The sequence below is a fragment of the Dendrobates tinctorius genome, unplaced genomic scaffold, assembly GCF_039654945.1.
Source record: "Dendrobates tinctorius isolate UK_male_01 unplaced genomic scaffold, ASM3965494v1 ptg000129l, whole genome shotgun sequence".
NCBI classification, from domain to species: domain Eukaryota; kingdom Metazoa; phylum Chordata; class Amphibia; order Anura; family Dendrobatidae; genus Dendrobates; species Dendrobates tinctorius.
The window spans coordinates 24,186,063-24,255,541 of record NW_027361797.1 but is presented as its reverse complement, the minus strand read 5'-3'; the positions used below and the strand labels follow the sequence as shown (position 1 = coordinate 24,255,541).

Sequence of the window (69,479 nt, the reverse complement as noted above, 5' to 3'; positions counted from 1 at the left end):
TGTGGTATATATGTAGTATGCATGTTGCATGCATGTGGTATATATGTAGTATGCATGTTGCATGCATGTGGTATATATGTATGTAGTATGCATGTAGTATGCATGTTGCATGCATGTGGTATATATGTAGTATGCATGTTGCATGCATGTGGTATATATGTATGTAGTATGTATGTTGCATGCATGTAGTATATATGTAGTATGCATGTTGCATGCATGTGGTATATATGTATGTAGTATGCATGTTGCATGCATGTGGTATATATGTAGTATATATGTATGTTGCATGCATGTAGTATATATGTAGTATGCATGTGGTATATATGTATGTAGTATGCATGTGGTATATATGTATGTAGTATGCATGTTGCATATATGTAGTATGCATGTTGCATGTAGTATATATGTGGTATATATGTATGTTGCATGCATGTAGTATGCATGTTGCATGCATGTAGTATATATGTAGTATGCATGTTGCATGCATGTAGTATATATGTAGTATGCATGTTGCATGCATGTGGTATATATGTAGTATGCATGTTGCATGCATGTGGTATATATGTAGTATGCATGTTGCATGCATGTGGTATATATGTATGTAGTATGCATGTAGTATATATGTAGTATGCATGTTGCATGCATGTGGTATATATGTAGTATGCATGTTGCATGCATGTGGTATATATGTATGTAGTATGTATGTTGCATGCATGTAGTATATATGTAGTATGCATGTTGCATGCATGTGGTATATATGTATGTAGTATGCATGTTGCATGCATGTGGTATATATGTAGTATATATGTATGTTGCATGCATGTAGTATATATGTAGTATGCATGTGGTATATATGTAGTATGCATGTGGTATATATGTATGTAGTATGCATGTTGCATATATGTAGTATGCATGTTGCATGTAGTATATATGTGGTATATATGTATGTTGCATGCATGTGGTATATATGTAGTATGCATATAGTATATATGTAGTATATATGCATGTTGTATGCATGTGGTATGCATGTTGCATGCATGTAGTATATATGTTGTGTATATATATGTTGCATGCATGTGGTATATATGTAGTATGCATGTTGCATGCATGTGGTATATATGTAGTATGCATGTTGCATGCATGTGGTATATATGTAGTATGCATGTTGCATGCATGTGGTATATATGTAGTATGCATGTTGCATGCATGTGGTATATATGTAGTATGCATGTTGCATGCATGTGGTATATATGTAGTATGCATGTTGCATGCATGTGGTGTATATATATGTAGTATGCATGTTGCATGCATGTGGTGTATATGTAGTATGCATGTTGTATGCATGTGGTATATATGTAGTATGCATGTTGCATGCATGTGGTATATATGTAGTATGCATGTTGCATGCATGTGGTATATATGTAGTATGCATGTTGCATGCATGTGGTATATATGTATGTAGTATGCATGTAGTATATATGTAGTATATATGCATGTTGCATGCATGTGGTATATATGTAGTATGCATATAGTATATATGTAGTATATATGCATGTTGTATGCATGTGGTATGCATGTTGCATGCATGTAGTATATATGTTGTGTATATACATGTTGCATGCATGTGGTGTATATGTAGTATGCATGTTGCATGCATGTGGTATATATGTAGTATGCATGTTGCATGCATGTGGTATATACAGTGCCTACAAGTAGTATTCAACCCCCTGCAGATTTAGCAGGTTTACACATTCGGAATTAACTTGGCATTGTGACATTTGGACTGTAGATCAGCCTGGAAGTGTGAAATGCACTGCAGCAAAAAAGAATGTTATTTCTTTGTTTCATTTTTTTTTAAATTGTGAAAAGTTTATTCAGAGGGTCATTTATTATTCAACCCCTCAAACCACCAGAATTCTGTTTGGTTCCCCTAAAGTATTAAGAAGTATTTCAGGCACAAAGAACAATGAGCTTCACATGTTTGGATTAATTATCTCTTTTTCCAGCCTTTTCTGACTATTTAAGACCCTCCCCAAACTTGTGAACAGCACTCATACATGGTCAACATGGGAAAGACAAAGGAGCATTCCAAGGCCATCAGAGACAAGATCGTGGAGGGTCACAAGGCTGGCAAGGGGTACAAAACCCTTTCCAAGGAGTTGGGCCTACCTGTCTCCACTGTTGGGAGCATCATCCGGAAGTGGAAGGCTTATGGAACTACTGTTAGCCTTCCACGGCCTGGACAGCCTTTGAAAGTTTCCTCCCGTGCCAAGGCCAGGCTTGTCCAAAGAGTCAAGGCTAACCCAAGGACAACAAGGAAGGAGCTCCGAGAAGATCTCATGGCAGTGGGGACATTGGTTTCAGTCAATACCATAAGTAACGTACTCCACCGCAATGGTCTCCGTTCCAGACGAGCCCGTAAGGTACCTTTACTTTCAAAGCGTCATGTCAAGGCTCGTCTACAGTTTGCTCATGATCACTTGGAGGACTCTGAGACAGACTGGTTCAAGGTTCTCTGGTCTGATGAGACCAAGATCGAGATCTTTGGTGCCAACCACACACATGACGTTTGGAGACTGGATGGCACTGCATACGACCCCAAGAATACCATCCCTACAGTCAAGCATGGTGGTGGCAGCATCATGCTGTGGGGCTGTTTCTCAGCCAAGGGGCCTGGCCATCTGGTCCGCATCCATGGGAAGATGGATAGCACGGCCTACCTGGAGATTTTGGCCAAGAACCTCCGCTCCTCCATCAAGGATCTTAAGATGGGTCGTCATTTCATCTTCCAACAAGACAACAACCCAAAGCACACAGCCAAGAAAACCAAGGCCTGGTTCAAGAGGCAAAAAATCAAGGTGTTGGAGTGGCCTAGTCAGTCTCCTGACCTTAACCCAATTGAAAACTTGTGGAAGGAGCTCAAGATTAAAGTCCACATGAGACACCCAAAGAACCTAGATAACTTGGAGAAGATCAGCATGGAGGAGTGGGCCAAGATAACTCCAGAGACCTGTGCCGGCCTGATCAGGTCTTATAAAAGACGATTATTAGCTGTAATTGCAAACAAGGGTTATTCCACAACATATTAAACCTAGGGGTTGAATAATAATTGACCCACACTTGTATGTTTAAAATTTATTAAAATTTAACTGAGCAACATAACTTTTTGGTTTGTAAGATTTATGCATCTGTTAATAAATCCTGCTCTTGTGTGAAGTTTGAAGGCTCTAACTTATTTGCATCTTATCAAACCTGCTAAATCTGCAGGGGGTTGAATACTACTTGTAGGCACTGTATGTAGTATGCATGTTGCATGCATGTGGTATATATGTAGTATGCATGTTGCATGCATGTGGTATATATGTAGTATGCATGTTGCATGCATGTGGTATATATGTAGTATGCATGTTGCATGCATGTGGTATATATGTATGTAGTATGCATGTAGTATATATGTAGTATGCATGTAGTATGCATGTAGTATATATGTAGTATGCATGTTGCATGCATGTGGTATATATGTAGTATGCATGTTGCATGCATGTGGTATATATGTATGTAGTATGTATGTTGCATGCATGTTTTATATATGTAGTATGCATGTTGCATGCATGTGGTATATATGTATGTAGTATGCATGTTGCATGCATGTGGTATATATGTAGTATATATGTATGTTGCATGCATGTAGTATATATGTAGTATGCATGTGGTATATATGTATGTAGTATGCATGTGGTATATATGTATGTAGTATGCATGTTGCATATATGTAGTATGCATGTTGCATGTAGTATATATGTGGTATATATGTATGTTGCATGCATGTGGTATATATGTAGTATGCATATAGTATATATGTAGTATATATGCATGTTGTATGCATGTTGCATGCATGTAGTATATATGTTGTGTATATATATGTTGCATGCATGTGGTATATATGTAGTATGCATGTTGCATGCATGTGGTATATATGTAGTATGCATGTTGCATGCATGTGGTATATGTAGTATGCATGTTGCATGCATGTGGTGTATATGTAGTATGCATGTTGCATGCATGTGGTATATATGTAGTATGCATGTTGCATGCATGTGGTATATATGTAGTATGCATGTTGCATGCATGTGGTATATATGTAGTATGCATGTTGTATGCATGTGGTATGCATGTTGTATGCATGTGGTATGCATGTTGCATGCATGTGGTATGCATGTTGCATGCATGTGGTGTATATATGTGGTATGCATGTTGCATGCATGTGGTGTATATATGTGGTATGCATGTTGCATGCATGTGGTGTATATATGTGGTATGCATGTTGCATGCATGTGGTGTATATATGTGGTATGCATGTTGCATGCATGTGGTGTATATATGTAGTATGCATGTTGCATGCATGTGGTGTATATATGTAGTATGCATGTTGCATGCATGTGGTGTATATATGTAGTATGCATGTTGCATGCATGTGGTGTATATATGTAGTATGCATGTTGCATGCATGTGGTGTATATATGTAGTATGCATGTTGCATGCATGTGGTGTATATATGTAGTATGCATGTTGCATGCATGTGGTGTATATATGTAGTATGCATGTTGCATGCATGTGGTGTATATATGTGGTATGCATGTTGCATGCATGTGGTGTATATATGTGGTATGCATGTTGCATGCATGTGGTGTATATATGTGGTATGCATGTTGCATGCATGTGGTGTATATATGTGGTATGCATGTTGCATGCATGTGGTGTATATATGTGGTATGCATGTTGCATGCATGTGGTGTATATATGTGGTATGCATGTTGCATGCATGTGGTGTATATATGTGGTATGTTTTTTGTTTTTTTTTGTACATTCAACACATTAGCCGGATAATGGGACTACTACTGTCCCATCATTGGCTAATGTGTCAATCACCGTCATGGTAGCAGGCATCGCCCGATGGGACTTGTAGTCCCATCGGACGATCCTGCACAGACCCCCGGACAGTCGATACAGACCGCCGGCAGACCGGCACAGACCCCCGGAAGGTCCGTACACACCCCCTAGAGGCTGTACAAGGACAGAAAAGGGTTTTTCTTATTCCGATACCGGAAGTCCCATAGACTTGAATGGGACTTCCGGTATCGGAATCGGCGATACCCGATACTTTTTTCGTATCGGGCCGATACCATCTGATCTGATATTTTAGGGTATCGGATGGTATCGCTCAACACTACGCCGCCACCCCAGGAAGAAAGGTGAGCGAGCGCCTAGCTCTCTACACCAGAGTACAAAGGAAATGGAGTCTGCCAGTGGCTGGCTATTGTGGTGTTTTGGGTTTTTTTTTGGTTGGGCCAAAACTTTTAAGATTTAAAAAAAAACAAAAAAAAAAAACCCACTCCCACTAAGTTTTTCATTCATTTAAATGTGCGAGTACATGTGTGTAACGTAGTGTGTGTTAATACACTCACCTACCGCCTCTCTCTCCGGTGTCCAGCATCGTTCTGCTCCTTTCTTGGGCTGTCCGGGTCATGCTGCGCTCTGCCTCACCCAGAAGTGGCTTTTACCATGCAAGTCTACGGAGCGTAAGAATGAGGCACCACCGTAGGCTTTCATTCTAAAAGAGAATTCGGGCTCACGCACACAGTGATCCATCCGGCTAATAAGAATTGTGGCAACGTCACCTAGAAGAATGGCAATGGACACTGTAGAGAGCAGTGGTAGATGAGTATATTAATACACATTGCGTTCCGGCACCCGTCCGGTGGCCCGTCGGAGTTTATCACTGAACCCTCCACAAAACAGGATTTCGACACATGAGCCAACGGGGCCATAGACTATAATGGTGCCGACAGAGTGAACATGTAGTTGACTGTTCATCGTTTTCGAGCGTGTACACCTACTGGAGGCAGACACGCTAATATGTCTGGGTATCTGCCTGTAGTAGGCGTACAAGAGCACTCTGCAGGCGCCCTTATATTCTAAGCCACCGTCGGCGCATACTTCAGAATTCCATTTTGCAGAGGGGTTCCAACATTACCTTGACGGTTCCACCGAATGTGTGCCAGAATGCACCGTGAGCGCTCCCCAAGACGTTACAAACCACATCACTGATACGTTGTCTTGTCCATGAGCTGAATCTGTAACCAGACAGTGTGACGTTTTTTGTAATAAACAGTTGACTATTTTGTCTCTCGAACAACCCCTAAAATGTTCTGTTATTCCTGGACCCTATAAGCCCACACTAAATTCTAATGGACCGAACTTATCCTTAGAAATAGTAATTAAAGTTTAGTTCTACAGAAACATTAGGGATTGGGTTTAGATACTCCAATTACTGTTGGGGTGTAAACCTCTTGTGCCTGTGGCAGACACAAAGCAAAAAGTGCATGCGTATACAGCCACATTGAGGTGATCTATGGGGCCGTTATAGTTAACATTCACTTCTGCGTTGTTTCTTCTCCTCCATAAATGAACAGAAACACAGTGAACACAATGTACCTTATTGTGCCATTAGTCCTGGGGCAGCCAGAAGTGACTCTGCTTTGTTCTTTCAACACATTCTTGTGCTCATTTGTGGTGGGAAATGGAATTCTGCCTTTAATTTGCTTTAATACTGGGGTGTAGATTAATTGGAATGTGTATAATGTGGCTTCAACATAGCATCATATTTTTGGCTAAAAAAAAAAAAGTTTGGGGTGCGTGTATATTTTTCACTTTCAGATTAGATTTGCTACACAATTGTGGGGAAACAGGAATCTTACCTGAATGGTTGCTGTTAACAGGAGCGATACCTGTCCGTTTACAGCAACCTCATTGACTTCTGTGACCGTTTCCTTGGCTTGTTCTATCCCTAGTGACGAGACGACTCCTCAGAAACTATCCGTATAGAAGAGGCACTCAGCCTATTAGAAGGGTCGGAATTAAAGGGAATCTTTCACCTCATTTTGGTAGACTATGTAAATGCCTTGTGTCCGGTCCGATGTGCAGTGTTTCGTCTCCTTTCCTCCACCCCTCCTTGGCCGCTTTCTGCAATAATTCCGGGAATTTCAGTAGTTGTCTTCCATAGTATGTGCATGCGCAATGCAATCTTGGCTCGCACACGCACAGTATGCTTTGCCCAACTGTGGGCAAAGCCGAAAAGCATTAGCGCGCATGCGCCGGTGAACTATGTCCCGGAAGTATTTTGCTGTGTTCTGGGACATAGTTCACTGGCGCATGCGCACTAATGCTTTTCGGCTTTGCCCACAGTTGGGCAAAGCATACTGCGCGTGCGCGAGTCAATGAGTTTTTTTTCCACTCAGAAAATGCTTAGTGGTTAAAAACGCAGCATGCTCATTATTTTCCACATTTTTAGCTGTTTCCAATGTTCCCAGAAACCGCGCAGAAAAAAACGTGCGTTTTTTGTGCAAAAACCGCGTGGTTTCTGGGAAGGAGTCCGGTTTTCTGAGCGTTTAAAAACGCTAACGTGGGCACATAGCCTGAATCCTCTGCTCTTTTAGTCCAGTGGGCTGATCAGTGACTGACAGCTTTGTGTGTACAAGTATGAATGGAGAGCTAGCTGTCAGTCACTGATAGGACCACCCAGTGGAGCAACGCCCAGGAGGCACTGAGGATTAAATGACTAAAACACAGGTGTACTGAATCTTAGTGGTTAGCACTGCAGCCTTGGGGTCCTGGGTTTAAATCCCACCAAGGGCATCTGCAAGGAGTCTGTATGTTCTCCCTGTGTTTGCGTGGGTTTCCTCCCAAACACATACTGATAGGGAATCTAGATTGTGAGTTCCAATGGGGTCAGTGATCCCGATGTCTGTAAAGTGCTGTGAAATTGATGACACCATATAAGTGAGTAAAAAAAAAAAAGTCTTATCACAAAACTATATATAGAAAAAAAAAATGGAACAGCAAAATACCAGAGATTAGCGGGTGCCCAGGCCTCCCCAGCAATTCATCCATTACTTGCCAAAAGTCCATAGAAGCAAAAAAGGAAGGCAGCACTCCATAGATATTCTAAGTGATAAAGTGGATTTTATTCAGACCCACATGGCATGGCAACAGTTCGGCTCTAACTAATGAGCCTTTTCTCAAGCAGTCTGTATCAAGTGACTTACCTCCAATATGCCCTATAACATGCTGTCTGCAGATTGGACTGCATTTTCTTGGTAAAAGGTTCTCTTTGAGAATTAAGGGCAGATAAATCTTCATGAGAATCTGCCTCCAGAGCTCATTTTAAATGAAAGAAGGCGTTACCAGTGTGAGACATGTAATGACTGACAGTCTGCTCACTGCAAACTTTTGTCTTTATAACTTAACAGTTCAGCAGAGCTGAACTTTGTCTCATTAAACACATTTGCAGCTGTGCCCCTCCTGCTGTCAGCTCAACTGCAGAGTTGTGCCTGACTGCATCACTTGAGCTTTAGTTTCACACAGCTATTGGGGAAGTGCAGCTGAGCTGACAGCACGGTGTGAGAACTACAACAGCATGTGTGTTTGTAATGAGACAAATAAGTTCTGCTGAACTTCTGTCATTACATGTCTCACACTGTTAACCCCCACTTTCATTTAAAATAATCTCTGGAGGCAGATTGTCGGGGAGATCTATGCCCGGCTCATAGATCTTAGCTTGTTTACTTGAAGAAAAATGTGGACGTCTCTGGAATAAAACATCAGATTGCAGATATCCAGGTATCATTATATTCAGCTTCCTTTGACCTACATGCCTATATACAGTTAGGTCCATATATATTTGGACAGAGACAACATTTTTCTAATTTTGGTTCTAGACATTCCCACAAGGAATTTTAAACAAAACAATTCAGATGCAGTTAAATGAAAGCTGAAAGTCTAAACTTCGAGGGTATCCACATTAAATTGGATGAAGGGTTTAGGGTTTTCAGCTCCTTAAGGGTGTGTGCACACGTTGCGGATTCTGCTGCGGATCCGGAGCAGTTTTTGCTGCATTGCACAGTACCTTTTATATTCTATGGAAAACAAAAACCACAGTGCAGATTTTTCCGCAGTTTCAAACTGCAGCATGTCCATTCTTTGTGCGGAATATGCAGCGGTTTCACACCTTCACCATTGTACAGATGTCGAACCGCAGGGGAAAACCACAGGCTAATCCGCAGATAAACCGCAGGTCTTTTGACCTGCGGATTTACCTGTGGATTTTGCCAAATCCGCGCTGAAAAATCCGCAACAGAATGCGCAGCGTGTGCACACACACCCTACCATGTGCCACCCTGTTTTTAAAGGGACCAAAAGTAATTGGACAATTGACTCCAAGGCTATTTCACGGACAGGTGTGGGCAATCCCTTCGTTATGTCATTCTCAATTAAGCAGATAAAAAGCCTGGAGTTGATTTGAGGTGTGGTGCTTGCATTTGGAAGGTTTTACTGTGAAGGAAACATGCAGTCAAAGGAGCTCTCCATGCAGGTGAAACAAGCCATCCTTAAGCTGCAAAAACAGAAAAACCCATCCGAGAAATTGCTACAACATTAGGAGTGGCAAAATCTATAGTTTGGTACATCCTGAGAAAGAAAGAAAGCATTGGTGAACTCATCAATGCAAAAAGACCTTGGCGCCCACGGAAGACAACAGTGGTGGATGATCGCAGAGTAGTCTCCATGGTGAAGAGAAATCCCTTCACAACAGCCAACCAAGAGAACAACACTCTCCAGGAGGTAGGCGTATCAATATCCAAATCTACCATAAAGAGAAGACTGCATGAAAGTAAATACAGAGGGTTCACTGCACCACGGTGCAAGCCACTCATAAGCAACAAGAATCAAAAGGCTAGACTGGACTTTGCTAAAAAAAAAAAACATCTAAAAAAGCCATCACAGTTCTGGAAGAACATTCTTTGGACAGATGAAACCAAGATCAACCTCTACCAGAATGATGGAAAGAGAAAAGTATGGCGAAGTACAGCTCATGATCCAAAGCATACCACATCATCTGTAAAACACAGCGGAGGCAGTGTGATGGCTTGGGCATGCATGGCTGCCAGTGGCACTGGGTCACTAGTGTTTATTGATGATGTGACACAGGACAGAAGCAGCAGAATGAATTCTGAGGTATTCAGAGCCATACTGTGTGCTCAGATCCAGCCAAATGCAGCCAAACTGATTGGTCGTCGTTTCATACTACAGATGGACAATGACCCAAAACATAAAGCCAAAGCGACCCAGGAGTTTATTAAAGCAAAGAAGTGGAATATTCTTGAATAGCTAAGTCAGTCACCTGACCTCAACCCAATTGAGCATGCATTTCACTTGTTAAAGACTAAACTTCAGACAGAAAGGCCCACAAGCAAACAGCAACTGAAAACCACCGCAGTGAAGGCCTGGCAGAGCATCAAAAAGGAGGAAACATGGCATCTGGTGATGTCCATGAGTTCAAGACTTCAGGCAGTCCTTGCCAACAAAGGGTTTTCAACCAAGTACTAGAAATTAACATTTTATTTCCAATTATTTAATCTGTCCAATTACTTTTGGTCCCTTTAAAAACAGGGTGGCACATGTTAAGGCCTCTTTCACACTTCAGTTTTTTACAATCAGTCACAATCCGCCAGGTTTTGAAAAAAACGGATCCTCAATTTTTTTTGGAGGATCCGTTTTTTTCCCCCATTGACTTCCATTAATGGCGGATTGTGACGGATTGCATCCGTTTTTTTTGAGGATCCGCCAAAAGTTGCTGTCCGTCTCCATCCTCAAAGATTTCAAAACGGAGCTTGCAACGTTTTTTTCTCTGGCGGATGCTCCAAACACTCATTTAACCCGAAATTCTTTCTGGGTGCCGGTCAAAAAAAGTCAGTCTCTCTCTCTCTCTTTCCCAGCCAGCGATTCCTTTAAATTTCCTCATTTTCAAGATCCGTAGATCCGCTTGTCTGACTTTTTGGCGGATTTGAACTGATGCAAAAAAACTGAAGTGTGAAAGAGGCCTAAGGAGCTGAAACTCCTAAACCCTTCATCCAATTTTAATGTGGATACCCACAAATGAAAGCTGAAAGTCTGAGCTTCAACTGCATCTGAATTGTTTTGTTTAAAATTCATTGTGGTAATGTCTAGAACCAAAATTAGAAAAATGTTGTCTCTGTCCAAATATATATGGACCTAACTGTAGCTGGGTTGGCCTTACTGACAGATTTCTTATAAATATTGTAAGTCAAAACAAAAAAAGTTTTATTTCACACATTTCCTTTTTTTTTTTTAGAACCTACCAGAAAACTGTACACAATTGGCACAACTACTCCTGAGGGACTGTATGGCGAAACCCTCTCCACATTTAGTAGCACTGACCTAGAGACACAAGATTCCCAATTGTACAGTCCTTTATATGTACACTCCCCCGCAGTGTTATAGCGGTACATGCTTATCCTGTGTGAGTTTCTTGATTTATATTTAATTCTTGCTTATGTGAATATTTTATACGCAGGAGAATATGGTTATGACAATGCTTAACGTGAACAACGCACATTTGTGAAGAAATGAGAGAAAGGAGAGCCTAGAATCCAAATCCATTTCAACCGTATATTGTATTTATTTACGGTCTCCCATACCGCGAAACGCGCGTAGGGGCACACAAGCTGACGCCTACTACACACTGGGACATGATGGGTATGTCTAACCAGCTCATTTGAGCTTATTTCTGACGTTTTCTACAGGATTGTTTACTACATGATTTATGACACATTGATATGGCGCATGTTTGAGTTTCTCACATATTTAGTCTTAGGACATACTGGCTGACCTACACCCAGTTTACCAGTAATTGGCACTGTCATTTCTATCTGAGTATTACACAATACACAACATTGCCCCGGGGTTGCTGTTTGACAGCGACTCTTGCACAATAGATTAACCATTTGTTCTGTGGCTGGTTCAGTGATTATTCTCTATGCCATCTTATTATTATCATTGTGATTATATTGCAAACCTGTGGTATCTGTCTTTTGGCTATACATGCCCATTATAGGCTGTCTGCTTGTCTTTCTAGTATCGGGCCTCATGTGACTACCCATTTTATTGGTTCTGCTATTTTCCTGTATCTCCAATGTGTGTCTTTTTTGATAAATAAATACAATATACGGTTGAAATGGATTTGGATTCTAGGCTCTCCTTTCTCTCATTTAATTGAGAATCGTCTCCATGTTAATAGATTTAATGAGGCACTATTAATGTACTTTACTAATAATGGAATAAGGATGTTTCTTTGGAGTATTTTTCATATATTTGTGAAGAAATGGTCCAGTCTTGTGTTTCAGTGTAAGTTTGTTATGGCTTTTTTTTTTGTTTTTGCACAGTCTTCATATGGGACAATTATAACAAGATCTAAGTACTACTGAGAACTGTACGATGCTCTACACGTCCCATCACACGGAAATCCTAGTTCTACAGGAGGAAGTTATGGTGGTCATACCATCTACTGGCAGTCATCTATCAACTGCATTGGATTGGAACTGGAATTCCTGCAAAAATCAACTTTATTTTACAAGGTTTAATAGTGTCATTTAATACAAGAGCTCAATGTGAACATGAAATACCATTGGAAAAGGGATCTGTCTATAAAGCACCAGGTCTACATTTAGGGCATGGGATCTCAATAGTTTGTGGGGGAATTTACTAAGGCTAGTTTCACATTAGCGTTTATGGCCGCAGTGTGGGGCTGCGCGCGGCCGCCGCTAAGCCCTGCCCCCTGCCGTGCCTCCGCCTACGGGCGTATGACACTGCATACGTCCTGCGTCCCCTATCTTTAGCACTGGGGACGCAGGCTGTGCGCGCAGGTATGCGTTTGGCGGCGCATGTGTCCTTTTGATGCTGCGCCGAGCACACCAAATTGCAACCTGTTGCGTTTAGCGCTGGTCGGCGCAGCGTCAAAAGGACGCATGCGCCGCCAAACGCATACCTGCGCAAGGCCTGCGTCCCCAGTGCTAAAGATAGGGGACGCAGGACACATGCAGCGTCATGCGCCCGTAGGCGGAGCTACTGGCGGAGGCACAGCAGGGGGCAGGGCTTAGCGGCGGCCGCACGCAGACAGACGCTGCAGCCGTAAACGCTAATGTGAAACTAGCCTTAGACTTGCATTTTATACACCAGTCCTGGCCAAGCATGCTGGAATAGGGTGTGCTGCATTTATTAACAGGCCTGGTCATACATTCAGCACATTCTGGGCTGTGTGGGCGCCACAAGCTGACATTTAGACAAATAGTGGACTCGAAAGAATATAGTGGCATGTAAAATTTTGGGCACCCCTGGTCAAAATTACTGTTATTGTGAACACTTAAACAAGTTGAAGATTAAATGATCTCTAAAAGGCCTAAAGCTAAAGATGACACATTTCTTTTGTATTTTAGACCAAAAAAAAGCTTTTCCTTCTTTTTAACCCCTTCACTCCCGGAGCTTTTTTCGATTTTTTTGTTTTTCCCTCCTTCTCTCCAGAGCCACAACTTTTTATTTTTCCGTCAATATGGACAGGTGAGGGTTTATTTTTTGCGGGACGAGTTGTACTTTTAAACGACACCATTGGTTTTACCATGTTGTGTACTCGAAAACGGGAAAAAAAAATTCCAAGTACGGTGAAATTGCAAAAAAAAAAAAAAAGTGCGATCTCACACTTGTTTGGATTTTCTGCTAGGTTCACTAGATGCTAAATCTAACCTGCCTGCCATTGTGAGTCTCCAGGTCATTACGAGTTCATAGACACCAAACATGTCTAGGTTCTTTTTTTTATCTAAGTGGTGAAAAAAAATTCCAAAGTTTGCTAAAAAAAAATTAAATAAAAATTGCGCAATTTTATAAGACCCGTAGCGTCTCCATTTTTCGTCATCTGGGGTCGGGTGAGGGCTTATTTTTTACACGCCGAGCTGACGTTTTTAATGATACCACTTTTGTGCAAATAAGTTCTTTTGATCGCCCGTTATTGCATTTTAATGCAATGTCACGGCAACCAAAAAACGTATCTTATTAATAAATCGGGTGATTCTGAACGCAGCGATACCTAATATGTGTATGTGTGAAATTTTTTTTGATTGGGTTGAAAGGGGGATGATTTGAACTTTTAGTTTTTTTTTATTTTTAAACTTTTGGCATACTTCAATAGCCTCCATAGGAGGCTAGAAGCATGCACAACCCGGTCGGCTCTGCTACATATGGGCGATGAGCAGATCGCCCATATGTAGCAGATTTACTGCTGTGCGCTCAAAGCGATCTGCCTGGAACAACCATAGAGGTCTCTGAGACCTGTGGTTGTCAAGGCAAAGCGTCGCCGACGTCCGATCACTTGATGGGGGTCGGCGATGAGCTCACTTCTGGCCCGGCGGCCGGAAGTGTTATTTAAATGCCCACTGTCAGCGGGATTTAACTAGTTAATAGGCACGCGCAGACGGCGATTCCGCTCGCGCCTATTGCTCTCATCGTTATGAAAGGCCAGATGATTCAAATTTCACAGCTTTATAAAAACCCAGCCTCCTCTATCTAACCTTGTGCCAAAAACAGCAGCCATGGGTTCTTCTAAGCAGCTGCCTGCTACTCTGAAAAATAACATTATTGAGGCCCACAAAGCAGAAGGCAATAAGATGGCAACGCATTTTCAAGTTATATTTCAAACGGAGGAAAGGGTAAATAAGAAATGGCAATTACCATGAACAATTTCAGTGAGAGCTGCTCGTGGGATTGCTAGAAAGGCAAATCAGAACCCCCGCTTGACTGCAAAAGACCTTCAGAAATATTTTGCAGACTCTGGAGTTGTGGTAATAGTTCTACTGTTTAGTGACACAAATATAGCCTTCATGGAAGAGTCATCAGAAGAAAACCTCTCCTGCATCCTCACAATTTAGCGACAGACGTATGCAAAAGAACATCTAAACAAGCCTGATGCAGTTTGGAACAAGTCCTGTGGACCGATGAGTTCAAAATAGAACTCTTTGGCCACAATGATCAAAAGGTATGTGTGTAGAAAAAAGGGCACAGAAATTCAGGAAAAGAACATCTCGCCAATCATTAATCATAGGGGTGGATCAATCATGCTTTGTGGTTGAGTTGTAGCCAATGGCACGGGGAACATTTCACGGGTGGAGGGAAGAATGGATTCAATGAAATGTCAAATTCTTGATGCAGACATAACACAATCTGTAAGGCTCGTTTCACACTAGCATACGGATGCCTCCGCATGCGTCGGCACGGCCTGCGTACCTAATGCTAAAGATAGGGTATGCAGGCCGCGTGCTGATGGAGGCAGAGCTGACCGGAGGAGGTGCAGCCGAGGGTGGAGCTTCATGGTATGAAACTAGCCTAAAAAAAGCTGAAGCTGAAAAGTAGATGGCTTCTACAAATGATAATCCCAGACACATCAAAATCCACTATAGAATACCTCAGAAGGCACAAGCTGAAGGTTTTACAATGTCCCCCACAGTCCCCTGATCTGATCATCATTGAAAATCTGTGACTAGACCTCAAAATAGCAAGATGTAAGACAACCCAGGAATTTCACAGAGCTGGAAGAATTTTCCAAGGAAGAATGGATGAAAATCCCTCAAACAAGAAGTGAATAGACTTTTAGCTGGCTAGAAGCAAATTGTCTCTTCCGAGAGGAAGAGGACTAGAACTCTAGTGCCACCTATTGGAATTAGCAATCCTAAAAGTCAATGTCAACCCTATAACGAGCCTTGTTACATGACTTAGGATAAAAGCCAAACCAGAACCTCAATTTGCAAACAGTGTTTCGGAGTACTGCCCCTCGTCAGTGCAAAGTGAGAAGCGACGGACCGTAATCCAAGCATGTCAATCTCCGCAAGGAGAAACAATATTTCTTGAAGCTGGCTACAAAAAAGCATTTACAAGCTGTGATACTTACAAAAGGGGGCACTACTAGGTACTAACCATGCAGGGTGCCCAAACTTTTACATCAGCCCATTTTTCTTTTTGTAATTTTAAAAATGTTAAAGATGAAAATATATTTTTTTTGCCTAAAACACAAAGGAAATGTGTCATATTTAACTTCAGGCGTTTTAGAGATCTACTCATCTTCAACTTGCTTAACTGTTCACAAGAACAGTAATTTTGACCAGGGGTGCACTAATTTTTACATGCCACTGTAGTGGTAAGAGATGCAAAATTGCTTTTTTCTGCAAGAAAAGGAGTGCAAATAACAGCACTCAGTCTTGGTGCTGGTTATGGCATACCACCCTTGTCCTGGTGTCTTGGCCTCTTAAGGGATAACTTGGTAATCACTGGGTGTCTGACTGCAGAGACACCCCTGCAATACTGATATAGGAGTGCTGCACGCGCCATCTGAATATAACAGAGGGCAAGCATGCAAACGCCCACTCCACTCATTAACTATTAGGCTATGGGCCCACGTAGCGCTTTAAAACGCACAATGAAAACCGGACTCCTTCCCAGAAATCGCGTGTTTTTTTCCGCGCGATTTCACCGCGATTTTCTCAAGCACTTTCCAAGCGATTTGACGCATCGCTTGGAAAGTGATTGACAGGTTGGTCACACTCGTCAAACAGTGTTTGACAATTGTCTTCAACTTTTTACTATTGAGGCTGCCTATGCAGCAACAATAGTAAAAAATAAAATGTTAAAAAAAAAAAAAAAAAAAAAAAAAAAAAAAATCGGTGTATATTTACCTTCCGACATCCCGCACTGCCATCCCGGGCCTCAGCGTTCCCAGCGATGCCTTGCGAGACCTGTGATGACGTAGTCTCGCGTTACTATAGCGATCTCGCGAGACCACATCATCACAGGACCTTGCCGCAAGGCATAACTGGGAACGCTGCGGCCCGGGAATGCAGCGCGGGACGTCAGAAGGTAAATATACCCTGATTTTTTATTTTTTATTTTTTTTACAGGGGTATGGTACCCAGGGCCTGGAGGACAGTCTCCTCTCCTCCACACTGTGGGTACCAACCGCACATGAGACGCTTAACTTCCCGCATGGTGGGCATAGCCACATGCGGGAAGTAAGCGATTCTCATGCATTCCTATGGGTGCGGAATCGCGGCAATTCTTTGCGATTCCGCACAAAAGAATGAGCATGCTGCGATTTTTTCCGCGATGCGATTCCACCGCGGAAAAAAGCGCAGCATTAGTACAGCATGCGCGGAATGCCATAGGAATGCATGGGGTGCGTCATGTACAAGATTTTTAAATGTTTTCGCGCCGAAAATCGCGGCAAAAACGCTTAAAAATCGCATTGTGGGCACACAGCCTTAAAGAGTTTCAATCTTGGAAAAGGTTTTTGTCAGGTTTCCGCTGACTGTGAGGCTATATGCCCACGCTAGCGTTTGTAAACACTCAGGAACTGCATCCCCTTTCCCAGAAAACACACGTCTTTTTCCGCACGATTCTTGCCAAAAAGCCGCCCGTTTTTTGACACGTGTTTTCTGTGAACATTGGGGGAATGCTAAAAACGCTCAGCTATGTGGAAATTAATGAGCATGCTGCGTTTTTAGCCGCTAAGCGATTCCTGAGCGGTTAAAAACGCATGCATTGGCACAAAAAGCCAAAAATGCATGCAAATTAATTGGAAGCATCTTTTAAGCGTTTCTGCAGCGTCTGATCCGGAACAAACTTTGCGGAAACGCTTACAAAAATGCAACGTGGGCACACAGCCTTAATTTATCTTAAAAAAAAAAAAAAAAAAAATCAATTATAAAGAAATCACAATTAAAAAAAGAATAAAACTTTTTGATTCATCATTACAGAAGTGGATAATCAGATTCATTGGAATAAAGCCGCATGTGTATAACAGTGGGTATTAATCAGACGGCAGCACAGTATGAGAAGTTTATTCTACGAGGCCAAGACACTCATAACAACCAAGATGGGCGAAAGTTCACACAACAACCAGCCACAATACTAATCACACATCATCGGGTGATCACGCCGTGGAGCTTTATGTGATTCATCACCGGAGGAAACAATTCTATTTCTTACATTTAGTTCAGTAAAAAAATTATTCATCGTGTTCTATAATGTGCACAAAGACCTTGAAGTTGCAATACCAGATACAATCATTGGACAAGATAAGCGATGACCGGTCGCCAGAGGCTTATTTATTTTTATTTTTTTAACCCAAACCTATGTAACATCTTTAAGGTATTCCTATTGCTTTAAAACAAATTACAATCACAGCTAAAGTTGCTGGAGATCTGCAGGTTAAACTTAGCATTTCTGGCAGCCATACATATTTGGGTCACTTTCCTGCTTCTTAAAATGTATATTAGAGTAGATTTAATAATCCAGTTAAATATGTAGAGTAAATTTAGACTAGATACTTGTGTCAACTTGCACTACATGGCTCACGTCTGGATCCATCTTTGCGCCAAATTTTTGCCATGTTGGTGCGTGTTAAATCCTCTCCCCTTCTATGTAACAGTTTCCCATTGACAAACCCTGTGCAAAAATGGTTTGAAATAAAAAAAAAAAACATTAAATGTTGCTCGCGGCATGTACTATTTGCACATTTTGATAAGTGACTGTGCCAGTGTCTATCGCCATGCTGTTTGGTGGGCAGTAGGCACCATGTGCTAGAATCTTAGCATGTAGCATGATCACACGGCACCTCAGCTTTGTGCCAACGCTTTGGCCTCAATTCATCAAAACTAGTCTAAAACACTTGAGTCAAATTTTTGTGCAACCTGAAGTTGCGCCAAAACGTAGCAACTTTTGGCATTTTAAGGCAGCACCACCAAAGTAACGCCTAAAGTCTGGACTGGAATAACCTTTCTGGAGAGGCACAGTAAGGCACACGCCACTGACATTAATTTGATAATTCATTCAGCGCATCTTATTCCTTCCATGCCCTTCATTAAGCGGCAATGATGTGTGGCTCTCTAATAAGCCGTGAAACGTGCGGCCGCAGGGACTCGAACATGTCACTCAAGCGCTCAAGGTACTTTGTGTATATCCGAGGCAAACTAGATTAACGAGCACTTGGGCTCATCACTAATAAAAATGTACAAACCTGAACTCATACTGTGTCAGCGTATTGCAAAAAAGTCTAGTCTGTGTTTTTATCATTGCTTATATTCCAGAGTCCAACACAGTAGGGATCACAATGATGACCTTGCCTAGAAGACGGCTGTAGGGGATGGACACTCAACACAATTTTGATCTATCCACCTTCAACTACTGAGTTGTCCTAATTCCTTCCTAATAGACTGGATGATTAAAATGAGTGGAGCCCTAAATTATGTGCTAAAGCCCCTGTACCCATCCAGTAACTGGAAGGGGCTCTCTTATGTCAACGCCTGCCTAAATTGTCCTACTAGGGTGTATGGACCTCAAAAGAAAACCAAAAGCTTGCATCTTGATTCATGCCAATGCTAAAATGTGTCCATAATTACTCCGAAATTGGAAAGTGGCCACAGAATCCTGTCTAGCATAACCTAAAAAAAATTACATTGCACCAGCTTCCTTATGGTATCAGTCATTCCCAGTAGCGAAGTCATTGTGACATTGGCCAAGTGACTGTATTATCCCCAGTGGATGGGTACAGACCTAACTAGCAATATACATAAATGGAGCCTATCAAGAAAGTCATTTGGTTCCAAAAGAACCAAATTCACTCCAACTTTAGACTAATTTTTTCCACTAAAAGGACAAATCCAGAACACCAAGTGGCATTCGCCAGCTCTTACTTTGCGCTACATACTAAGAAATGACAGTTCTAGGTAAAAACACTGTACATTATTCATCAGGACAATAATTTATGACAATAACAACAAACATACAAATGTAGGAATCGTCATGAAAATCTAAAATGCTCGTTTCATCATTATAAAAAATAAAATCTCTAAATGCTCTTCTGCCGCATCGTCACCTGGAGCCTCCTGGCACACGTCTTGTAAGGCATTTTCCCGATCACAGGCTCCATTTGGAGGTCTAACCGGAAGTGGCAGGGTCACTGCAGTGATAAAGCTAAATTCAACAAATCCAACACAGCATAGTGTATGCCCCTTTTTCCTTCTTGAAGGACATGAGTTTGTAGTGTGTAGAGTCATAGCCAAAGCCCAGGCTCACTATGTAAGAATTCATCAGTGGGTTAGACATGGTTAATGGAAAAAATAAAACATAACCCTTTAAATTGGGTAATCAGCAAATTAATACATTAAATCAGTTGGACGCTTAAAAAACTTTAGTTTATGTACACTGGATGGAGGATGTTCACATTCCAGGTGGGTGTAGTCCATAAAAGCAGGATGAAGCACATTCAAGTAACACGGGGTATGAAGATGGAGGATTGTAGGAAAGTACTGCGCGCATGCAGTGTCATCAGCTAGAGACGGGCTCCTACGGAGGAAATTCACCATCCGAACAGTACACGGGTCCATTATTTTCACAGTATTAGTTCTGCTTTTTTCACACATGTTGGCTGGGAGACTTAGCTATGTATCTCCGTGCCATTGGGGGTCAGCTTGGCTTTCTTCTCCACCCGAGGCCCTTTGGCAGAATACTGAACCAAGAGAAAAGGCTCTTTGGTCTCGCCTTCTCCAACAATGCTTTCCTCATCTTCAGACTGGCTGAGCTTTTGCAAACGAAGGTAACACCAGCAACCCAAAATTAAGGCACCGAGGGCTGCAATGGCGATGAGAATAACGATGACTGTAACCACGCCGGTGGTGGGATTATGGTCCATGATAGACATGGCTGGGGTTAGGTGGAGAAGTTCAAGTCTTCAGCCTTCAATCCAATGAGTTGGGAAACTGCAGAGAATAAAGAATATATTACTGATGGTGCAGAGATGGACGTGGTCACAATGAGGCTGTATCATCGATGTCATGGATATAGCATTAACAGTTATAAAGCCCAAAGCTCCAGAACTGATCACAGCAGCGTCAGACCAGTCCGGCATTCACACTCATAATCAGGGCTGTGGAGTCGGTAAGCCAAACCTCCAACTCCACCAAAATGGGCTCCGACTCCACAGCCCTGCCAATAATGGTCATCATGGACTATTGACATCAGAGATCAGGGAACATTAATGGCTGCTCTTTCTTTAACCACCTTCTTTGGAACATTACTGACACATATACTCACCTCAAAGTGGATAATAGGTCTCAAAATTCCCTTCATAAAATGCTGCCATTTAATACAAGTCCCTGTAAACCCATTACCATACCCAACAGTTGCACACATCATACCGCTGAAAAATAGTTTGCAAAGGTGCCATTCTGCATGGAAAAACATGCAAAGACGATTGTTTTGTGTCTCCGTCCCTGCGCTCAGACCCACCTTTATTGCTTGCAACTCCCTTTGGTTGACATCCCCTACATATGGTTTGGAGGGGTCATCAAATGCGAACAGGTGGCGATTGTGGACAGAGCGCTGTCTGAAGACATCCATCCAACCACTCGGCAGCAATATTCATGCAGTGCAGGACCTTTATGAAACCAGTTTTTACAGATGTGCCACGCTACTGTCGGGATGTAAGTGAGCTGCGTATAAATTAGTGGCAGCACTTTATAACCCCGTTGACAGGTCCCCTTTAAGTTGGTTCAAAGGACCGAAGTTCTGAATAAACTCATAGTTCACCTATAATATATTTAATTTTTTTTTTTTTAAATCTGTCTTATGACTTCTTGTTATATTAAATGATGGTAGTATGAGAACACACAATGGAGGCCAAACAGTTGCCCAGTTCCTAAGGTTTCCATACAACTTCAGGTACATCGTCCTTTTAAAACAAGACACATCCAGTAAACCTGCTGGTTGTCAGGCAATGGCATTCAGTTGACAGCTATTCCACCTGACCCCTAACTTCAGAGTAATGCACGCTCAATTTGGACAAGCACGCATGTGTTCTTAGAGGCAAGTAGGACACTGCCAGACATCTGACAACAGCTTATATGCTGTTATAAATAGAGCAGGTGTCTCAGACACGGGGCCCGCAGGAACGTGACCTCCCGTGACGATGTGTCCCGGTCCAGGGAGCCACAGATGCACATTCAATTGAAATGTATATCGGTGCAGAGAGCTCGTCTACCAAGAGCAGGCAGAGGCCAATCAGAGGCTGACCGCTGACAGCATGACGGGGCGGGCAGCGTATGATGCAAGTGCCAAGCACTGCCCCAGCTGTGGAGAAGAGGACGCTGTTTGCCGAGAGAGTGGAGGTCTGGAGAGAAGGATTTTCTTAAATGTGTATGTAAAGAACAGCATAAAGGGGACCATTACTGCAAGATGGGGACCAGGCTGGGGGGGGCCCACTGCTGCAAGATGGGGACCAGGCTGGGGGGGGCCCACTGCTGCAAGATGGGGCCCACTGCTGCAAGATGGGGACCAGGCTGGGGCATTACTACACGACTGAAACCAGGATGGGGGACATTGATGAAAGATGGGGAAAATTACTACAAGATGTTAATCAGTACTGTATGAGGAAAATTGGGGGACAAAAAAAAAAAGGAAAATAAATTCAAGTACGAAACAAAAAAAAATTGTCACTAAAAATGCTGTTTTATGGACAAACATAAATTGCATGTTTGTTATCGCCACAAGCTACAAATACATTTAAAAAATAAAATTAAACAGGCCAAAAATGTAATCTCATCCTGCAAGGAATATAGCCAGTCAAATTCTCATTTTTTATGTCCAGCCCATACACCCAGCTGAGTTTGAGACGCCTGGGATACAGTATGCTGAACTTAAACATTGCCAATCCTACTTCCAGGGGAGTCACTCAGGACGGCTCTATAAAAACATGAGGCAGCTGGTAAGGCCAACATTTTCAGGTTTTGGCCAACTTAGTTATGTGTATGGGGGATATCTGAGTCCTAAAGCGAAATCTACACAGTGAAATATACCCCAGAGCCATGAATCTGCGCAGCGAGGACATGCTCAGTAAAAGACCAGCCCCGACCAGAAAACCCATGAACTACAAGTACAAATTACAAAGCCTAAAAAAAAATCAATCACAATCACATCTGCAGCACGTGGGATTTTTCTCATCACTTTGTGCCTTCTGGCCCTTTTTCAAAAAATGCAATTGTTATAAAGACAAGACTAAGCAGCAGAGCCAGAGGTCAGTGTATTCACAGGCGTGAAAAAAAAGAAAAGTCATCAAGACAGTGTGTAGCACTGCATCCACTCCCAGCCATGAAGGGAAAGCTTTCAGTGCTGTTCCTTGGCAGACAGATCCAGATTTATAGCTATTGCTTCCTTGCCAGGTGCTGATGTTGTGGCTTAATGAAGTGACAAATGTCTGGTTTCTTGTCATTGCAGAACTCATGATAAAGCCAATGCTCTCCAGCTGTAGAGACCCCCAAAGTAACATGTGGACCCTCCAAAATCATCATCAACAGAAATGATGGTATGAGGGGCAAGAGCCACATACAGAGGCAAGTCTGAACATTAGGATGGACTGGGACTTGAGACTGGTGTGCTTTTAGCGCACCAAGGGATTTTTTATTCCGAGCACTATGTCACTGTATTGTGCACTATGTTGGGGTTAGTATAATTCCGTACTCTGTTTCTAGAGGGGTTACGGTAATAGACATGGCATCTACTGTAACATGCATTGTTTTTATATTATTCATTTTTATAGCGCCATTTATTCCATGGCGCTTTACATGTGAAAAAGGGGCATACATAGACAAGTATAATAAACGTGAGCAATCCAAGACACACACAAGTACAGAAGGAGAGAGGACCCTGCCCACGAGGGCTCACAGTCCACAGGGGATGGATAAGAAAGATAATATGGCAGTGAGCATGCTCCCATTGTAATTTACTGTTGTCGTGCCATTAGCAGGGCTGTGGAGTTGGTAAGCCAAAACTCCACAACTCCGACTCCACAGCCCTGACTATTAGTACTATTGCACTACTGTGTGAACGAGCTCCAGCGCAGTGGAAAGTCCGTCTTCCCTACATCAGACTTTAGGATCACTACAGTAAGTGGTGCAGCACATTTTCTCATTCTTTATGTACTGTAGAAATATTGTATCACAAAGGTCATGTCATTTTTTGGTGACCAATAAACCAAAAGTGTCACTCATCTCAAAATTAGAAAAATTTCACAACTATAGACAAACATGAAAGATAAAAATCCGTTGCCTCAAACCAATTGATACATAGGCAGGGAAAACCGCTTTACAAAAGGATACAATACTAGTTAAACAATATCTCAAAATGTGTGAATTTATGAAGTATCCATAATACTATGTCCATTCATGTATTTAATCACACTATAGAACACAGGACTATGCGATTTTTATTCCAAAGAATTGATTAGCACCAAGACTAGATAGCTAAATATAATCCTATACCAAAATTTGAAGGATAAATAAACCTGAAATAAGGAAAAAGGCCATTAAGTGCCAAGTGCGAAGATTCCAAACCTACATTTGTATAAAATATACCATAATTTGCTCAAAGATTCACATTGCAGAGGCCAGATCCTTCAGATATTTAACACCACCAGGGTTCATATAACTTTGTAGAGAAATCCATCAAACACTAATCAGATAACACGCAGACACAGCTGCTACTACGCTACCATAGCCCCTCGTTTCTAAGAAACTGTATAGTGCTTACCTGTATTGGGTATTGTGCTTACAGTAGAAATATTGCATAGCAGGGCTGTGGAGTTGGCGCTGTGAAGTTATAGTCTGTTTCCATCTTTGTAGAGTCGGAGTCCGTATAAAATGGAAAGTCCAACTCCTAAAGTATGTAACACATTGGGTACAGCAATACAATGCAGGGTGTGCTGTAAATGATTCCATAAGAGTTTGGGAAAGTTATAAAATGTCCGTTCTGTTCCTGGTCTGAGGATCTCGGCTTTTAGTGGAGATGAATCAGTGCTGCACTTTATGTACAGGCTCAGTAGTGACCGGTGCTGTGGGGTCAGGGTCATGGAGATGAATCTGTGCTGCACTTTATGTACATGCTCAGTAGTGATCGGGGCTGTGGGGTCGGAGTCATGGAGATGAATCTGTGCTGCACTTTATGTACATGATCAGTAGTGATCGGGGCTGTGGGGTCGTAGTGGAAATGAATCTGTGCTACACTTTATGTACATGCTCAGTAGTGATCGGGGCTGTGGGGTCGGAGTCATGGAGATGAATCTGTGCTGCACTTTATGTACATGCTCAGTAGTGATCGGGGCTGTGGGGTCGTAGTGGAAATGAATCTGTGCTACACTTTATGTACATGCTCAGTAGTGACCGATGCTGGGGAGATCTAGATGAGATGAATCTGTGCTGCACTTTATGTACATGCTCAGTAGTGACCGATGCTGGGGAGATCTAGATGAGATGAATCTGTGCTGCACTTTATGTACATGCTCAGTAGTGACCAATGCTGGGGAGTCGTAGTGGAGATGAATCTGTGCTGCACTTTATGTACATGCTCAGTAGTGACCGATGCTGGGGAGTCGTAGTGGAGATGAATCTGTGCTGCACTTTATGTACATGCTCAGTAGTGACCGATGCTGGGGAGTCGTAGTGGAGATGAATCTGTGCTGCACTTTATGCACATGCTCAGTAGTGCCCGGTGCTGTGGAGTAGGTAGCTTAGATGAATCTGTGCTGTACTTTATGTACATGCTCAGTAGTGACCAGTGCTGGGGAGTCGTAGTGGAGATGAATCTGTGCTGCACTTTATGTACATGCTCAGTAGTGACCGATGCTGGGGAGTCGTAGTGGAGATGAATCTGTGCTGCACTTTATGTACATGCTCAGTAGTGACCGATGCTGGGGAGTCGTAGTGGAGATGAATCTGTGCTGCACTTTATGCACATGCTCAGTAGTGCCCGGTGCTGTGGAGTGGGTAGCTTAGATGAATCTGTGCTGTACTTTATGTACATCCTCAGTAGTGACCGATGCTGGGGAGTCGTAGTGGAGATGAATCTGTGCTGCACTTTATGTACATGCCCAGTAGTGACCGATGCTGGGGAGATGTAGATGAGATGAATCTGTGCTGCACTTTATGTACATGCCCAGTAGTGACCAGTGCTGGGGAGTCGTAGTGGAGATGAATCTGTGCTGCACTTTATGTACATGCCCAGTAGTGACCAGTGCTGGGGAGTCGTAGTGGAGATGAATCTGTGCTGCACTTTATGTACATGCCCAGTAGTGACCGATGCTGGGGAGATGTAGATGAGATGAATCTGTGCTGCACTTTATGTACATGCCCAGTAGTGACCGATGCTGGGGAGTCGTAGTGGAGATGAATCTGTGCTGCACTTTATGTACATCCTTAGTAGTGACCGATGCTGGGGAGTCATAGTGGAGATGAATCTGTGCTGCACTTTATGTACATTCTCAGTAGTGACCGATGCTGGGGAGATGTAGAGGAGATGAATCTGTGCTGCACTTTATGCACATGCTCAGTAGTGACCGATGCTGTGGAGTGGGTAGCTTAGATGAATCTGTGCTGTACTTTATGTACATGCTCAGTAGTGACCAGTGCTGGGGAGTCGTAGTGGAGATGAATCTGTGCTGCACTTTATGTACATCCTTAGTAGTGACCGATGCTGGGGAGTCATAGTGGAGATGAATCTGTGCTGCACTTTATGTACATGCTCAGTAGTGACCGATGCAGGGGAGTCGTAGTGGAGATAAATCTGTGCTGCACTTTATGCACATGCTCAGTAGTGACCGATGCTGTGGAGTGGGTAGCTTAGATGAATCTGTGCTGTACTTTATGTACATGCTCAGTAGTGACCAGTGCTGGGGAGTCGTAGTGGAGATGAATCTGTGCTGCACTTTATGTATATGCTCAGCAGTGACTGATGCTGGGGGGTCGTAGTGGAGATGAATCTGTGCAGTACTTTATGCACATGCTCAGTGACCGATGCTGTGAAGTCGGGGAAGTTGAGCAGTCGGAGGCTAGGCTTACTGCATCCACAGCCCTGTTGCATGGATATAAAAAAGATTGTATGATTTTCAAATATAGGCGTTACACAAGCCGGAATGGGAAGGCCTAGAGAGGTGGATGTAGCAAATACCTATTAAAAGCTACATTTCAAAGGCTTATTTCTAACATGTGATTCTTGGATAAAACAGATTATGTCTTGTTTTGACTCCATACATATATACGGTACATTCCTGTAAGGATGAGGGCATTACGTGCAGCCATGATCAAGATCCTCACTGCATGAATAAAAAAAAAAAAAAACCTCGCAGCTCCTTAGAATCCTGGAAGTAATAAATTATATACATGTAAACCACGGCTTTAGATTACCCCAGAATCAATATTCTACACCTCTTATTTTTACTCTTAACTGCAGAAAATAATCAATACATCCAGTAGTGAGCGGTAATTGACCCTAAGCTTCAGAAAGCATGTAGCAAATATTAGTATTTCCATACCATACATACAGGTTAGATTTTGTGCCATCTCTAAGGGCTCATTCAGACGTCCAATATCCTCAGACAAGTGCTTTTCACAGATGGCACCCATACCTGTGATAGTCTATGGGGCCATTTACATATCTGTGATTTTCTGTGGACTGAAGGTCAGATCAAAATCAATGCAAGTCTAAGGGTCTAGGGAAAAAAAAAATGAAAAAAAAAAAAAAAAATAGACTGCACTAGGATGACTTCTGAGTGCGGTCCGATTTTCATGGACCATCAGAAAGGAGAAGCGGGATCTTTTTTTTTTTTCTCCACGTACGAGGAAAACTGATGACACAAACCAAATTCTGATCTAAGTCCAAAACAATCAGTTTTTTGCGGTTGTCTAGATGAGGCCTTAGTTCTTTTACCTTCAGCCAAATCTGATCCTGGTAGTGCCAACCTTTAAATTGGGAGTTATATGTGAAGAAACCATTCAAGTCCATGGACCATGCAACATATTGTAGCTCAGAATCATTCAATACAACACAAAAGACATAACCCAAAACCAAGAGTAGTGCTGTTTCTACAGATGGGGTGGGGGCAACTCATCTAATATTTGTTTATACCATTTAGAACACTGGTGTCTTCTTATCGCTCAGCTATTAGAGCTTGGGTTCGACTTCTTTGCACCACATACAGTTACACTTTTAAGAACATTGTTCGTTAACAAGTATATGCAATATAGTTAAGATGTCCAGTATTCCTCCCAGTCCTAAAGCCTGGGTACATCATCACAAACCACACCTCGAGGCTTCAGTTGAACGAAGCTACAAAGCCTCTACCTTCATCTACTCCATATGATGCCAAGTGTGGCTTAGGATGACGTACCCAGCCTGCAGGACATCACACCACGAGGAGCGGAGGCTTAAGATGACGTACCCAACCTGCAGGACATCACACCCCGAGGAGCGGAGGCTTAAGATGACGTACCCAACCTGCAGGACATCACACCACGAGGAGCGGAGGCTTAAGATGACGTACCCAACCTGCAGGACATCACACCACGAGGAGAGGAGGCTTAGGATGATGTACCCAGCCTGCAGGAAATCACACCATGAGGAGCGGAGGCTTAGGATGACGTACCCAGCCTGCAGGACATCACACCACGAGGAGCGGAGGCTTAAGATGACGTACCCAACCTGCAGGACATCACACCACGAGGAGCGGAGGCTTAGGATGATGTACCCAGCCTGCAGGACATCACACCATGAGGAGCGGAGGCTTAGGATGACGTACCCAGCCTGCAGGACATCACACCACGAGGAGAGGAGGCTTAGGATGACGTACCCACCCCTGCAGGACATCACACCATGAGGAGCGGAGGCTTAAGATGACATACCCAGCCTGCAGGACATCACACCACGAGGAGCGGAGGCTTAGGATGACGTACCCAACCCTGCAGGACATCACACCATGAGGAGCGGAGGCTTAGGATGACGTACCCAACCCTGCAGGACATCACACCATGAGGAGCGGAGGCTTAGGATGACGTACCCAGCCTGCAGGACATCACACCACGAGGAGAGGTGGCTTAGGATGACGTACCCACCCCTGCAGGACATCACACCATGAGGAGCAGAGGCTTAAGATGACGTACCCAGCCTGCAGGACATCACACCACGAGGAGAGGCGGCTTAAGATGACGTACCCAGCCTGCAGGACATCACACCACGAGGAGAGGCGGCTTAGGATGACGTACCCACCCCTGCAGGACATCACACCATGAGGAGCAGAGGCTTAAGATGACGTACCCAGCCTGCAGGACATCACACCATGAGGAGCAGAGGCTTAAGATGACATACCCAGCCTGCAGGACATCACACCACGAGGAGCGGAGGCTTAGGATGACGTACCCACCCCTGCAGGACATCACACCATGAGGAGTGGAGGCTTAGGATGACATACCCAGCCTGCAGGACATCACACCATGAGGAGCGGAGGCTAGCCAGACAGATAACGGAGGGCAGATCCTCATGTGACTTCTTACGGCAGTAAAAAAAGAAGAAAAGTTATTTTTCTTATTTATTCCGAATCTCTTTGGAGAGAAGTGGTCATCATTGCGAACCCATAGATTTGGTGTGGTTTGGGTGCCGGAATCCTTTCAGGAGGTTCCAATTAACAAAATGAGCTGAATTTTAGGAAGTTCAAGGAATAACTGACTTAAAAGAAAATTCCAATGAAAGCGGAGCCACCATGTAGGATTTTGTCTTGTTCTCAGGAAGTGCAAGTCTAAATCCTCCTTTATTACTGTAGTTTATAGGATATTTTATCTGTCAGAATACAGCATGTGATCCGGGTTATTACTTCAGTGTAACATACACAGAGGGGGCTGTCTACGCTGCGTGGCTCATATCCAAAACGCCAATGTTTAGTCAGTGTAAAATTCCATTGTAAGCTGGATGACCGGACCCTCGGCTGCTCAGTCACTTCCCTCTCCAGTGACAAACGCATCTGTCTTCTCAATGCTGAAGCAGTGCTGACAATTCCTCATAAATCCTGGGAATGCTAGAAATGTGCTCAGATGGATAAAACATGACTGCCTGCCACATATCTGCTACAAGCCTTACTAATGAAAAGAAAGGAGTGAAAACTATAGGCTCAGAGCTTCTCCCAGTGCATTGTTTAAATAGGAACTGCACTTTCATTTTTAGATTTTCTTTGTTTAATAAATCAATAGAACAAGTGGAGAGAAGACACTTTGTAATATATTTTGAGAAAAATGCCTCTTTCTCCACTTATCAGTCACTTCTCTATCGTTCACTCTCAAACAGGTGGTCTACAATTCTGTCTTCAGTGAAGGAACAAACTACAACTACTCCTATAAAACTATGGAGATACAAAGGGGAGAAACTGGGGTAAACCAAAGCAGAAAGGCACATGGAAGCAGAAATACTGCCAACCATACAGGATGCAAGTCATAATGGCCAGAAATCTTCTCATTCCTAATGTATCCCAAATTCTGAAAGGTCACAGTGGCATGTAAAAGTTTGGGCACCCCTGGTCAAAATAACTGCTGTGAACAGTTAAGCACGTTGAAGCAAGTTGAATTATCTTTAAAAGGCCTAAAAGTTAAAGATGACATTTCCTTTGTATTTTAGGCAAAAAAAACAAAACATTTTCAACTTTTATATTTTAAAAATTACAAAAAGGAAAATGGGTTAATGCAAAAGTTTGGGTACCCTGCATGGTTAGCACCTAGTAGCATCCCCTTTTGCAAGTATCAACGCTTGTAAACACTTTGTAGCCAAGAGTCTTTCAATTCTTGTTTGAGGGATTTTCATCCATTCTTCCTTGGAAAATCCAGCTCTGTGAGAGTCCTGGGTCATCTTGCATGCTCTGCTATTTTGAGGTCTTGCCACAGATTTTCAATGATATTCAGATCAGGGGACTGTGAGGGACATTGTAAAACCTTCAGCTTGTGCTTTGTGTGATGTCTATTGTGGATTTAGACGTGTGTTTAGGATAATTATCCATTTGTAGTAGCCATCGTCTTTTCAATGTCAGCTTTTTACAGATGATGTTATGTTTGCATCAAGGATTTGTTGAAAGTTCATTGAATCCATTCTTCCCTCTACCTGTGAATTGTTCTGTGTTCCATTGACTGCAACACAACCCCAAAGCATGATTGATCCACTACATACTTAACGGTTGGAGAGATGCCCTTTTTTTCCCCACACATACCTTTCATCATTGACAATGATGAAGAATTCATCTGGTCAAAGGTTCTATTTTAACCTCATCAGTGCAAAGGACTTTTTTTTTTAATAAAGCTGGGAAGTTTGCATTACCTGGCTTAACTTCAGATCATTTCATCTTGAACTTTCTTAGGCTGGTTTCACATGAGCTTTTTTTGCGCAGCGCGTCCATGCGTACCTATGTTTAACATGGTGTGCGCATGGTCTTGCATTTGCACGTGTTCGTATGCGTTTTTGTGCGCATGCGTTTTTTCAAGGTATGCGCCTAGGTGCGCCATACGCAACCTGCTGCATTTAAACATGCGACAAAATAACGCATTACAGTCAATGGGAACGCTGGCATGCACATCGACATATGTTCGTCTGCGTCTTCGTGCGCATGCATTTCTGGCGTAAAAATGTGTAGACACTGGTTTTAACCCCTAGAGAACGAATGCGCATAAAAAACACAAACAAATGCAAAAACGCATGATGCGTTTTTTGAATCTATTTCTATTGCGCACGATGCGATGTGCAAAAAAACGCTAATGTGAAATTAGCCTTAACTGTTCACAATAGCAATAATTTTGACCAGGGGTGCCCAAACTTTTACATGTCACAGTACATAAATGTGAAGTTACACTATGACATTAGAATAGGCCCCAATTTACTAGTGTAGTTTAGGCCTCTATTGTCTGCACACCATTTATTTAAAAGGGATTGCTGACCTATACTTAGGATAGTTAATTAATATTAAATCAGTGGGGATCCTACACCTGTCGAACGTATGAAATATATATCTCATAGGAATCAGAAATAGTGCGAACATATAAATCCCTTAAAACAAATTATTTATTTAATACATTAAAAAACACCTATCCCAGTGAAAAAATGGTCAATGCCAAAATTAACCAGACCTAGGCTGGGATGCTACATAGCCCTACTATAAGGCTCACTGATACCTTCCTAGCCGTGAAGGTTGGCACCCTAAAAACGAGAGTTGGCGCCCCCACTCAACGTGGACTATCCCTCACTCCCCTACCAGTCCCTATTCAGAAAGGAGGGAAAACAATAATCTGATAGTGCAGAAATGAAACTTCAGAATGCCCTAAGCTCGAGCAAAACCTCAAACAATTGATATTGTCCCAATAGAACCCCACATAGGGGTACATTAACCGATAAATTGCTTGTCATGTGTAGGTATGCCCATCTGATATTATAGCAATGAACATTAGAGTTGCCTCAGGCTAAAGTAGGACCCCAGGATACTATAAACGATAAAAAATCTAATACCTCCACATCATGATCATATGTGACAAACTGATATGTCCAATGGACAGATAATACAAACTAACCCCTCTCAAGGGTATACTCTGAATCATAATATAATAAACAAAGTCACTTATCATGTGTAGGTCAACCCCGACGCGTTTCCCCACCTGTAGCGGTTCATCAGGAGGAATCAATAAACGTCATATCCATATATGATACCCAGATGATGCATGCAACAAACTTGCACCTCTCCAGTCTGTCCTAAGGGCCCCGTCACACATAGCGACTAACCAGCGATCCCAACAACGATATGAACGTGTCAGGATCGCTGGTGTGTCGCTACATGATCGATGGTGAGCTGCCAAACAGGCAGATCTCAGCAGCGACGATGAGCGCGCTCGTCACTGTGTACCCTTAGTTACCAGTGTGCTGATGCAGGGAGCTGGTAACCAAGGTACACATCGGGTTTCTAAGGGGCGCGCGGCACTTAGAAACCCGATGTGTACCTTGGTTACCCGCTCCTGCTCGCTGGTCTTCCACCTGTCACATGCAGCGATGCTTGCTGGCCAGCGGGAGACCATCAACCCCAAAAATGTCCAGAGGTTTCCCCAGCGATCAGCGATACCCGGCAGGGGGGCCGGTAGATGATCGCTGTCACACACAGCGATCTCGCTGGTGAGATCGCTGTGGCGTCACAAAACTTGTAACCCCTTCTAATGCACAGCACCATGGAACGAATGGTGTATATAAATAAATAATTTCCATCAAGTGCTTCTCTTCCCTCACTATGTGGCAGTTTCTCCTTGTTTTTCCACTGTTTTACATAGTAATTATACATTACCTTTCTGTTGTGTTTTTTCTATGTGCCCCTTTTTCTTGTCATATACCCACCTCACCATCCTCATTCTTGATTAATAAAGGTTACTATTTAATACTAATTATCCACGTCTTGACTTTTTTCGGTGCTTTCTCTGTTGGGTCTCTGGTTATTTTCTGGTATGTCTTTGTGTCACACTCCGGTAAATGCATGCAAACTCAATACTTACCTATTCGTATAATATATTTTTATTTCATTTACTCATACATCTTATATAAGTGTGTGCGCATTTCATATTACCTTGTGCCTTGATCCTTCTCATTTAATTACCTGCGGACTGTCCTAGAAAGCCAAATCTACCAAACAAATCTAAAGCTGCTATGGATCGTTTAGAGCGAGGATTCCGGCCACTCACACTCCCATATTACAGTCAGCATTTTGCACCAGTATTTGCAAGCTAATGCCAGAAAAATAGAGAAGAGGTGCAAATCTCTCCAGTCATGCCTTCTCGTTTATGTTTTACTCTTGATTTTTACTGATGAACCATAGTAAGTACATATAAAAATGTGGAGGGGGTCCTACGCTAGGAAGCACATACTTGTACGAGTTAATGGATCAAACCCTGACGGATCAGGAAAGCCTTTTCCACAGCTTGGGTTATATGTTGCAACAAATGACCAAGGGGGATTTCAGGTATTGTTAAAGAAAACCTAACACTATTACGAACATATGGCTGTTTTAGTAAATACTTGTTCTCCCTCTAAATAATTCAGGTGCATATTTTCGTGTTACATTTCCTCATATCAAAGTACAGTATCCCTATAAATTAGACTTAAGTTTCCAGTCCTCCTCTCCTCAATTGATTACACCTTGTTAATTTTTTCATAAACCGGTAGGTGAAAAAACAGAGGGAGAACAGAGTTGTAAACTTGATTCATAGTTGTTATAACACGGGGAACAGAATTATTTATTCCAATAGATAAGTCAGGAGGGCAGACAGATCCTTTATAGCCCCTATATAACGATAATGTGTCTTATTACTCCGGTTTTAGAAGAGATATTGTCTCACCAGGGACTATCACCTATGAGAACTAGAGCATTAGAAACTTCAGGTGATACAAGTTGATTTCCTCTTTGTAACAAGTCTCTGCTTGTTGTGCGTCAGGTTCGGCCTCTTCTCATGTGTCACCTCCTGGGACCATCACCTGCCGCATGTACACCGTAAACAAGACTTCGGAACCTAATGCTCCTTAACCTAGCAGCACATGCTTACAAGAAACTGAAACATCTACCAAGGTTCCTAAATCAGGGGCGCCATTCACTGAGCAAGGATGTGCACACAGAGCAAGCCGCTTCTCATAAAGCTGTGCTCACTATGAGGTCCCCCAGCACAGGGTGTATGAACTCAAACCAAGAACCTGTGGACATGCAGTGGCTCCAGATTTTACAATACAAACTTTATATTTTACACCCAATGTAGCCAGTGTATTTACTCTGAAAATCCATGTCAGAATCACTATCATTCTAAGTATATTCTCTTTGCCCAGCCAACCTGACAGCTGCAGCATGTACTGTGCAAGGTGAGATCTCAGCAGCAGGAGGGACACTGAGCTATTGCCGTTCAATGAGTCAAAGGGGGTTTCTGGTTTCAGGTGCAGTTCAGAGCAAAAAAAAAAAAAAAAAACTGCTTTACTTTCTCCCTCACCAGGAGTCCTGTGCTGCGTCTCTGCCACTGCCCCGGTTTGAAGTTAAATCTACAGCATTCCAGTCAATCACTGATTTTGGCAGCTCATGCTGTCTACATTGGCTGAGCCACTGTGAACAGTGACTGTCTGCAGCGGTGATGTAAGCCATCAACAAGATGTCACTGCTGCGGCGAAAACACAAACAAGAGCAGCAATGGAGTGCCAGTGCTAGAACCGGGGAGGGCAAGTACTCATGTTACTTTACATTTTGTTGGGGTACACTTTTAGAAAAGTGGAAACCTCTTTGAAATATCGGTACAATATGCTTATTTAAATTAGACTTCTGGTATAATAAAAAAAGTAAAATATTTAAGTCATTATTTTTGCAAATCTTCCTCATAAGTCTGAAAATCAGAACCAGTCTCATTTAGCCACTAACTGGATATTTCCGTCACGGGTTCAAGCTAAAATGTGATCGGTACAACTTTTCCAGAATTCAGAATTTGTTCTCAAACTTCATGAGTAAGTATTAATCAGAGTAAGAAGAGTAAGAAGAACTGCTCTGCCTTTATAGGAGCACATCAAACAATGCGAACAATAAGATTACAACATTTTCACTCCACCAGCGACCACTCAGTCCCATATTCTTCTGCTTCCTAATTCCGCAGTAATATACTGTATTTTTCGGATTATTAGACGCACTTTTTTCCCCAAAATTTTTTTGGTGAAATGGGGGTGCGTCTTATAATGCGGATATACCTTATCGGCCGGAGTGGAGCAGGGTCCCGGGGTTGCTGCTGGAGGAGGAAAGAGTGGCGCATTGCTGCAAGCCGGGATGAGGTGGTGTTCCGATGTGTGCCGCTGCGATTGAAACTGGCTGCGTTGCTCTCTGGTGGGGGGGGGCTCCGCTGGCATTTTGTGAAAGACCGGAGCCCTCTGCATATCCATTTCTGTGATGCGGTGGCCTCCGGGAAAACTGCAGCCGGGGGGTGGGGGGGTGGGCGCATGCTTGGATTGTGAATTAGGCAATGAGATCTTGGCACCCGAAATCTCAATCTGAGCATGCGCCACCCATTTTCCCGGAGGCCACAGCACCGCTGTAATGGATATGCGGGGGGGGGGGGGGGGCGGCACTCCAAGTCTTTACAAAGTGTTGGCGGAGCCCCTCGCACTACAGCAGCACACATCGGAACACCCCCTCATCCCAGCCTGCAGCAACGCGCCACTCTTACCTCCTCCAGCAGAGACCCTGGGAGCCCGCTTCACCGCAGCCACCACCCCCGGTAAGCAATAAGACACCTGGATTATAAGGGGCATCATCATTTTATGAAAAAAGTTTTTTTTTTCCTATTTTTCTCCTCAAAATTTGGGGTGCGTCTTATAGTCCGCAAAATAGGGGACATCAGGTTATATGATACCGTAATACACATGGGATGAGTTCATTTAAGGTGCGTAGTCCGAGGAAGCAGATTATGGAGAGTAGAACTGCAGTACCTTAACCCTTAAAGGGAATCTGTCACCTGATTCCTGCTGCCAAATCTCCGATTCCTCAATTTCCCTGACTCCAACTCCACAGCCCCGGTCACTACTGAGCATGTACATAAAGTGCAGCACAGATTCATCACAACTAAAAGCAGAGATCCTCCGATCAGGAACAGAACAGACATTTATAGGACATTTCATCACTTTCCCAAATTCTGATGAAAACATTTACAGCACAGGCTGCATTGTACTGCTGTACCCAATTTATTATATATTTTAGGAGTCAGTCCATTTTATATAGACTCCAAAGCCCTGATAGATGAGACTAACTTGTGGCTGCTCCCCAAACAGCTTCTCAACGAACCGCTCTAGTTGATGGACAGACCTCCGACACATATGAGTACACGGGCAGTGAGGAGAGGCGTCGCTGGACTAGTCTCCTCTCTGTCTATGGTCCTCGGCTGAATGTTTAAACTAGGCTTTCTCCAAAAGCTTTTTGGAGAGAAACATACCTGACTGCAATCAAAAAAACATTGAGCAAGTTTGCAAATATTCTGCATTGCTTATGTACACATGGGTAGTTACAGTTTGTACCAGGTTTTGGTCTATTAGAATAGGGCACAATTAATCAAACGCTAGGAGTCCGACCACTAGGACCCCACAATGGCCTACACCTCACCGCTCTTTAGCTTTGCTGGCTCACATTTTGTAGACTGGGGTTTCTTTTCCAATGTAAGTCTATGAAAACGAATACAAGGTTCCACAGACTTATAACGAGAAGGCGACTTCCGCTGCACACAAACCCCTCTGTGATGTCGGATTTCAGGTCAAGTGATCTAGGAGAGGACAGGAATGGTGCTGGAAGGTAATGTAACACACTTACACTACATTACATAGATATAAAAGAGTTTGCGCTAGTAATTTGCTTCCTGGAACGTTCAGTCCTTACACTGGGCGCAGTGCACTGATCACGGACGAAAAGCGGAGTCTTCTTGCACCTTATTATAGAAGCTCCACTCAGCACTTCCAATGTGTGACAACCTGGCAACATGTGCTCTGCACGGAGATTAACTCTGTGTAAACCCGGTGCAATGCATCTACAATTTTACTGAACTTTGTTATGTAGACGTAAAGAGGACCTACAGTCATGGCCAAAAGTATTGACACCCCTGCAATTCTGTCAGATAATATTCAGTTTCTTCCTGAAAATGATTGCAAACACAAATTCTTTGGTATTATCTTCATTTAATTTGTCTTAAATGAAAAAACACAAAAGAGAATGAAGCAAAAAGCAAAACATTGATCATTTCACACAAAACTCCAAAAATGGGCCGGACAAAAGTATTGGCACCCTCAGCCTAATACCTGGATGCACAACCTTTAGCCAAAATAACTGCGACCAACCGCTTCCGGTAACCATCAATGAGTTTCTTACAATGCTCTGCTGGAATTTTAGACCATTCTTCTTTGGCAAACTACTCCAGGTCCTTGATATTTGAAGGGTGCCTTCTCCAAACTGCCATTTTTAGATCTCTCCACAGGTGTTCTATGGGATTCAGGTCTGGACTCATTGCTGGCCACCTTAGAAGTCTCCAGTGCTTTCTCTCAAACCATTTTCTAGTGCTTTTTGAAGTGTGTTTTGGGTTATTGTCCTGCCGGAAGACCCATGACCTCTGAGGTAGACCCAGCTTTCTCACACTGGGCCCTAAATTATGCTGCAAAATTTGTTGGTAGTCTTCTGACTTCATAAAGCCATGCACACGGTCAAGCAGTCCAGTGCCAGAGGCAGCAAAGCAACCCCAAAACATCAGGGAACCTCCGCCATGTTTGACTGTAGGGACCGTGTACTTTTCTTTGAATGCCTCTTTTTTCTCCTGTAAACTCTATGTTGATGCTTTTGCCCTAAAAGCTCTACTTTTGTCTCATCTGACCAAAGAACATTCTTCCAAAATGTTTTAGGCTTTTTCAGGTAAGTTTTGGCAAACTCCAGCCTGGCTTTTTTATGTCTTGGGGTAAGAAGTGGAGTCTTCCTGGGTCTCCTACCATACAGTCCCTTTTCATTCAGATGCCGACGGATAGTACGGGTTGACACCGTTGTACCCTCGGACTGCAGGGCAGCTTGAACTTGTTTGGATGTTAGTGGAGGTTCTTTACCAACATCCGCACAATCTTGCGTTGAAATCTCTTGTCAATTTTTCTTTTCTGTCCACATCTAGGGAGGTTAGCCACAGTGCCATGGGCTTTAAACTTCTTGATGACACTGCGCACGGTAGACACAGGAACATTCAGGTCTTTGGAGATGGACTTGTAGCCTTGAGATTGCTCATGCTTCCTCACAATTTGGTTTCTCAAGTCCTCAGACAGTTCTTTGGTCTTCTTTCTTTTCTCCATGCTCAATGTGGTACACACAAGGACACAGGACAGAGGTTGAGTCAACTTTAATCCATGTCAACTGGCTGCAAGTGTGATTTAGTTATTGCCAACACCTGTTAGGTGCCACAGGTAAGTTACAGGTGCTGTTAATTACACAAATTAGAGAAGCATCACATGATTTTTCGCACAGTGCCAATACTTTTGTCCACCCTCTTTTTTTATGTTTGGTGTGGAATTATATCCAATTTGGCTTTAGGACAATTCTTGTTGTGTTTTTTCATTTAAGACAAATTAAATGAAGATAATAATACCAAAGAATTTGTGTTTGCAATCATTTTCAGGAAGAAACTGAGTATTATCTGACAGAATTGCAGGGGTGTCAATACTTTTGGCCATGACTGTATCACCACATTTTCGTGTTGAAACATTGAACTGGACACCATGTAATAGTTGTTGCAGAGCGGAATAAAACTTTTTTTGTTCTTTAATTTCACTTCTTTATTACGGAGATATTAGCAATTAAAATATTTAGAACCTAATGAGTTAAAAAAAAAAGTTAAGTGCAAGTGGGTGTTAGCTATTATTTCCTGGGGGGTGTGCACTTCTTCCCCTTTTATGATCCTGACCAACCAAAAGCAGGAAGCAACAATCAAAGGGAAAAAGAACACGCCCCCGCCATTTCAGGTAAGCAAGTCATTAGACAGAGCGCAATACATGACTGGAGGCAAAGGGAGGTTCCAGCAGGTATAGTGCAGGCAGAATACTGATCCAAAAGAGTGGATTGCAAAAAAGAGGATTGACAGCTGCTGGTCCTATTAAAGATTTTATGAGGGAAGAGGACAGTTACTGAATGACAACTATACACTGATCCGCCCTGATTCAATATTACAGATTTATTTAGAGATCATGTATTTCTGTTATGTCTTCTCTCTTTTAATGGTAAATACATTTCTGTTTAATTAAAACCTAAGTGACAACAGATTTGAGCTCTATTTCGCTTCCACATATATTAAGTTACTGACCCTTCTGTCAAACTAGGAGTGCGGTTGCTAGGAGCCAAATTTTGCCTTTTCATACTATGATGGTAACGGCAGCGACATTTTTAAGTAAAATGGCAGATCTGGACAAAAATCCTGTACTAGAAGCAGATGGAGGTTAGCAGCACAGCTCAGCCTTACACATCCTCACATCGCCAATTGTAACTGGATCCCGAGGAAACCCCAGATCGCACATTCCTGCTATCGCCCCCCCTGAAGAAAGAGGAACAATCTGGAAGCCTAAAATCCAACAGACAAGGAATCTACAAGGACCTGAAACGCATTATACGTCCCTGCAACAGATCACACATCCCGCTGACAGCTGCAGCCGCCTCAGAGCCCGTGTGTCTGCATGTAACGGATTAATCGTGCCATGAAACGCTGCACGACACAAAGGGAAGGGGTGCTGGAGTGTGCCGCTCAGTCCACAGCAGCCGCGCCTGGGAAATACCGAGAGAAATGCCAGAGAGGAGAGAAATCCGCTAATCCCAGCCGCAAAATAACAAAATATTCCAAATCAGATCATTCAGACCCCCGGGAACAGGGAGATGTGCAGTCCTCACGCACCCCCTGCCACCGTCACGCACCCCATGCCAGTCACGCTCCCCCATGCCACCGTCACGCGCCCCGTCAGTCACGCGCCCCGTCAGTCACGCGCCCCCCCTGCCACCGTCACGCGCCCCCCCTGCCACCGTCACGCGCCCCCCCTGCCACCGTCACGCACCCCCCCTGCCACCGTCACGCACCCCCCCTGCCACCGTCACGCGCCCTCTGTCAGTGTCACGCACCCCCTGCCACCGTCACGCACCCCCTGCCACCGTCACGCACCCCCTGCCACCGTCACGCACCCCCTGCCACCGTCACGCACCCCCCTGCCACCGTCACGCACCCCCTGCCACCTTCACGCACCCCCTGCCACCGTCACGCACCCCCCTGCCACCGTCACGCACCCCCTGCCACCGTCACGCACCCCCCCTGCCACCGTCACGCGCCCTCTGTCAGTGTCACGCACCCCCTGCCACCGTCACGCACACCCTGCCAACGTCACGCTCCCTCTGTCAGTGTCACGCACCCCCTGCCACCGTCACGCACACCCTGCCACCGTCACGCACACCCTTGCCGCAGAACAGAGGGCTCAGTGCCCCCCAATAATGACCTCACACCCCACCTTCCATGCACCATCATGGCACTTGTGTGACGCCACTCTCCTGTCAGGAGCCAGGCACTGCATGCTGCCAGGGACGCCACTAACTTACGGTAAGCTGGCAGCATTGCCTCCCTGCCCTCCTGCAGGCAGGCTGCTCTGTATGGTGCCAGCCTATGTATATACCCACATACACGGTATATGCGGGCTCTCACCGTCTCCCGGGCTGCAGCGGAAACAGCACGGCCGTCCTTCAGCGCTCCCGGCGGGCACAGTTTGAGCTGCAGAGCCGCATATTCCGCACACTCACCACAGCCCTGCCCCGCGCTGCTCTAATTACCAGAACGATACCCCCCTACTTATAAACTACGCTTACGTCAGACGAAACAATCGACCAATCACAGACGTCAAGCATAGCGACAGCTGCAAGGAGAGGGGAGCAACGTAGCAACGGGGAGCGAGATGAGATCACGTGACGGAGAGCACGTGACCTGCCGTGCAGCCTGAGAAAAGAATTCAATTTAATTCGCGATATAGAGAGATAAACAGCAGAGATAACGTCTGCGACATATAGGGAGCCTGTGACATACAGGGTCTCTGCAACATAGGGTCTGTGAGGCATACAGGGTCTGTGTGACATATAGGGTCAGGGCGACATATAGGGTCTCTGTGAATCATGATTACAGAATTCCTGGCAGAACTACTCTCTATTGGGCAACCAGACCCCCTGGTCATAGCCGCCCCTATCATACCTCCCAACTGTTGAAGAAGGGAAAGATGGAGAAAGACAGCGCACCGCTGCAAATTTTGGCCACGCCCAGCCACACCCATTTCACAACTAGTCACACCCATCTGCACACCTAATCGCACCCATTTAGCACTGCTGATCACACTGACTGGTACTGAGGGCACAGTGGCTGGCACTAAGGAAGAGAGAAAACAGAGAGAGAGAGAAAAAAGAAAACAGAGAGAGCGTGAAAGAAAGGGGAAAGAAAGAAAGAGGGGAAAGAAAGAAAGAAAAAGAAAAGAGAGAGAAAGAGAAAGAACAGAGAGAAAGAAAGAAGTAAAGAAAAGAAAGAACAGAGAGAAAGAGAGGAAAGAAAAAGAAAGAAAGAGGGGAAAGAAAGAACAGAGAGAGAGAAATAAATAAAGAAAGATTCTACAAAGATACTATAGCAGCCCGGCTCCCATTGTAGTGCCCACCTGAGCCTCCCGGTGCAGGACATATCATGATCCGCTCACATGGCCGACATCCCCGATTCCAAGGCGATCCTGCTGTCTGCGCTGTCGGAGGAGGACACGGTGATGGATCTGAAGCATTCCTAGTTCCGTCACAATCTCCTCATGAAATTATCTCATTTCTGGTCAGCTTCCAGCACATCACTTCAGGTGGAACATCACGTGTGTGTTTTAAAATGCTCCTCGGGGCTCCGCCGTATACTCCTGTGTCCGTGGGAAAAGCCCGCTTTGTATACTTCGTACACACTTGGCTCCGCTCCGTACATCCCGTACACATATGGCTCCACTCCATACACACACGGCTCCTCTCCATACACCTCGTACACGCGTGGCTCCTCTCCGCACACCTCGTACACACGCGGCTCCTCTCCGTACACCTCATACACACGCGGCTCCTCTCCGTACACCTCGTACACACGCGGCTCCTCTCCGTACACCTCGTACACGCGCGGCTCCTCTCCGTACACCTCGTACACGCGCGGCTCCTCTCCGTACACCTCGTACACGCGCGGCTCCTCTCCGTACACCTCGTACACGCGCGGCTCCTCTCCGTACACCTCGTACACGCGCGGCTCCTCTCCGTACACCTCGTACACGCGCGGCTCCTCTCCGTACACCTCGTACACGCGCGGCTCCTCTCCGTACACCTCGTACACGCGCGGCTCCTCTCCGTACACCTCGTACACGCGTGGCTCCTCTCCGTACACGGCTCTGCTCCGTACACCTCATACACACACGGCTCAGCTCCGTACACCTCATACACACACGGCTCCGCTCCGTACACCTCATACACACACGGCTCCACTCCGTACACCTCATACACACACGGCTCCGCTCCGTACACCTCATACACACACGGCTCCGCTCCGTACACCTCATACACACGCGGCTCCGCTCCGTACACCTCATACACACGCGGCTCCGCTCCGTACACCTCGCACACACGCGGCTCCGCTCCGTACACCTCGTACACACGGCTCCGCTCCGTACACCTCGTACACACGGCTCTGCTCCGTACACCTCATACACACACGGCTCCTCTCCATACACCTCGTACACACGGCTCCGCTCCGTACACCTCGTACACACGGCTCCACTCCGTACACCTCGTACACACAGCTCCGCTCCGTACACCTCGTACACACGGCTCCGCTCCGTACACCTCGTACACACACGGCTCCGCTCCGTACACCTCATACACACGGCTCCGCTCCGTACACCTCGTACACACACGGCTCCGCTCCGTACACCTCATACACACACGGCTCCGCTCCGTACACCTCATACACACACGGCTCCGCTCCGTACACCTCGCACACACGCGGCTCCGCTCCGTACACCTCGCACACGCGGCTCCGCTCCGTACACCTCATACACACGGCTCTGCTCCGTACACCTCATACACACACGGCTCCTCTCCATACACCTCGTACACACGGCTCCGCTCCGTACACCTCGTACACACGGCTCCACTCCGTACACCTCGTACACACGGCTCCGCTCCGTACACCTCGTACACACACGGCTCCGCTCCGTACACCTCGTACACACGGCTCCGCTCCGTACACCTCGTACACACGGCTCCGCTCCGTACACCTCGTACACACGGCTCCGCTCCGTACACCTCGTACACACACGGCTCCGCTCCGTACACCTCATACACACGGCTCCGCTCCGTACACCTCGTACACACACGGCTCCGCTCCGTACACCTCATACACACACGGCTCCGCTCCGTACACCTCGTACACACGGCTCCGCTCCGTACACCTCGTACACACGGCTCCGCTCCGTACACCTCGTACACTCACGGCTCCGCTCCGTACACCTCATACACACACGGCTCTGCTACATCCACACTGTAAATCCTGACCCCACACATACTTACCTCAACCAGCACCATGACAACAGCAAAGCAGAGTTTTGCAGACGGTAGAGGCAAGGCTGAGCGCACAGGACCTGTGATGAGGTCACAGGAGGGGCGGAGTCAGGGGTGACATGTCGGGGGTCTGGACAAAGGCTCCTGATCATGTGACCCCCTGACTCCTCCCCTCCTGTGACCTCATCACAGGTCCTGCGAACAGAGCGAGCAGGCAAGCGAGTGCGACGCTGTGAGTGGCTGCGGGGGGAGGGGGTCTCATGCTAAGGCGAGGATGGGGTGCGTGGGGGGGCGTGGCGGCTTATCTCCCTGCAGTGCGGGAGGAACTTGGAAACTATCACCGCGCCCGCAGAGGGCCGGCGGCAGGAGAAACAGTGGCCGCAGCAGCTGGCAAGCGGCCAGATGATTGGGCGCTGCCGCGCGGCCCACGTGACAGCGGCCCAGCGGGAAAATGCCCGGTTGGTTATATTGCCAATCCGGGCCTGTCTGTGATATATAGGGTCAGTGCGACATATAGGGTCTCTGTGATATATAGGGTCTCTGTGACATATAGGGTCAGTGCAACATATAGGGTCTCTGTGACATATAGGGTCTGTGCGACATATAGGGTCTCTGTGATATATAGGGTCAGTGCGACATATAGGGTCAGTGCGACATATAGGGTCTCTGTGCCATATAGGGTCAGTGCGACATATAGGGTCTCTGTGACATAGGGTCAGTGCGACATATAGGGTCTCTGTGATATATAGGGTCTGTGCGACATATAGGGTCTCTGTGATATATAGGGTCTGTGCGACATAGGGTCTCTGTGATATATAGGGTCAGTGCGACATATAGGGTCTCTGTGATATATAGGGTCAGTGCGACATATAGGGTCTCTGTGATATATAGGGTTAGTGCGACATATAGGGTCTCTGTGATATATAGGGTCTGTGCGACATAGGGTCTCTGTGATATATAGGGTCAGTGCGACATATAGGGTCTCTGTGACATAGGGTCAGTGCGACATATAGGGTCTCTGTGATATATAGGGTCTGTGCGACATATAGGGTCTCTGTGACATATAGGGTCTGTGCGACATAGGGTCTCTGTGATATATAGGGTCAGTGCGACATATAGGGTCTCTGTGATATATAGGGTCAGTGCGACATATAGGGTCTCTGTGATATATAGGGTTAGTGCGACATATGGGGTCTCTGTGATATGAAGGGTCTGTGCGACATAGGGTCTCTGTGATATATAGGGTCAGTGCGACATATAGGGTCTCTGTGACATATAGGGTCTGTGCAACGTATAGGGTCTCTGTGATATATAGGGTCAGTGCGACATATAGGGTCTCTGTGATATATAGGGTTAGTGCGACATATAGGGTCTCTGTGATATATAGGGTCTGTGCGACATAGGGTCTCTGTGATATATAGGGTCTGTGCGACATATAGGGTCTCTGTGAAATATAGGGTCTGTGCGACATATAGGGTCTCTGTGATATATAGGGTCTGTGCGACATAGGGTCTCTGTGATATATAGGGTCAGTGCGACATATAGGGTCTCTGTGACATATAGGGTCTCTGTGACATATAGGGTCAGTGCGACATATAGGGTCTATGTGATATATAGGGTCTCTGACATATAGGGTCTGTGCGACATATAGGGTCTCTGTGACATATAGGGTCTCTGTGACATATAGGGTCTCTGTGATATATAGGGTCTGTGCGACATATAGGGTCTCTGTGATATATAGGGTCTCTGATATATAGGGTCTGTGCGACATAGGGTCTCTGTGATATATAGGGTCTGTGCGACATGTAGGGTCTCTGTGATATATAGGGTCTGTGCGACATAGGGTCTCTGTGATATATAGGGTCTGTGCGACATATAGGGTCTCTGTGATATATAGGGTCAGTGTGACATAAGATCACTGCGACATATAGGGAATCTGCGGCACATAGGGTCTGTGCGACATATAGGGTCTCTGCGACATACAGTCATGGCCAAAAGTATTGACACCCCTGCAATTCTGTCAGATAATATTCAGTTTCTTCCTGAAAATGATTGCAAACACAAATTCTTTGGTATTATTATCTTCATTTAATTTGTCTTAAATGAAAAAACACAAAAAAGAATGAAGCAAAAAGCAAAACATTGATCATTTCACACAAAACTCCAAAAATGGGCCGGACAAAAGTATTGGCACCCTCAGCCTAATACTTGGTTGCACAACCTTTAGCCAAAATAACTGCGACCAACCGCTTCCGGTAACCATCAATGAGTTTCTTACAATGCTCTGCTGGAATTTTAGACCATTCTTCTTTGGCAAACTACTCCAGGTCCCTGATATTTGAAGGGTGCCTTCTCCAAACTGCCATTTTTAGATCTCTCCACAGGTGTTCTATGGGATTCAGGTCTGGACTCATTGCTGGCCACCTTAGAAGTCTCCAGTGCTTTCTCTCAAACCATTTTCTAGTGCTTTTTGAAGTGTGTTTTGGGTCATTGTCCTGCTGGAACACCCATGACCTCTGAGGTAGACCCAGCTTTCTCACACTGGGCCCTAAATTATGCTGCAAAATTTGTTGGTAGTCTTCTGACTTCATAATACCATGCACACGGTCAAGCAGTCCAGTGCCAGAGGCAGCAAAGCAACCCCAAAACATCAGGGAACCTCCGCCATGTTTGACTGTAGGGACCGTGTACTTTTCTATGAATGCCTCTTTTTTCTCCTGTAAACTCTATGTTGATGCTTTTGCCCTAAAAGCTCTACTTTTGTCTCATCTGACTAAAGAACATTCTTCCAAAATGTTTTAGGCTTTTTCAGGTAAGTTTTGGCAAACTCCAGCCTGGCTTTTTTATGTCTCGGGGTAAGAAGTGGAGTCTTCCTGGGTCTCCTACCATACAGTCCCTTTTCATTCAGATGCCGACGGATAGTACGGGTTGACACCGTTGTACCCTCGGACTGCAGGGCAGCTTGAACTTGTTTGGATGTTAGTGGAGGTTCTTTATCCAACATCTGCACAATCTTGCGTTGAAATCCCTTGTCAATTTTTCTTTTCCGGCCACATCTAGGGAGGTTAGCCACAGTGCCATGGGCTTTAAACTTCTTGATGACACTGCGCACGGTAGACACAGGAACATTCAGGTCTTTAGAGATGGACTTGTAGCCTTGAGATTGCTCATGCTTCCTCACAATTTGGTTTCTCAAGTCCTCAGACAGTTCTTTGGTCTTCTTTCTTTTCTCCATGCTCAATGTGGTACACACAAGGACACAGGACAGAGGTTGAGTCAACTTTAATCCATGTCAACTGGCTGCAAGTGTGATTTAGTTATTGCCAACACCTGTTAGGTGCCACAGGTAAGTTACAGGTGCTGTTAATTACACAAATTAGAGAAGCATCACATGATTTTTCGCACAGTGCCAATACTTTTGTCCACCCTCTTTTTTATGTTTGGTGTGGAATTATATCCAATTTGGCTTTAGGACAATTCTTTTTGTGTTTTTTCATTTAAGACAAATTAAATGAAGATAATAATACCAAAGAATTTGTGTTTTCAATCATTTTCAGGAAGAAACTGAGTATTATCTGACAGAATTGCAGGGGTGTCAATACTTTTGGCCATGACTGTATAGGGTATCTGTGACATATAGGGTCAGTGCGACATATAGGGTCTCTGTGATATATAGGGTCTCTGTGACATATAGGGTCTGTGCGACATAGGGTATCTGTGACATATAGGGTCAGTGCGACATATAGGGTCTCTGTGATATATAGGGTCTGTGCGACATAGGGTCTCTGTGATATATAGGGTCTGTGCGACATAGGGTCTCTGATATATAGGGTCAGTGTGACATAAGATCACTGCGACATATAGGGAATCTGCGGCACATAGGGTCAGTGCGACATATAGGGTCTCAGATATATAGGGTGTCTGCGGCATACTTGCACTTTTGCATTCTTCTAGAATATTCCCAGTAATATAATATCTGCAGGTGACGCTTTATAGGTGCTTTATATTGATACATACTGCAGAATTGTCCATGTAACCACACATTTATTATATCATACATCATTATGTATCAATATCAAAGCATACAAACAAGATGTGTGTTACATTCACAGCAGATTATCGTTTGCATTTTTTCTCAATGTTACTTATCCTCACGTTTTACTGTAACTTTGCATGCGTCTCCTGAATTAAATTGAATTGTCCTTCAATAAAAAGACCATTTTTTGCCTCCTGTGATTGTTGTCTTGGTTTTCTCCTCTGGCTTCTTATCTACTATAGATAGTGTCTGCTGAAGGCTGCACTTGCCTGAGATAAAGGATCGTTCTGTCACTTGGTACTTGCTCACTCGAGAACGTGCTATCCGAGTATGGTCTCCCTTCTTCACACACAACACCCATAAACAATTAGTATAAACGAAAAGGTATCCAACTACTGTCCCCCCCAAAAAAAATTCTATAGTAAAGCCGTCTTTTTTTTGTTATGCACTAAAAATTGTAAAATTACATAATAATAGAAGCACTTGGCCGAAGCGTTTCAAGCGTTAAAAGCTCTTAACATCTTAAGGGATGTTAGTGCCCAAAACGCATCGGAAAAGTGTTTCTATTTTTGTGTAATTCTACCACTTTTAGAGCATATCAATAAACGATGGCTTTAAAGTAGAATTTTTGAGGGGACAGTAGATGGATACCTTTTCGTTTATACTAATTGCTTTACCTGTGAATTGGCTGGCCCCAGTTTTTTTCCGAACACCGCACCCTCTGAGGACTATTCAGTTGGTGAGCTGATGTGATCTCCCTTTTTCTATTCATACCCATAAACAATTATGGGGAAAAAAAAAACTTTTGTAGTTCCAGCACACGATATGGGAAAATTAAAAAAAGCCTTTATTTAGTCCATCATTAAAAATTACAATACCAAATGTTATAAAAGCATGTGTACATGCTTTTATTACATTTGGTATTGTAATTTTTAATGATGGACTAAATAAAGGCTTTTTTTAATTTTCCCATGTCGTGTGTTGCAACTACAAAAGTTTTTTTTTTCACCAAGAATTTTCTCCCAGATAGGGATGGATTCATTCCGTGCACCGAGATCATGGAAAGGAGGACTGGGCAGGCTGGACCAGGTGAGCTGAAGATTAATAACATATTGCCATAAACAATTATGGTCTGCGAACAAACGGATCATACAGTGATGGCCAAAAGTATTGACACCCCTGCAATTCTGTCAGATAATACTCAGTTTCTTCCTGAAAATGATTGCAAACACAAATTCTTTGGTATTATTATCTTCATTTAATTTGTCTTAAATGAAAAAACAGAAAAGAGGATGAAGCAAAAAGCAAAACATTGATCATTTCACACAAAACTCCAAAAATGGACCGGACAAAAGTATTGGCACCCTCAGCCTAATACTTGGTTGCACAACCTTTAGCCAAAATAACTGTGACCAACCTCTTCCTGTAACCATCAATGAGTTTCTTACAATGCTCTGCTGGAATTTTAGACCATTCTTCTTTGGCAAACTGCTCCAGGTCCCTGATATTTGAAGGGTGCCTTCTCCAAACTGCCATTTTTAGATCTCTCCACAGGTGTTCTATGGGATTCAGGTCTGGACATATTGCTAGCCACCTTAGAAGTCTCCAGTGCTTTCTCTCAAACCATTTTCTAGTGCTTTTTGAAGTGTGTTTTGGGTCATTGTCCTGCTGGAAGACCCAACTTCTGAGGGAGACCCAGCTTTTTCACACTGGACCCTACATTATGCTGCAAAATTTGTTGGTAGTCTTCAGACTTCATAATGCCATGCACACGGTCAAGGAGTCCAGTGCCAGAGGCAGCAAAGCAACCCCAAAACATCAGGGAACCTCTGCCATGTTTGACTGTAGGGACCGTGTTCTTTTCTTTGGATGCCTCTTTTTTTCTCCTGTAAACTCTATGTTGATGCCTTTGCCCAAAAAGCTCTACTTTTGTCTCATCTGACCAGAGAACAGTCTTCCAAAATGTTTTAAGCTTTTTCAGGTAACTTTTGGCAAACTCCAGCCTGGCTTTTTTATGTCTCGGGGTAAGAAGTGGGGTCTTCCTGGGTCTCCTACCATACAGTCCCTTTTCAATCAGACGCCGACGGATAGTACGGGTTGACACCGTTGTACCCTCGGACTGCAGGGCAGCTTGAACTTGTTTGGATGTTAGTCGAGGTTCTTTATCCAAAATCCGCACAATCTTGCGTTGAAATCTCTTGTCAATTTTTCTTTTCCGGCCACATCTAGGGAGGTTAGCCACAGTGCCATGGGCTTTAAACTTCTTGATGACACTGCGCACGGTAGACACAGGAACATTCTGGTCTTTGGAGATGGACTTGTAGCCTTGAGATTGCTCATGCTTTCTCACAATTTGGTTTCTCAAATCCTCAGACAGTTCTTTGGTCTTCTTTCTTTTCTCCATGCTCAATGTGGTACACACAAGGACACAGGACAGAGGTTGAGTCAACTTTAATCCATGCCAACTGGCTGCAAGTGTGATTTAGTTATTGCGAACACCTGTTAGGTGCCACAGGTAAGTTACAGGTGCTGTTAATTACACAAATTAGAGAAGCATCACATGATTTTTCGCACAGTGCCAATACTTTTGTCCACCCTCTTTTTTATGTTTGGTGTGGAATTATATCCAATTTGGCTTTAGGACAATTCTTTTTGTGTTTTTTCATTTAAGACAAATTAAATGAAGATAATAATACCAAAGAATTTGTGTTTGCAATCATTTTCAGGAAGAAACTGAGTATTATCTGACAGAATTGTAGGGGTGTCAATACTTTTGGCCAACACTGTAGGTGCCAACCTAAACCTCTGCCTACACTGGGCCCGCTCCAACCTTCGCTCGGCGAAGCAAAGATCAATATGGGTGGAGACAGTGATAAGCTCCTCCAGTGTAGCGGGAATCTCCCTGGTGGCCAGAGCGTCCTACACATGGCCAGCCAAACCTCTCCAGAATGTCGGAATGAGGACCTAATCTGGCCACTCTAACTCTGAGGCCAGCGTCTGGAACTGGATGGCAAAGTGGCTGACCATGGACGAGCCCTGTGATAATGCCAGCAGCCGGAGCACGGTGTCATGGGTGACTCGTGGCCCCAAGAAGACCTGCTACAGAGTGTCCAAGAACCGCGAGACACTCTGCACCACATGATCACCATGCTCCTACAGTGGTGTGGCCCACTCCAAAGCCCCGCCCGACAAGAGGGAAATAATAAATCCCACTTTAGCCCGCTCAGAGGGGAATCGTGCGGCCAGCAGCTCCAGCTGTATAGAGCACTGGCTTACGAAACCCCTACAAGAAGCACTATCACCCGAGAACTTCTCGGGCAGCGGGAGGCGAGACAAAGTCGGGAAAGGGGTGGCTGTGGTCACACGGGAGACGGCCTGTGTCGCTGCCTGAACAGCAACCGCAGTAACATCCGCAGCTGAGGCTGAACGCTCAAGAGCCGCCAACCTGCCTTGCAGCTGCCGGATGTACTGCAACAGTCGCTGTTCATCCGCCATTACTAGCCAGACCATGGCGCTAGTATAACGTTAGGGCTGGCGGAAAGCACCAAATTATAAAATAATAGTAGGTGCGTTCGCAGCCCGGGGTCCACTGTGCAGAGGTGGTACACTGCTGCTAAGTAATGGCGGAAGAATTAAGCGGTGTGAAACCAGTCACACGTGGGTTACGTCACCCAATGTGAACAGGGCGAACTCTGTTACTGCACAGAGCCGCACCACCACTGAAAGGAGATGCCAGAGCCTGTTAACTTACAGAGCTTGGCCAAGAGAGCGCACAGTGTACGGCCACAGAACTCTACCCCAAGGACATGGGGTTAGAGTCCTTCTAGGCCCACTGAACGCGTGGCGTCGCTGCCGCGAGCGCCGCTATAGACGCTGGCTATGGAGCACGTGCACTGAGGCGTGCCGAGTCCCTGGTGAAGCCAGATGCCTGACTCAACCTCAGACCTACCTACGCCTAAGCCTGGATGCTAGTGGGCGCTAGCAGGCTAGGCTGCACAACACATGCGTACCAAGGGTAGGGGTTTCTTAATGAGTCATTCACCAGAGACATTTATACGTGCATACATCACTCACTCCACATAGTCTGTAAATACAGTCTATACTAGCGCATGGGCGAGCGGCCATGCAAACCTTTTATAGCCGCGAGCGTCCAGGACCTTCCTGGCTTCTCGGATGGGCCAATCCGAACACGAGCAGGACTTGAGCACGGGCATGCTCAGCGGCCCGACATGAGGACTTAGTCCCTGGAGAATCTCGCTGCTGAGCAGCATGCATTGTCATAGCTGTGCCAGAGGTGGCAGCAGCAAGCAAATCCACGGAGTTGGCCTGGGCAGAGCGCCGAGACCGACGAATCTGCAGAGCAGGCTCCACTGCGGCCGAAGAAGAATGGGAGACCGCTGGGTGCAAGGCTCTGGATTCCTGCTGTGCAGTGGCAGGAACCTGATGCCTAAGGGCCCTGTCACACATAGCAATTTCGCTAGCGAGATCGCTGCTGAGTCACAACTTTTGTGACACAACAGCGATCTCACCAGCGAGATCGCTGTGTGTGACAGCGATCAGTGACTGGCCCCCCTGCCGGGATCGCTGCAAGAAACCTCTGGACATTTTTTTCGTCGCTGATCTCCCGCTGGCCAGCACGCATCGATGCGTGTGACAGGCGGGACACCAGCGATCAGCTGTAAAATAATAAAAAAAAGAAAAAATATTGTTATTCTCACCTTCCGGCGTCCCGCGCAGTCTTCCCGCCTCTCTCCACGCTCCCGGTCCCAGTAATCCTTTGCAAGAATGACAGCGAGACTTCGCGATCCCGCGAGAGCGGATGTCATCGTGGTAATTCTCGCAAAGGATTACTGGGACCGGAGCGTGGAGAGAGGCGGGAAGACTGCGCGGGACGTCGGAAGGTGAGAATAACAATATTTTTTATTTTAATTCTATTTTTGACATGAACATGGCATCAGCGCCAACGAACACACCGATGGCGCGCGCGGCGTTGCTGTGCTAATCGCTGGTGAAGCTGTCTGTTTGACAGCTCACCAGCGATCACATAGCGACTTACCAGCGATCCTGACACGTTGATATCGTTGTCGGGATCGCTGATAAGTCGCTATGTGTGACTCCAGCTTTACAATGTCACCGCAGCGACACCAACAAATGTGAATGTGACTCTGCTCACATGTGACAGTAAATAGATAAAACAAAGCCGTTATAATAATCACATAGATCTACTCAATTTATCTATGTTTTTAGAGAAGAGTGAGTCACTAGTTGCCTGTGGAGCATTGTTTTTATTCATTAAAAAAAAAATGAGCTCAAAACTAGAAGGCAGATACCACAAATTCATAAAAATCTCCAAAATGACCTGATTTGCATGGGTTAGTTCTTATTTTCAAATTATAGCAGATGCATATCTAGTAAGGATAGGACAGTAGTGTCTGATTTATCCAAAATCCACTCTTTCCCTGTTAATGAAGTCCCTTTTAGCCTTCAAACATGAGACTGCTGCATATACATCACATAAAAGACAGTGAGACTATTATATATGCATCAACTCGGAGAAATTGAGACTGTTGTGTACACACAGGGACTTCTCGCAAAATTAGAATGTCATCAAAAAGTTAATTTATTTCAGTTCTTCAATACAAAAAGTGAAACTCATATATTATATACTGTAGAGTCATTACAAACAGAGTGACCTATTTCAAGTGTTTATTTCTGTTAATGTTGATGATTATGGCTTACAGCCAATGAAAATCCAAAAGTCATGATCTCTGGAAATTAGAATACTTTATAACACCAGCTTGAAAAAATGATGCTAAAATCCAAAATGTTCGCCTATGGAAATGTATGTTCAGTAAATGCACTTGGAGCGCCCACCAGGGACGTTGGGGTACTCGGTACTGGGCCGGTTCTTAAGGGGATGTGTCATGGCAGCAGTGACCTGGTCCGTGGCACTGGGCGTCCAATAAAAATGATGAAAAGGGGAAATAATAGTTTATAAGGGATAATTTGTGACGCCATCTGTGGTATTCGGCAAATAAGGTGTTAGCCGCGCTGCAGATTTAGTCCGCTAGGGTAGATGTTGATGCAGCAGAGTTGGTTCAGCTCTCCACAGGCAGAGCTGGTCCCGATGGCAGTTATAGTGATATGATTTAAGATGGTGGTAGTGCAGTGCAGAGTGGATGACACAGTAAATGATTGAGGACACAGCAGAGTGCAGTCTTCACACTTTTACTCACAGTTCAGTTGTTACAGTCCCCAGCCGGGGTGCTGTGTCCTCTAGGCTTGTGGTTCAGACAGCTCTCAGGCAGCTTGGGGTGCACGTTGCCAGGGCTCCCTTTGATGTTCCTTTCCTGGCCTTCTCACTATGCTGGCTACCACCTGCCCTGCGTCTTCACACCCTGTGTCCTGAGCCAGCAGACTCGGATTTTGTCGGGCGATATTGCATCCCTGCATCAGCGCGCTGGCAACTAAGGTACACAGAGGGTTTCTAAGCACAGCGCAGTGCTTAGAAACCCTGCAGTTACCATAGTTACCAGCTGATCGCTGGTCTCCCGCCTGTCACATGCAGCGATGCGTGCTGGCCAGCGGGAGACCAGCGACCAAAAAAATGTCCAGGGCTTTCGTACAGTGATCAGCGATACAGGCAGGGGGGCCGGTTGCTGATCGCTGTCACACACAGCGATCTCGCTGGTGAGATCGCAGTTGCGTCACAAAACTTGTGTGACGAGGCTATGTGTGATGGGGCCCTTAGACCTGTTCTTCCTCTCTTCCTGGAGCTTTCCTTCCTTTCTTCTCTATCTTCACTGACTCTTTCCAGAACAATCTCTTTACCTCAGCTCCTCCCACCAATTGTCACTCCCTTAAACTCCACCCCTTCTCTATTTTCTCCACCCACACCCTCTACTTATCTCCCCCCTGGCCAGATGGGGACTAGTGTTGGGTGCAGGTGTGTGAGTTCTGGCAGTGCTCCTTCCTTACCTGAGAGCAGAGTACCACATCTCTGGATGAAGTGCAGTACCCTGTGGAGACTGAGACCGCAGGGGCGCCACACACTCAATACTTGGTCTGGGCTCCTTTTGCATAAATTACTGCATCAATGCTGCGTGGCATGGAGTCGATCAGTCTGTGGCACTGCTGAGGTGTTATGGAAGCCCAGGTATCATTGATAGCAGCCTTCAGCTCGTCTGCATTGTTGGGTCTGGTGTCTCTCATCTTCCTCTTGACAATACCCCATAGATTCTATATGGGTTTAAGGTCAGGCGAGTTTGCTGGCCAATCAAGTAGAGTGATACTGTTGTTTTTAAACCAGGTATTGGTACTTTTGGCAGTGTGGACAGGAGCCAAGTCTTGATGGAGAATGAAATTTCCATCTCCAGAAGCTTGTCGGCAGTGAGAAGCATGAAGTGGGCTAAAATTTCCTGGTAGACGGCCGTACTGCCTTTGGTCTTGATAAAACACAGTGGATCATCACTGATTGTGGATACTTGACACTGGACCTTGGAAATCAAGGTCCCAGAGTCTGGTGAAAGAGCGGAGAGACCATAATCCTAACTGCTTGCATTTTTCCTGATTTTTCCTGACTTTTCAGCATCAAAAATGGCGCAAATACTAAAAGGTCCTAAAAGTGAGCAAATTACTTCAGAAAACCGGAGAAACAGCAATGGTGAATCAGGGCTAAAGTCTTAGTCCACTGTACACTTAAAGAATAACTGTAGTTTTAATGTTTATGTCATAAACCAATAGAACACATGAAAATAAGAACCTTTGTAACATATATTTTAGGAAAAATCTGCTGCTTTCCCTTCCTGAACTGATCTTTCACCCCCCAATTCATAGGTAAAATCTGTATTCAGTGAAGACAGATTTTCCCATTGCTTAGGTAGATTTGGTGCTTTTGAAATTTATTTATTTATTTTTTTAAATTCTATGGAGAAATGAGTTAGAGGCCAAATTCTTTAGCCATAGTTTAGCGACTTTTTCCAACCTGATGAGCATCAACAACTCTTCCTCTGAGGTGCTCAGGAATCTCCTGTGTTCATGTCCTGATACACTTCCAGAAACGTCTCCTGAAGATCAGATTTTTATAGATCCCTGTTCTTTACATAAACACATGATTGTCATCTTATTGATTGAAAACACCAAACTTTACTGTCGCCTTCAAATTATCTTATAATCGTAAAGGTTCACATACTTTTGCCACTCAGAGACTTGTGATATTGAAATATGTTTCCTCATTTTAAAAATAACTAACGTACAGTCTAATATTTCTGACACATTTGCTTTATTTAGTTCTCTTTTTCTGCTTGTAGGAGTTGTGTAATATATTTTTAGGTCAAATTTATGCAAAAATCTGGAATGTTCTGAAGATTTCACATATTTTTAAGCACCACTGTGTCACTTCTGTGTCTGAACAATACCTGCCTTGGTCGTTAGGTGCCGCCGCACTAATACCACGGTTACTGGTGGACGCCTGCAGTGTGTGGGAGTAAGTTTTAGATTGCTGAGTCTAGTTGTTCCTTTCCTGTCCAGCTGTGTTTTGCTGCAATGAGCTGGCATGTAATTATCTGATTGCTGGGAACCATGGGAAAGGGCTCCCTTCTATATAAACCCCAGAAGACAGTCTCTAGCTGCCGGTTGTTTAGTAAGTTCAGCTATCCCTGGTCTCTTTGATACTTTGCTCCTGTGTGCTATTTTGTATATCCTGTTGTCTGTCCTCAGCCTGTATTTTGACTACACGTTTGCCTTCTGATTTTGTCATGCTACGACTTCTCGGTATAAACCCCATGTGATGACCCCTCTTGCCTCTGGTTCGCTCCTATGGCCAGCAGCTCTTCTGTAGAAGCAATCCAGTGGACCCAGTTGTGTAAGACCAGATCCCCTTACAGAAGTTTAAAGGGTGAAGGCCATGGTTCCTCTGAAATCTGCCAGATGGGGTGGTGGCTTGTGCTAAATCTGTCCGAGGTAGCCTCTGACAGATGTAACACACTGTAATTGGGCCTTTAAATGTACCTGCTTTGTATGTGAGGGGCGGGGGGAAGGCATTTATCTGCCTAAAGCACCAATATACCTTGTCCCAGCTCTGCTCTAACTCCAATTACCAGTCTCTACTGAAGGTTTTGTACCCATCCAAAGCCATTGAATAGTCTCTTACTATGCCACACATATTCCCTGGTTGTCTGAAAAATCACTTTAGTGCTGGGAATAGAACGTAGCAAAACATTTTCTGTTGATTGCAAACTAAAAAATATGTGAAGATACCAAAAAAAAAGCTTGGAGAAGTTTTATATGTATACGCTCGATGATGTATTCGTAACAGAGGTTTTTCACCTGTGGTTTTCCAGCTGTGATAACACTGCAACCATACCTCCCAACTTTCAAAGACAGGAAATAGGGACACATACTGTGGCATACACGGTGTGCCACAGAAATTCTATTCTTAACTTCACCCAGTACTTTATGTAGTGAGGATAAAAAGTATTTAGTCAGCCACCAATTGTGCAAGTTCTCCCACTTAAAAAGATGAGAGAGGCCTGTAATTGACATCATAGGTAGACCACAACTATGAGAGTCAAAATGAGAAAACAAATCCAGAAAGTCACCTTGTCTGATTTGGCAAGATTTATTTTGCAAATTTTGATGGAAAATAAGTATTTTTTTCATTAACAAAACTTCATCTCAATATTTTTTTTTATATATCCTTTGTTGGCAAAGACAGAGGTCAAACGTTTTCTGTAAGGCTAGGTTCACATTGCGTTTAGTAGAATCCGTTTAATGGATCCGTTAAACGGATGTGCTGAAATGAGCCAAATTTTGTCTAAATTTGCCCTCGCGTTGACGCTTGTGTTATGTCATTTCCATTCGTGAAGCATCCGTTTGTCTGCCTTCAGGCACTGTCAATAAAGTTGTTCATGGTTTTTTGTTTTTTTTTGCCTTTTGTCAGCGTCGGGTGTGGGTGGACACACATTTTCCATTTTGGTAACATTGAGTGAACTTCTGCTGCAAGCAAGATGTTTGTGTCTCAGCTTGTTAGATTTTGCGACGTCATCAGAGAAGGAGTATTTCCCAAAGGAGATATTGGATCCATGAAGTGAATTTTTTTCGGAATACATATGGTGCCTTTCACACCCTTTATGTACAACTTCGGAATCATCCCTTTAAATTTCAATGTTATCTGCGGATGTCCATCGAAATCTTTGATATTCTGCTCTTGCATGTGAAAGATGAGATACATCATGAACGCAGCACTTTCCGGGAAAGTATTTGTGCGGAAGAACGTTTAGTGGTGACTCTGAGGTAAATTTCCATTTCTTAACATTATTCTATTGGCAAAGACAGGATGTCATTTATCGTTGTACATGTCTTTTTATTTTCTACATGTAGCCTATTGTCCTAGTCCATTTTAAGTTGCCTTTCTTTTCGTATTCCGTAAAAATTTGAAGAATATGTCCATAGTCCTAATTTTTTTTGTTTTATTGTCCATAGATATCTGGCTACGGGAAAACCTTTTGTGTCACTGCGCTGTCAATTTCAGCTGGGGAAATCAACCATTTGCCAACTAGTTCGGGAAAGTTGTGATGGCATTTGGAACAACTTACAACCATTTGTGCTACCGAACCGCGACCACAGAAATGTGGCTATCAATTTTCCAAAATTTTGAGGATGTGGCTAATTGCCCGTATTGCATTGGTGCCGTGGACGGGAAGCACATTCAGATTCAGAAACCAGTGCATAGTGGATCCCTGCACTATAACTATAAAACTTTTCCATTGTATTAATGGCTATTGCGGATGCTAGATAATGGTTTATAGCTGTGGATATCGGTGCATATGGATGGACGAATGATTCCAGATTCTTCAAAGAGTCCAACGTGGGGAAATGTTTGTACAGCAACCGCTTCAATATAGCCTCAGCACGACCTCTTCCAGGCACGGAAGGCCCAAATTCGCCCTATGTTTTAGTTGGGGATGAGGCATTCCAACTCGGAAGAAATCTCCTAAAGCCGTACTCAAGCCTAAGTCTAAACTACAAAAGACACATTTTCAATTATCGCTTGAGCCGGGCAAGACGTTATGTTGCATTTACCTTACGTATCTTACGTATGGCGTATCTTACTAACTTGCATGCAACTACAACCTGAAAATGTGGACCGTTTAGTGAAGGCTTGCATTTGCCTGCACAATTTTTTGTCCAGACATGAACCCCTGCTGGTTAATCCCCATGACTGTTAAGGTACTGTCACACTAAGCGATATCGCTAGCAATATCGCTATAACTTGTGACGTTATAGCGATATTGCTAGCGACATCGCTGTGTGTGATACTTACCTACGACCCGCTCCCCCACTGGTTATCGCTGATCGCGCGAGAACGTCCAGGACTGTTTCTCGTCATCAGCTTCCTGTGGAGAGATGAGCGACGAGCGTGGAGCAGGGCGGGAGGACGCAGGATCGCCTAGTGTGACAGGTAAGTAGCGACCCCCATCCCCAGCGATGTCGCTGGTGAGATCTGCCTGTGTGGCAGCTCACTAGCGACCACTTAGCGATGTACCAGCGATCCTGACCGCGTCATATCGCTGGTCGGGATCGCTGGTACATCGCTAAGTGTGACAGTACCTTTAGTCGAACCTCATGAGCATTGATTAGACTACTGTTCGGTCTCCAGTTGAGGTTATGCAGATTCGTGATCAATTTGCTAATTATTTCATCAATGAAGTTGTTTCATGGCAAAACATCCATGTGTGATAATTGTAAAACCTGTTGTTTATTGGTATATGTGCTATGTGTGTGGCTATTTTTTTTTTTCCCTTTTTATAACCCTAATAAATTTAAAAAATTAACTAAATCTATACAATCTTATGAAATGTTGAATAATACAAAAGTTTACTAAAAATTATGGACGACAATGGTCTTCCACTCAGAATGTTGGTAGACATTTTTGACATATGCGATCCCATAGAGATGAGCCAAAATATTCAAAATTAACTTTGGTTACACAAAACTTTTCAAGGCTATACTGCCGAACGATGTCATTTTTTAAAATTTATTTACAGATTATGGTATTGCGCAGGCGTATTGTCGACCCAACTGTACGCTGGACTGCTACATTGTCTGTGCATTTCCATACTAGGTTCACCCTGGCCTCTGAATTGTGCTTGGTATGACGGCATGTCCATGGTTTTTGGTCTAGAGGAAGTGGGTTCCTGAGGGGCCAAAAATTCCTCGAATAGGTCATGAAATCTTTGCCTAAAGAGTAAATTTCTGTGCGACGGTATCTTTTGGGCTACAGGGATATACGATAAAAACAGGAGCTTCCACTCATTGGCTGCATATATATTGATTCCCGTGATTGAAATTCCTTAACTTCCCGCCTTACATTTCTGTGTTCACTGCGACACAGATCCTCTAAGCGTTAGAGTCCATTGACAATTATGGCATCGACTTCATCTTTGGCAGATGATCGCTTGCTTCCGCGCTGTGCTTGCAGTTGGGCGCTGACAGCAGGAGCCACAGTACTACTGTCCATTGATCGTGGCTCGCTCAGGACGGACACATCTTCAGTGCCCGTCTGTTGGCTTGTTTCCAGTCGAGATGGCTCCGATGCCTCAGCCTCTCGAGGTGCAGCTGTACTGCAGATCGTTCTACCCCCAAAAAAATATAAAGATCTTAAGAAACAGTTGTTGCTCTCTCACATTTTACCAACACAAACATTAACATTATGTTTACTTTCGATCGCTGGGACGTTTTCTGTAGAAACATCAATTGCTCATAATGAATGTACGGGGTGACTCGTTTGCCGGTAGATCCACTGGGGGTGTTTTGTCTGTTCCCGTTGTCACGGACAAATCGATGTTTAATGGATCTCCACCAGGTATGGACTGCATCAGCTACAATCAAAAATCAAAAGCCCCCCAATTTTTTTTTCTCTTTAACAATCTTAATGAACATTTTAGCAATTTAAGTTGACCGTTAATTACCAACTTTTCTTTGAGCGGAGGCGGACTTCTCCAGATACCGAGGGTCCAACTCGTAAATTATCTTCTCCCACAACCTCCGTTTTTTAATAATATCATTGTGGGAGATGTCACTTTGATCCCATAAGGACGGATTCGCTTCCACTAGTGTTATCAGTGTCTCATTTTCGATGTCCAAGGACTCCTCATCAATATCAATATGCCTTTTTTTGGAGGGCTGCTTGGACTATGTAAACACAAAGTTTTTTATTAAAATGTTTCAGTTGATTTGTTCTGAATACGTTTATCACATCCCTGAAACAACAATACTTTATATTCCACTTTTCATCAATTTTTAAATTTTTAAGACTTTCAGCTTTTTAAAAACTATATTGCAATATTATTCGTTTATAGTAATATGTTTGTTGGGTGTCCATGTACTGTTTGTTTGGTTAATGTTATGAAATGAATGTAGTTTGTTAAAAAATGGTTTTAAACGTTGTTATATTGTGGTGTTTCATGTGTTTTGTATGTTTTGTATCTATAATGATTTGGTGAAACAAAAAAAAATAAATTTAATTTTGGTTTATTCAAAATGTATATTTTGTGTGATAATTAGCACTTCAAGGTGAGGTGATGAAACACGGCGAGGCTGTTTTTTTTTTTTTTTAACAACCTACAATGTAGAAAAAAAGTTTTACGATTCATGTAGCAATTAATTTATGTTGAAAAAAACACATATTTTCTGGCATGTACCTTTTTGGCCGCTTTAGACTTTTTTTTGGCCGGTGGCCTGGTCGGTTTCGGATCTGAAGATTCCTATAATTTGCAATAAAAACATGATTACACATAATGTTTTGGGCCTGACACTGGGCAACATGGACTTTCAAATCCCTCCAAAGGTTTTCTATGGGGTTGAGATCTGGAGACTGGTTTGGCCACTCCAGGACCTTCATTTGCGTCTTACGAAGACACTCCTTCGTTGCCCTGGCGGTGTGCTTGTGATCATTATCAATGGATGGACAGTCGCACTCAAGTGCGACTGTCTATCCATTGATTTTTACCTGTGGTGTATCCACACTCAGTCAGCACCTACTCTTACAGCAAGCGTGCGCGTCTTCTTTCTTCTATGTGATCATTATCATGCTGAAAGACCCAACCACATTTCATCTTCAATGCCCTTGCTGATGGAAGAAGGTTTGCACTCAAAATCTCACGATACATGACCCCATTCATTCCTTCATGTACACAGATCAGTCATCCTGGTCCCTTTGCAGAGAAATAGTCCCAAAGCATGATGTTGCCACCCCCATGCTTCACAGTAGGTATGGTGTTCTTTGGATGCAACTCAGCATTCTGTCTCCTCCAAACACGACAAGCTTTATTTCTACCAAACAGTTCTACTTTGGTTTCATCAGACCATATGACAGTCTCCCAATACTCTTCTGGATAATCCAAATGCTCTCTAGCCAACTTCAGATGGGCCCGGACATGTAGTGGCTTAAGCAGGGGGACACGTCTGGCACTGCAGGATCTGAGTCCCTGGCGGCGCAGTGTGTTACTGACAGCGTCAGACTGGAGCACCTTGGGCCCACCAGAGAAAATCATTCTTGGGGCCCACTATGTAGCTACATAGAAATAAATACAAAACCACCAATTGTGCGGTAAAACGCGCAATTATCAGGGTTTAATATAAGGTAGTACACATCTTAATTACGCAGCAGGGGTTGGGATAGCCCTCCTCATAGAATATAAAGTAGCCAACTCATAGAATATAAAGTAGCCCCCTCATAGGGTACAATGCAGCCGCCTTATAGCATATAGAGTAGCCCACCTCATATAGTATAATGTAGCCCTCCTCATAAAATATAATTTAGCTCCCATAGAATATAATGCAACCACCATCATAGAGTATAATGCAGTCCCCCATAGGGTACAATGTAGCCCCCATAGAGTATAATGCAACCCCCTCATAAGGTATAATGCAGCCCCCCATAGAATATAATGTAGCCCCCTCATAGGGTAATATGCAGCCCGCTTCATATGGTGTAATACAGCCCCCCCAAAGAATATAATGTAGCCCCCTCAGAATATAATGCAGCCCCCCTCATAGGGTATCATGCTGCCCCCTCATGGGGTATCATGCTGCCCCCCTTATACAGGGCATCATGCAGCCCCCCCCTCATATGGGGTATCATGCTGCCCCCCTCACAGAGGTATCATGCTGCTCCCCCTCATACGGGAGTATCATGCTACCCCCTCATACGGGGTATATCATGCTGCCCCCTCATCTGGGTATCATGCTGTCCCCCATACAGGGTATCATGCAACCAGGACTCACTATATAAAAAAACCCACTATACTCACCTCTCCCCCTCGCTTCCACGCTGATTCCCGTGGCGGCTCTGCTCAGATGTCAGGAGCTGCGCTGCAATCAGCCAGGCGCACAGCGGGGACGCGATGAAGTGACGTTATCACGCACCCGCTGTGTGTCAGAGGAAGAGGGGAATGATGGTAGAGGGAGCGTCATGTGACGCTCTCTCTTCCATTATTGCGGAGCGCACTGGGGGGCTGTGCTGACGCCGGGTCCCCCTGTCTTTCGGCCCCATAGCGGCCATGTGGGCTGGGAGCCCCTGGGGGGAGCGGGGGCCCTGGTCTGTGGGCCCATATAGCGGAGTCCTGCTCACCTTAATATTAACCTACACTATTATATGATGCCATGCATAAAACAACCCAGGATGATAAATGCTTCCTCCTATTCATCTGACTCCACACGCTCCATGCACATGAAAACCGCACTTGATATCTGCATTTAAAGGGAATCTGTCACCTATTTTTCAGCTGCCGCCACCACCATCAGGGGCTTATCTACAGCATTCTGCAATGCTGTAGATAAGCCCTGGATGTAACCTGAAAAAGAAAATAAGTTAGATTATACTCACCCAGGGATGGTCCGGCTCCGGTTTTGGTCCGATGGGTGTCGCAGTCCAGTCCGGTGCCTCCCATCTTGTAGAGGTGACGTCCTCTTCTTAGCTTCCCGTTGTGGCTCTGGCGCATGCGCACTGCTCTGACCTGTTGAGGACCGAACAGAGTCCTGCTGCAGGTGCCGGACCTCTCTGACCTTTCCCGGCGCTATTATTATGGAGGATTTTTCATGTGTTACTTGTAATTTCAGGTGTCATCTCCTATCATGTGTGTGACGAGCGTCAGCTTACGCTGAGTCATTTTCCTTTTGAATGAGTGGACCCTCTGGGCTGTGGCACCCACCCACCTAGGGCGAGCTGACCTAGTGAGAATCCACCCCCTATACAGGGAGTGTCAGGGGCAAGACCAAGGGAGTGAGCCACCACAGCAGCTGGACCAGACGGCCGGCTCAGGGAAACAAGACAAGGCGAGACAAGACGTTAGTTCAAGGAAACTTCATTAAGGAACACTTCTGGGTACAACAGGTGCAAAACGTAAACACACAAAGTACATAAAGCAAGATGCGTGCAAGGGCGCGCCGAGGTGCAAGGCATGAGGAACACCTCAGGGTATAACAGGTGCAAAATTTAAACACACAGAGTACATAGAGCAAGGTGCGTGCAAGGGCACGGCGAGGTCCAAAGCATGGTACGTGCAGATGGTAGACAGAGGCACGAGGACATCGGACTCCGGACAGCAGGCAACGATCAACCGGCACATCAGGTTCTGTAGCTCTGAAGGTGATTCGCAGGTTGCGGACAACCAGGAAAGCAAACCAGGGTTCCATGCAAGGAGACAAGACAAAGTTAGAAACAGGATGCGTGTCAACGAACACGCCCGGGTCAGGTTCACAGGACGGAGGCCTGCGCATGCCAAGGGGCATGCCAGAGACAGGTACAGGGACGGTGGCCTGCGCGAGCGAAGAGACACGCCAGGGAGAGATACAGGATGGAGGCCTGCGCGTGCAGAGGACACGCCAGGGACCAAGATAGGGTATGGTGGCATCGGAATCCGGGATGCTGGCATCGACCGACAGGGTCCAGGAATCAGACTGCGGAAATCAGCTCCAGACATCAGGCCGCAGTCATCTGGGTCTGAACCACTGGCAGCGGTCATCAGGTTACGGAATACGGCAGGTAAGACAGGGTTCAGAGCAGAGCAAAGTAAGCAAAAGACTTTGTGCAAGAGTAGCACGAAAAGGCACAGTGCGAAAACCAGCGTGTGTGCAAGGGAGCATGGAAACTACGGCTGGGGCACCGGCAGGTGGTACCGATGGTGGCATAAACAGGCAGACACAGCTTAAAGGCGGCACAGCTGCGGCTCACACAGCCGGTAACCACTATAGCACTGGACAGTGGGCATGGCTGTGGCACACAGGCGAGCACGACTAGAGGCGGTATGGCTGAGGCACAACAGGCAGGCACAGGGCGACCAGGCGCGTGCACGAGGGCACAGAGCCACAAGGCAGGGCTAGGCAAAGGTACAGGACAGAGACGCGTGCGAAACAGCACGGCAAAGCCAAGTACGAAAAGTGCAAGGGCGCATGAATCATCAGATACAAGGCATAGGGTAAGAGGCAGAGTCCTGCACATGCAGAAGGCATGCCAGGGGCAAAGTACAAGACAAGGCCTGTGCATGTGGAGAGACTCGCCAGGGACAGGGACAGAGTCTGGCAGCGGAGCATAGGCCGAAGCCCGGAGCCAGGCCAAGGGAGAGCCTTGGGACTAGACAGAGTACAGAGCGGAGGCCTGCACGTGTAGAGAGGCACGCCAGGGACAGGGTACAGAACGGAGGCTGTTATGAATGGGTCACCGAGGAGGAAAAAACCTAAACAAGCTAAGCCCAGAAAAACCAGAGAGGTTGGTAACTATGCAGATTGCAGATCCCTGATCCTAACCACACAACTAGCAGCAGCCGTGGAGCGTACCTATGATGAACCTAGACGCCTCGTCACGGCCGGAGGACTAAATAAGCCTAAAGCAAGAAAAGGGGAAAACTAACTGCCCCAGAGCAGACCCCAAAGGAATAGACAGCCCCCACACATGTATTGACGGTGAAACAAGATGAAAACACAAACACAGGCAGGAAAATAGGCTGAGCAAACGATGGGGCCAAAACTAACTAGAAAGGAGAGGAAAGGAAAGACACTGTCTGCAATCTGCCCAAAACCCTACAAAATAGTGTCCAACACTTCTGATAACAAAATTAACCCTGAAGTCACTAGACTTCTCCCACCATATCAGCACTCTGAAATATTCTGAGACAGAGCAAAAATAGGCCAAACTAATAAGGGACAAAAAGCAAATTGGCAAATACAGATAAATAAGAATGGGAATTCAGCACAGCCCCAGCCAGGGCTGGCTGACCACACAAAAAACTTAATAGAACAACAAAATCAAGTGTGAACAATAGCAGAAAAACTTAGCTTGAGCTGACTGGAACAGAGCTGAGAACCAAGACCTGACAAGCACAAGGAATCACCAGCACCAGAGTAGGGCGTCGGCTGTCTTAAATCCAATCTGAGATTCCTGAGGTCCAATCGTCATCCTCATTATCAGGTGGCAGATCTCTACTGATTAAATCAGCCTCACTACCTCCTGTTACCACCAGAGGGAGCCTGAAAGGAGAACTCACAACTGGTAGACCAGAAAAATGAACTCACAACAGTACCCCCCCCCTTGAGGAGGGGTCACCGAACCCTCATCCAGAGATTTGTGAAATACGTTATAGACCTTGAACGTAACTGGAAGAGCCAATCGAAAAGAAACAGGATTAAGAATCTCCAAAATCTTATAAGGTCCAATAAATCTTGGCTTAAATTTTGGAGATGCAACCTTCATAGGAATATTCACATACCTCCACATACCTCCAGTATGTGAATAGAAGTGGATTCCTAGAACTTTTAACCTTGTAAGTCCATCGGGAAATATACAATTAGATGGGGAGAAAATTACTAGCCGCTGAAAAAACAGTATAAAGATGACAGTAATATATATGAACCTGGGGCTGTAGAGGAACACAGTGCGGTACTTTTGCACAATCTTTTCCAAAGTCCAATATTATTTTGTTGATTTATACTTATATTACTATCCTCTTTTTTTCCTTTGTTGCTTTTATAGGGATTCATAAAAGTATATCTCACGTGTGTTGTAATGGACCTTGTTCATTTAGTGTGTTACAAATGCTATGTGTGATTTATCATCTAAAGAGGTGTGTGTATGTGTATACATACAGCGCATGAAATAAGTATTGAATACGTCACTCTTTTCTAAGTAAACATATTTCTAAACATATATTTGTCGATAACAACCCATTCAATGTGCAAAGAAATCAAACCATAGATGTCCATAAACTGTGTGTAATAATGTAAAAATGACACAAAAAAAATATTGAACACAGGAAGAAAGAGAAGTGCAAAAAGCCATGGAAAGCCACAACACCAGCTAAAATCTATCGGTGATTAAAAAGCAATCCTGCTAGTGAAAAATAATATCAGCTGGTTCAACTGATTGCCTAAAAAAAGTGTCTCATTACCAAGGTGCCACACAAGAAATCTCATAATGGGTAAAACAAGTGAGCTGTCTCAAGACCTTCACAACCTTATTGTTGCAAAACCTACTGATGGCATTTGTGACGGAAGACTTCCTAAACTACTGAATGCTCCAGTGAACACTTTGGGGGTCATAATCTGTAAATGTAAAGTATATAATTTCACTGTAAACTAGGTATGATCATGTGCTTCTTGCAGGATTTCAGACACAGTAGTGAAAAGAATTATCAGAAGAGTTGTTCAAGAGCAGTGGAAGCTACGCATGTTCAAGCATGTTTAAACTTTCCTCAACAACATTTAGACAAGCATGTGAAATACTGAGACAATATAGGCTGACAATATAAGACCAAAATTGAACTCTTTGGATGCCATAATACACACCATGTTTGGAGGTCAATAAGCACTACATACCACTCCAAAAACACCATACCAACAGTGAAGTTTGAAGATGGGAACATCATAGTATGGGGCTGTTTGTCTTTATTACATTTCACTATAGGGTTAGTAATGGGGGTGTAACCTATATCTAGTCACCTGCGTTTTATTGCTGAAATGTCGTGATGCTGTCACATGTGACCGCCATGCCTGTGCCTCTATGTAAAACACAACAAATGAAAACAAACTTTCTACCTGATGTCTGCTGTATATATGTCTCACCAGTTCCAACAGTAAAGTTCACTTTATTTTTATAAAATGGCTTTTTTTTATAAAACATGTCAGCTCATGTACACCTATATAAAATCTTTTGGTGAGTGCACGACACGGGTCATTAAAAAGCTAAGCCTAAAATGTAGACACTATTCAAACTGATGAAAAACTATGGTCCCGATTCAATATTGCATTTGCAACTATTTTTTTATCTAGGTTTTAGTGTTTTGTGCCTTTTTTATTGTTAGAATATTCATCTTTCCATTTGCGTCTTTTTTGTAAAGAAGTACTCCCATTGACGATTTTATCCTCTTAATATATTGAAGTCATCATGTTATACAGCACTGTGTACTTACAATTGCTCATTTTGCCTTTCTACCCAGCTAACTCTCCTCTTTTTCCATTAGGTCTAAGGCATCACATGATCAAAAACTGAATAGCTGAATCGATCTAAGCTCTTTGTAGAAATAAGAAGTCAGATTTCACTGCATAACTCATGAGTCACTTGTAAAAGTCCCTGGCAGGTAGGAGGAGGCAGCACCAGTGTCAGGAGTTGAAGAGATGAATGATTTCTACAGGGAAAAGTCGCTTCCTGTTTCCACATACAGCACAGAAAAGAGAAGAATTACCATATATAATCGAGTATAAGCAGACCTTAGTATAAGCCGACCCCCCTAATTTTGCCACAAAAAACTGGGAAAACGTATTGACTTGAGTAAGTAGGGTGGGAAATGCAGCAGCTACTGGTAAGTTTCAAAAATAAAAACAGATACCAATTAGTGATGAGCGAGCTCTAAAATGCTTGGATGCTCCTTGCTCGGGTTGAGGAAAATGGAATACTCGGGTACTCGGACAGAACAACGAGTCCAATGTAAGTCCATGAGCGACCCGAGTATTTTTACCGCGATCCCCCCCGGGAGTCCTTTTAAGGTCTAAAAACATCTGAAAATGATGGAAACACTGCTCAAATTACATGGGGACATCATGGGGATCACCTCTGGAAGCTTTCCTGACTCCTAGTTCACAGCTTTAAACAATGTTGTCAGAGTTTCATGCGATTTTTACCGGTGTACCAAAAAACATACCAAAACGAAACCAAAACAGATTTTGCTGAGAAATATGTTAAGGTACATCCTTTCCAGGTTAATGACTTGTATATAAGGCAAAATAATTAACCCCAGACCAAAATGTTCCTCCACCACTTGGGCTATTTTCATGTGCAGCGGTTTTGAAGCGTTTTTCAACTTTAATATTGCTTTCAACCAAAACAAATGCATTCACTGGGAAATATCATTGTAACATTTACCAATCCTAGCTGGCCATGTGGTATGTGACACATAAGCAGACACATCTTGTTTCCTTTATGAAGGAGGGACTCTTAAAGTCACAGAGCCTATT

The 69,479-nt window shown here is 44.4% G+C and overlaps 1 protein-coding gene and 1 long non-coding RNA gene across 5 annotated transcripts; both read right to left on the bottom strand.

Moving 5' to 3' along the window:
• Nucleotides 1-17,773: 17,773 nt before the first annotated feature.
• On the bottom strand, nucleotides 17,774-41,218 carry SNN (stannin). 4 transcript variants are annotated; one of them, XM_073542865.1, is made up of 2 exons: nucleotides 41,195-41,218; nucleotides 17,774-20,708 (listed from the first exon to the last, which is right to left on the bottom strand). In XM_073542865.1, exon 2 carries the CDS (start codon nucleotides 20,648-20,650, stop codon nucleotides 20,387-20,389), a length of 264 nt encoding a protein of 87 aa, XP_073398966.1. In that variant the 5' UTR covers nucleotides 20,651-20,708; nucleotides 41,195-41,218; the 3' UTR covers nucleotides 17,774-20,386. The 4 variants fall into 4 exon arrangements, with proteins under 4 accessions (XP_073398966.1, XP_073398964.1, XP_073398965.1 ...); XM_073542863.1 differs by lacking the exon at nucleotides 41,195-41,218 and adding an exon at nucleotides 41,034-41,188; XM_073542864.1 differs by lacking the exon at nucleotides 41,195-41,218 and adding an exon at nucleotides 40,931-41,171.
• Nucleotides 41,219-59,626: 18,408 nt separating this feature from the next.
• Nucleotides 59,627-62,694, bottom strand: LOC141047876 (uncharacterized). The gene is made up of 3 exons (XR_012219920.1): nucleotides 61,676-62,694; nucleotides 60,693-61,166; nucleotides 59,627-60,607 (listed from the first exon to the last, which is right to left on the bottom strand). It is a non-coding gene; the product is annotated as an uncharacterized lncRNA (long non-coding RNA).
• Between the last annotated feature and the right edge of the window lie 6,785 nt (nucleotides 62,695-69,479).

What these genes read in the sequence shown, in the direction of transcription:
- SNN (XM_073542865.1), bottom strand. Translation starts at nt 20,650, where the DNA reads ATGTCTATCATGGACCATAATCCCACCACCGGCGTGGTTACAGTCATC.